The sequence below is a fragment of the Arachis stenosperma genome, chromosome 8 (assembly GCF_014773155.1).
Source record: "Arachis stenosperma cultivar V10309 chromosome 8, arast.V10309.gnm1.PFL2, whole genome shotgun sequence".
NCBI lineage: Eukaryota > Viridiplantae > Streptophyta > Magnoliopsida > Fabales > Fabaceae > Arachis > Arachis stenosperma.
Genome location: NC_080384.1, coordinates 26114608 through 26175682, shown reverse-complemented (window position 1 = coordinate 26175682; position 61075 = coordinate 26114608). Strand labels below are relative to the sequence as shown.

General features: G+C 32.8%; 3 protein-coding genes across 4 annotated transcripts; 2 read left to right on the top strand and 1 right to left on the bottom strand.

Moving 5' to 3' along the window:
* Positions 1–1795: 1795 nt before the first annotated feature.
* LOC130943749 (AP2-like ethylene-responsive transcription factor PLT2) lies at positions 1796–4241 on the bottom strand. The gene is made up of 7 exons (XM_057871758.1): positions 4130–4241; positions 3647–4040; positions 3475–3557; positions 3333–3341; positions 3157–3245; positions 2944–3068; positions 1796–2848 (listed from the first exon to the last, which is right to left on the bottom strand). Exons 1-7 carry the CDS (start codon positions 4236–4238, stop codon positions 1981–1983), a joined length of 1677 nt encoding a protein of 558 aa, XP_057727741.1. The 5' UTR covers positions 4239–4241; the 3' UTR covers positions 1796–1980.
* A 15055-nt stretch (positions 4242–19296) lies between these two features.
* Positions 19297–24861, top strand: LOC130943707 (RNA polymerase II C-terminal domain phosphatase-like 4). Of its 2 annotated transcripts, none has more exons than XM_057871709.1 (11): positions 19297–19560; positions 19890–20008; positions 20126–20332; positions 21641–21783; positions 22221–22297; positions 22378–22493; positions 22842–23022; positions 23581–23870; positions 23979–24164; positions 24260–24295; positions 24414–24861. In XM_057871709.1, the coding sequence occupies exons 4-11, from the start codon at positions 21641–21643 to the stop codon at positions 24705–24707; spliced, it is 1323 nt and encodes a 440-aa protein (XP_057727692.1). In that variant the 5' UTR covers positions 19297–19560; positions 19890–20008; positions 20126–20332; the 3' UTR covers positions 24708–24861. The 2 variants fall into 2 exon arrangements, with proteins under 2 accessions (XP_057727692.1, XP_057727691.1); XM_057871708.1 differs by having other exon boundaries at positions 19882–20008.
* Positions 24862–52541: 27680 nt separating this feature from the next.
* LOC130943979 (serine/threonine-protein kinase UCNL-like) lies at positions 52542–53965 on the top strand. The gene has a single exon (XM_057872093.1). It carries the CDS (start codon positions 52586–52588, stop codon positions 53756–53758), a length of 1173 nt encoding a protein of 390 aa, XP_057728076.1. The 5' UTR covers positions 52542–52585; the 3' UTR covers positions 53759–53965.
* The last annotated feature ends 7110 nt before the right edge of the window (positions 53966–61075 follow it).

Genomic DNA, 61075 nt, shown 5'->3' with positions numbered 1-61075 from the left:
TAAAATTGAATACACATCTAAATACAAATTAAATAAAACTAAAATTTAAAATTTCTCTTTCAGTTTATTATTTTAATTATTAAAAGATTATCATTTAAATACACTTCCAAAAATATAAATTCAGTCAAATTGAAGATTTTAATTCATCCGTGTGATTATTTGTCCGAGCCGCCATCTTTCTCGGCGTCGCCGTGTCATCTCCAGCACTGTTCTTCCGTTTCGCCGTTTCTTTGCAATGCCGTCGTCCACCTCGCTCGTCCTTGGCATCGCCTTCCTCCTTGCCACTCAGTCCGTAACCTCGCTTCATCCTACTCCTCGTCGCGTTAGTTCTCATCAGCGTCGCTAATCCTTCTTCGTCGGAAGTGGACTTCAGGTATTTTGAATGTGTTTAAGAGAAAGTGATTCATAGTTAATCGTATGTATCTGTTTAGTTATTCAATTACATTAAGTTTGCATGCCGTGTACAACATCCTAATTTGCATTGAAAAATGGTTTAGGCAAAAGAACAACTTAAAGAATCAAAATCCTCAAATTGTCAACACTATTATATCTGTAATTACGGTCACTGCAAGAGTTTAAATTTTTTATTTATAATTTTAAATGTGTTTTAGAAATATTTTGTGTATCACTTCATAATTTTAGATATGTTACAATTTTTTTAATGTTTAAATTTAAATTTTAGATTTATGATTTTGGATGTGTTTCAAAAATATTTTCTATATAAGTTAATAATTTTAGATGTGTTATAATTGAAAAAGAAATTATGACCCCTATAAAAAAGAAGCGGAAAACAAGATAGAAGAATAAAAAAAATTGTGTTACAGAGAGAAAAAAGAACATAAAAAAAGGAAATAATAACTAACTATAGAGTAAAAATTAAAAAATTTTAATTTTTAAAACTTAAATTAAAAAATTAAATTTTGTTGTACAAGTAACATTTTCCTTAAAGATTTCATGGTAGAAAATTGGATATCATCACTCGCTCCTTATCATAAGAAAGCTAAGTAATCAAATACAAATATGGATAACATCAGTTGGTGAAGTAATATATATTTAATTTACTGCAACTTTAACCATCTTAATTTTATCTTGTTCATATATAATACGATTGTGGTTGATCAATAAAAAGAAAAACAATTTGACGAAAATTATGTTCGAAATATAAAAACCAACTCATGTCGATGATACTTAATTGAATTATTTATATCAGGAATGATCATAGAATCACTCTATGTGAGTATGGACATAACATGAGTGATCCATGTATATCCACAAAATAAACTAACATCCTATTCCTATGTATTAAAACCTCATGTGATCATAATGTTCTATAAATGATATATGGAGGGAGGAGCTAAGCAGTTCTTTTTTTTTTTTAAATAAAAATTAATGTGGCTTTGGCACCAGTAGTCAAGAACTCATATTCAAGCCTAAAGGGATAGAAATTTAAAGTTTATAATAAGATATACAAATATCAAGAACAGAAATTAACCCAAGAAAAAGGTAATACCTTGGCTTAGCTTAATTAATCTCATTCAATCACATGCAAATAACATTGTCAAATAAAAAAAAAGTATTAGAAGCTGTAGATTTTGATAGATAACAAGAAAATTGAGCCGGTCTGCATACAAAATTTGGGTTTAACTTACAGACCCATAAAGTTAAATATCGGTGAATATATATAAGCATAGAATAGGATAATAGGATATTATATGAGCTGAGATATGATATATCATATCAGCATGCATGCATGATCATCGATCATCAATCAGTAGCAGACAAAACTCCTCCTATTTGGCCTTTACCTTAATCCACTTGTCACCATAATACCATAATTAAAAAGAAGAAAAAGACAATGAGAAAGATTACAAGAAAAATTAGAAAATTAATTAAAAGGTTAGGTAGCTAATAATAGGCTAGGTGTGGTGTTTTGTGTTGTGTTGTGTTGAGTCCCTCTCTTTTTCCCTCTAAGGCTTCCACTCATTCATTCCACATTGTGAAGACACCACCGCCGTTTGAACCGTGCATGGTGTCTGCTGCCGGCGACCAGCCGCCGTATCCCGCGGAAGGCATGTCATAATCAACCTTCACAAGAGCAAGCTCCTCCGCTGATCCCACTGCTGTGGCATTGCTCGATGAGGAGTTATTATTAGAACCCATTCCAATCCCAAGCATATTATTAGTGTTATGATGATGATGATGGTAACCTCCTCCGCCATTCCCATTGTTATGGTCCATGAATCCCTGAAGGTAGCTGCTGTAAAATTGAGCATTATTATTATTGTATGAAGACGAAGAAGAAGAAGAAGTAGTTTGATGTTGTTGATGATGGAGTTGAAGCTGCGTTTGGAGATAAGAATTAGTATGATGAAACGAAGAAGAAGCAGGATCAGTGCTGTAATGTTGTGATATGTCATGGTTCTGTAACGTTAACAATGGTTGATGATGATGATGATCGAAGTGGTGCTGCGGCATTAAAGGATAAGCTGTTGCTTGCTGCAAAAATCTGGTGGCATTTGTGGTTGATGAAGAAGATCCGTATGGAAAGGTGGATCCCAATGCTATGATGTCATCTCTATTAGTCTTTCTAGAAGATTCTAGAGCCTGAGCTTCCTTTAAGCGTTTTGCAGCACCTCCTCCAATGGGAAGTGTGTTGCTTTCAAGAATGGCTTTCACATCGTAGCGACTCATGTCGAAGTTTGTAACTGCGTTTAGACCTCTGAACTTTATGGCTGCAATGTCATAAGCTTCTGCAGCTTCTTCTTCCGTACTGAAAGTTCCCAAGTACAGATCTTTGTTTCCGGCCACTCTTCCTATCCTTGCTTGCCATCTTCCATGTTGATGATGCCTTCATCATTATTAATTAACATTAACACATTAACTCATTCATCTTCTAATCATACATTATTTATCCATAGCTGAGAGTCATTAAGTGATTTGTACCTTGTCACTCCACGATACATTGATGCTCCCCTTGAGAATCCACTGCTCTTCCTTCTAATGGCTGCTACGAATTCCTGTCTTGTCATGTGCTTCATGTCTTCCAACTCTTTCTCGTAGTTACTCATCTGAATGTAGGGTTATTATTATATATAAACAACAACAACACTATAAACACTTAATAATCTTAATTGGAACAATTTATTTAAATCTTACGGGAAAGTTGGTAGTGGTGGAAGTTCCCCAGTACTTAAGTGCGGCTAAATCATAAGCCCTTGCTGCTTTCTCTTCTTTGTCATATCCACCTACACTTCACTTTATCATTTCTCTATCTCCGGTAATGAAAAAGAGAGGGAAAGAAAATTGAAAACACAGGCAACGAACACACTTACCCAAATACACTGATGATCCATGATGTAATTAAATTAAGCATGACAATATAAAAAAAAAGGAAAGAGGTGTTAGCAAGAGATCGACCTAAATATATAGAAGAGAAGCTAATTAATTAATTAATTAATTGATTAATTTAATTACCTTGGCGACCTTTTCTTGATTGACCCTCCCTTCTACAACTATTATCCCATAGATGAGCTTCATACCTTCCAGTCCACCTATGTCTATATATAATATAATAAATAAGTAGCTAATTAGAGGCTAGAAATTATTGTTTGAAAGAGATTATTGAATATTGATTATTATGTAGCACCTTGTTACACCACGATAAATAGAAGTTCTCTGACCAAAGGTATCCAGAGCTCTTCTCGGGGCAGCAGCTGAAGCTTCAACGATGGCAGTGGCACAAGTGTTGTCGGAAGCAGTGGAGTCCTTGTTGGCAGTAGCCATGGAGAGTGTGAGTGACTGATGAAGATTACTACTGTTATTGTTGTTACTGTCTTCTTGTTGTTGGTAGTCATAGCTGCTATTATTAGAAAGAACTTGCAGAGGCAAAAGGGTGGTGTTTGCGTTGAACAAGTAATCCGAGTCATCATCCAAGCCTGCAAGATCTGACTCATTCTCAGACTTGTTACTCACACCAAGAAAATCTGCTACCTTTGGAACTTGACTACTGCTGCTGCTCTCATTGTTTATCAGATTCCAATCTGTATTTAGTGTACACAATCACATACACCATCATGTTTATATATATATCATCATCTCACATAAAACAAAACAAAACAAAACATAGTACCATGATTTTGAAAGGAGTTATCGATGTTGTCATTCACCAATGTTCCCAGAGGTGGTAGTGATGAATGAGTTGGAGAGAGTGGGAATGATAGCCAGTTGTTTGAATTCATTGTTCAAAGATCAGAATAGAAGAATAGTTATAGGGTTAGTGTAAGAAAATAAATAAAACTGGGTAGGGTTTAAAGGAGTATATATAGTGAAGTGATGAGGGTTGAAGTTTCAGGCTTTAATTTTAAGAGAGAAGAGAGAAGAGGAAGGGGTGGTGAAGAGAAAAGGGAAAACATTTAGTGAGCCACACAATATATATTTAAAGTCACCATGGATACATTGCATTACATACATGATCTCTTCCGTTTTCTCTTATTTACATTAAATTTGAATTATTAGAACTATTAATAAATGAATCAAATTGGATGTGACTGTTTTACCCCTTTTGTAGACTCATCCCTTTCCAACACAAGAATACAAACTTATAATCTCCCTATAATCATTATTAAATTATATTATCTACTCTACACGACACTAGTGAGTGTTATATTAGGAGCCTATATTTTTCATTTTCATTCTTCTAAGCCACCATTCCATTTGCAAAAATCCAACCTAAGCCGGTATTTGATTCTAATAAGAATGAGATAAAACAGAATAAAAAGAATAAAAATTTTAAAAATAATAACATAAACATTAATATTTTTATATTTTATTCAATAATAAATTAAAATAAATTATAAAAATTTAATTTATGTTTTTATATCAAAGATTTAAAAAAATATAATTATAAAAACTTAATAAAAATAATTAAAAAATTATATCTTTTGTCAGTATTTTATTTTTTTATTTTTTAGTATTTTTAAACACAATATTTATATATATATCTATATTTTATTTATCAAATATAATTTTGTATTTTTATATTATTATTTTAGTGTCTCGTACTTATAAATAAATGTAGTTTAATATTTGTTTTTAAAAAAATTAAATAATTAATATGTTTTATATTTATCTTGTATGATAAGAGGTGGAATGAGATTAGAAGCGAGAAATAAAGGTCGTAAAAGTGAAAAGTAGATTTAAAATATAAAATTTTAAATGAGATTATTTGAGAAAAAAATTATTAAAATTTTTAATTTTTATCTATAAAAAATTTAATCTTATATGTCTTCCCTTTTTAAAGATACTAAAAAACTAAAATTTTAATTTCAAACTATCACAATAATAATCGCAATTCTAATACTCTAAAATAAGTGCTATCTTAAATTATCTTTTTGTACGAGTGTTAAATCCTATCATTTTATTTTTACCTAAAAAATGGCTATAGTTACTCTTTACTATTGGAATACATACATTTAAAAATCGGTCAAAAACTTATCAAGTAATTAATAAAAAGATATAGTATTAAATTGGTCTTTTATATTTGAATATAATTTTATTTTAATTTTTAAAATTTAATTTAAAATGTCTTATTTAAATTCAAAAAAAAATTATTTAGTTTTAATGTAGTCATATCATAAGATTAAAATTAAATAATTAACGAAATGTCTTATATAACAACAATACAAGAATAAGATTGATAATCTAGAGAATATGTACAAATTTTAAAGACACAAAATCAACTTTAAATATATCAATACATTTATTTATTATTATTTTTAGTTTTATAAAAAATATTTCATTTAAAAAAATAATAAATAAATGTATTGATATATTTACAGTTAATTTTGTGGTTCTAAAATTTGTATTTGTTTTTCAGATTATCGATCTTGTTCTTGTATTGTTATTATGTATAGGATATTTCGTTAATTATTTAACTTTAAGTATGGAGAGATTATGTCATTTGAGGTATAACTCGTCGGCAAAAATCAAGAAGTTGATTTTTGTTTATCAAAAATAGAAATATTCGAATCTGTCACCTCTTAAATAAATACAGAAAAATTATGCGATTTGAGTTATAATTCATTGACAAAAAAATGCTATTTACTTTTACATAATTTTTAGAAAAAAATATAGAATGAAAATGATAAAATTGATTTTTAAGAATAAAAAAGAGCAAATATTGAGTATGTATTAGATATTTATTTGAAAATGAATGTAGAGTGGGTGTGTGTCTTCCCACTTGGTTTATTGGAACTCACGTCCTCGTTCTACGAAATAAATGACTCCCGAAAGCCCAGCATTCCCACACTCTGCAAATCATCTCTTACTATCAAAATCGACGACTCTACGTAAAGTTAATTAACACTAACAACCGACCTTCTCTCTCTACCAACACTTTTTTTTTAAATGAATAATATTAAACAACTCAAATAATGTGCAAATATATATAGAGATGAATTGAAGTAATGTATTAGGGTTAGTTGTATGTGAAGATCGTGAAATAATATTTACCCAAATTGTGGATCCCCGAGTCCTGCATGTGTTGAAGATGCATGGGTACGGACATGCAATTTTATATTACAAAAATCCGACATATTAAATATTAAAAGTACTCTAACTAAGAGTAAAAATTACTCCTTCTTCAAAATATATAACACAAAGCTAAGCTGTGTTCCATATTTCAAATTTTTTAAAAAATTTAAAATTGTTAATAATAATAATAATAATAAAATGTTAATAATTCGAATAATGAAGGATTTCGTTTGTTACGCCCAAGTAAAAATCTGTTGACCACCCACTCGGTTTTCGAACCGGTCAAAACCCCACTAAGCAAGAGATTAATTAATTAATTAATTAAATACTTATTATTAGGGTGCGTGGTTAGGTTTTGATGTCCCACAAGCACACGTTAGAAGAAGGTTGTATTCTATTCTGATTTGATTTGGGTTCATTATTTCAAATAATCTAGGACAGATCTTGTGATGATATATGATCAATTAACCATATCTATCTTCTAATGTATGAACAGTAATAGCATTAGCATATCTACTTCTGATCCTGATCTAATAATCTGAATGAAAAATGATTGTAGAACATGGCATATTACTATATATTTTATTTTTATGGAATGTCTAATAATAAGTTTGCTTGCTATAGCTAGCTAAATTTTTTTATGTGGAATGTTCAAGTAGTAGACGTCTAGTGTGGGACAAGTTTCAACCTAGGCTTGGATCTCGTAACGCACGCAATTGGAGTAGCACATACAAATATCTCACAGATATATATCTCTCACCAATTTTTTTATTTTTATTTTATTTTTGTAATAAATTTCTAATAATATGAGCTTTAAATATAATTTTTTTTGTTTTTTGTTTTAAGTTATTCTATAAGCTAAGCATAGTAGACATAGTATCTATGAAGCATAGACAACTGTGTCTGGATATTAGACGCATTTTAGACACAATATTTATTGATATTCGTCTAATATGCGTGTTTATTGTATCTAACTGTGTTTTAATAAAAAATAAAAAGTTTTCTTCGGACATATTTGGACACACGTAAATATCATTACGTATCAACGAATATGATTTTATTCTTAACATATATTCTTGAAATAAATTTAAATACAATATATATTATTATTTATTAAACAAAAAATATTTTAAATACTTGATATAATTAAAATAAGACATTAAAAATAATTAAAAAAATTAATTTATATTTTAATAATATAATAAAATATCAAAATATCATTATAATTTATCTAAAAATACTTTATATTTTATATGTATTCATGTTTTCATATCTTATAAGATTTTAAAATTTACATGTCAATATATCTCATGTTGTGTCCTGTCCCATATCCATGTACATCATAGCATAACATCTATCCCTTGAATAAATTGCAAAATGTTGTTCTTATTGCTATATTTATATCTATATAATTATGTTATTTTTTATAAATTAAAGATTAATTTTATTAAATATTTTGTCAACTCTTTACTTATCTTTTTTCCAATGTGCTACTAATATTTTCGTTTGATATGTGTGACTAATATCTCACGCTTGGTATTCAACAATGTTTAGTGCAGTAGTAAAATTAATTTGGATTGAGTTAGTAATTAGTTTACTAATTTTATACTTAAGCAAGTTTTAAATTTGAGCTTTATTTCGTATATATGCAAAATTTATTGACTAATGACAAATAAAACTTTAATTTATATATTAATTTTTAGTTTATTGGACCAGAAAATATCATAAAAAATGCTGAGAGTAGTGAAATATGTAATAGAACATTAGAACTACTATCATCATCCTTCAATAAATGAAACTGCCACTTCTACTATTGCTGGTAGATTCTATAGATAAACTATATTCCCTTGCTATGAAGAAAGCAGATATGTATGTATAACTGTGATAAAAAAAAGTATTGTTAATAATTTAGGGATTCATAAGAGAAATTTCATTATTACTCATGAGAGAATGAGAGAATCTCACATTTATGTCATGCATGCATGCACCCTACAATTATATATAAAATGTATGTTTGACTGAGATCAGAAGACCTAGTGTTAAAATTATAAGCGCCGCTATATATAGATAGAAGAACGATTCCATTAGGTGTATATATGTGTGTGTGTTTGTCAGATTAACATTCAAATCTATATAAATTAATAACTTATCAATAATTATATATCCTGCGTGCAGAGAAGCCATATGAATCCAAAAATTTAAAAGAGAAAATATTATAACAAATAATTAATAAGATAAGTGAGAGCTAGTCTCAGTGACTGACAGAGAAGTGTATGTTAAACAATTGGGAATACCTATTGTTGATGACACACGTTTCCCGCCAAATATATATATAGATACATATGCACATAAAGAAATGGCTAATTTGACCAGAGTGCAGCACAATAAGGGAGCATTTTACCACATCTCTCGCTTCAACGTAACCCTTTTTTCTATTTGTGCCAACATAATAAATAAAATTTAAAATATTGCAAAGTAATTTTTTCTTAATTAATAATTAGTTATCTTTTTTAATCTTAATTTTCCTTTTATATTAATGACTCAGATTTTCATGTGATTCTCTGTTATGTTAAGTGATTTTTTTAGTAAGAAAAAAATGTTATTTCTTATCTCTTCTTCTTTCTTCTTCTCCTTTTAATTTATTATTTGTTCTGTTTTTGTCTTTTTTCTTTTTTTTCTTCTTCTAATTCCTCTTATTCTTCTCCTTTTATCTGTGTAGTCTTTTTTCTTTTTCTTCTTCTTTCTTTCTTCTTATTTATATTGCTTTAACATATTTTTTTCTGTTGTTTCTGTAGAATTCTTGTATTTTATATATAATTTAATTTCTATGTTATTTATACATATTTTGTATTATTTTTTGAAACTTTGTATATTATTTAAAAAAAATTGTATGTTCTGTGTTGCTTTAATTTGCTAAGAAGAACAGACGAAAAAGGGAAAAAATAACTTTATTTAAAAAAAACTAATTAAAAACTTAATCTGTTTACGTAATATTTTTATATAAAAAATTAATATTATTTATATATTAAAATTAACTATTAAAATTAGTTATTATATATTTATATATATATATATATATATATATTATTTAACTCATTTTTATTGTATATTTTTTATTTTAATATATATTTAAGATGATTAATTTTAGTGTATATATATTATCAATAACTAATTATAAATTTGACAATCAAAATAAATATGTCTATTTTAATTGCAATTAAAATTAAAATATAACTATATTATATTACAAATTTAACAACTAATAAAATGTGTCACATAACACTTTTTAATAAAATATAAATAAAATATTTCCCTCTAAAATTAATAAAGTCTCTTCTTTTATCTTTGTTTTTACACTTATAATTATATTTTATATTATTACTAAATTGATAAACTAAAATGCATCACGAGATATTAATTATTTTATTACCATTAAAATAAATATTTTCCTCCAAAATTAACAAACTCCCTGTCATCTTCGTATTCTTTATTTTTCTCTCTCTTTTCTATCTCATTATCTATCTCTCTCTATTTTTTTATTATACAAAAAAATTAATAAAATAATATTCAAATAAATTTATAAAATTATAAGAAAGGTATTAAATTTGTAGTCAAATATAATTAAAAATAATTCCATAATATTATTTAATAAAAATATATTATTATTATATGAATACTCTTTTAATTTTTTTATTTAGTTTCTAATTTTCATCGCTTATGTTTCTAATTTATAGTTTTACTTTTTTTCTTTTTAAAATTGATTACATATAATTCAGAGAGAATACTAATATTGTGATTAATAATTATAATTAAGATTTAATTATTTAAAAAAATTAATTTTATAAATATCAATATAACTTTATTTATACTAATATTTAATTATATTTTTATATATAGAGAGAAAAAATATTATTTTTAAAAAATAAACATAAAAAATAATTATTTTTATTTGTGTAATAGACTTAACACCTAATTAAATATAAAAATATACACATTAGTTTTTTTAAGTTTTAGATAATAAATTTAAAATTAATTATTACTAAAAATTTAAACTCTTTTACATAAAAATAATAATTATAAATTTATTATTTAATTTTTTAAAAACTTTAATTTTTTTAGTTAACAGAAACTTTTGTCTTTTAAATTTATACAATTTTTTTATAAAAATAATTTGAATTTATAAATTTTTTTATTATAATCTACAATATTAAAATAAAATTCTTGTAATTTAAAAAATTTATATTTTTGTAATATTATTAGGTGCAAAAATATTGGTTGTGATGAGACTAATTAAATGTCAGTAGTGCTATATTACTTAGTTGAGTAGATATATAATTGATTATGCACGTGCAAAACCCGTGTTTACAATTTTGATAGATGCTTATTGTTGTACTTATTAAGGATTAATATTATATAATTCTTTTTCGAAAAAAGTTTAGCATATGCTATACACACAGTGATTAATAATGATTTGAAGTGATTGTTATGGTATTTAAAAAATGATTTAACTAGTTCTGTCAAAAAAAAATGATTTAACTAGTCAAAAAATTTAAAAATTAATATTTAATTTAAAATATAAAATAAATCATTTTTAAATATTTAAAATTAAAAAATAAATAAATAAAAATTAAATACTAAATAATAGACACTATAAAATTAACGATGAATAATCAATGGACTAATTGTAGTTGTAGACTGGTAGCTAGGTAATAATAATAAATTTGTCTTACAAGAGGTCTTAAACATAAGTTGATCCGTCTTAATTTTGAGTTCAAAATTTAGACATTGATATTTATTTTAACTATTCATCTGATCTTTTTCTTTATACGTTCATTCTATAGATTTTAAAATACCTATGTTTTCCTTTTAAACTTTAAAATCTCTGTTCATGAACTTGCAGTTATTGTATTTGCAAATTACATAACAATTGGAGCAAGTCCTTCTGTCCCATACTTCATGAAATATCTTAGAGAATATGTCTCAAAATACATTTGTTATTCAGCTTAAATAATTTAGATGTTTATGTAGCTATGGTATTATTTTCACTTCATCCTATCATAAAAGATTAAATGTTGTGACTTATTGTTGAGTCTGCAGTGGAATTTTGACTTTCAATAAATAAAAAATAATATAAAATTGAATATTATCCATAATAATGCACTAATTATAACAAAGTCAATACGAGAAAATAGGATGTGAATTAACTTTCTTTCTTATTTTTTGATGATGTATCAACTACATTGTTTCAGAAATATATATAGTATCATTTATGCTATAATTTTAATGAATGAGAATAAAATCCTCCTATGAAAACTCCCTACAAGTTCTTTTTTATTAAAATTCCTTACAAACCTTATTTTACTCCCTAAGTTTGTTCTTATTTTACTCCTTAAGTTTGCTCTTAGCTTTTCTTTTATTCTCACAATTCTCCACCTCATTCACAATTTGAAATCTACTCAAATTTTGGACGATCAAAGTGTGGTATTCATATCTGGTTGCATCATTTTTACAATGACTGTCTACGTACCCTTGTTCAGGATCCAATATTGAGCAATTCCAAACAGTGTTGGAACTTGTTTCCTGACACTACTTTAGTCAACATATCAGTAGGGTTTTCATCTGTGTGTATTTTTATAATAGAGAAATGTTACCTTTCTCTATAACATCGCGCACGAAGTGATATCTTATATCAATATACTTGTACGAGCATGATGAACCTGATTTTTAGCCAAATGAATTGCACTTTGACTATCACAACTCAGATTCATGCAATCTTGCTTCAACCCCAAATCATCTAGAAGATCCCTTAGCCACAATGCTTCTTTCACCGCTTCTGCTACTGCCATGTACTCAGCTTCTGTAGTAGATAGTGCCACTGTAGCTTGTAACATCGATCGCTAACTAACTGGAGCACCTTGTATTTTATATACATAACCAGTCGTAGAACGTCTTCTATCTAGATCACCAGCATAATCAGAATCAACAAAGCCGCTAATTTGACATGATTTTTCACTAAAGCATAAACTTGTGTCAATGGTACCCTTCAAGTATCTTAATATCCACTTGACTGCTTCTCAGTGTGCCTTACCCGGGTTTGCCATGAATCTGCTAACAACACTGACTGCCTGTGAAATATCTGGGCGTGTACACACCATAGCATACATTAGGCTACCGACTGCACTAGCATAAGGTACACTTTCCATGTAAGCCTTATCCGCTGCTGTTGTGGGAGATTGTTTACCAGAGAGTCTAAAATGTGGAGCCAACGGCGTTACCACCGATTTAGCATTTTTCATTTCAAACCTTTCAATGACGCGCTCAATGTATCCTCTTTGGCTCAAGAACAATTTTCGGCTTGATTTCTCTCTTTTAATTTCCATGCCTAATATTTTTCGTGCAGCACCCAAGTCTTTTGTTTCAAATTATTTACCAAGTTGAACCTTTAACATATCTATCTCTACCTTGCTCTTATAGGCAATAAGCATGTCATCCACGTACAATAGAAGATAGATATAATCACCTCCAGGAAGCTTATGAATGTATACACAACAATCATAATTAATTCTGGAAAAACCTTGTTTTAACATAAAGGAGTCAAATCGCTTATACCATTGCCGAGGAGATTGTTTCAATCCATATAGCGATTTTCTCAAATGACATACCTGACTTTCTTTACCCTCAACCTTGAAACCCTCAGGTTGATACATGTAGATTTCTTCCTCTAAGTCATCATGCAAGAATACAGTCTTCACGTCTAGTTGTTCCAACTCAAGATCACCATGAGCGACAAGACTTAAAAGCACCCGCATGGAAGTGTGTTTCACCACAGGAGAAAATATCTCATTGTAATCAACACCTTCTTTTTGTGCAAATCCCTTTGCTACTAACCTAGCTTTGAATCTTATACCATCTAACTTAGTAGGATCTTCTTTTCTTTTATACACCCACTTACAACCAATTGCAGTCTTTTCCACGGGCAATGGGACCACATCCCATGTCTTGTTCTTATGAAGAGATTGCATCTCTTCCTCCATAGCGACAAACCAACTCTCTCTATCTTTGTCTTTGATAGCATGTTTGAAGGTGACCGGCTCATCATCCTCCACTGAGAGTGCATAATCTACCAAGTTTACCTGCCCATAATGTCTCAAAGGCTTGTCTGACCCGACTTTTTAAACAAATTTATAATTCATCTTTGGCTTAGTATATGTCAAAGAATCCTGCTGCTGCTATTGTAATGTATGTGCATTTTCTCGCTGAATTTTCTCATGATCAAGTTCATCCTCTGCGTCATCTTGAGTAGTATTAGGATGCTCCACCTGAACATTACTAGAGTCTATTTGTTGGTTTTTAGACTCTATCTCCACCACTTGAGTATTTAAAGTTTTTCCAACATCACCATCATCTGGCACCATATCTTTAGACAAAGCTACCATAGATCGTTCATCAAAGGTAACATCTCTGCTAATTACAAACTTAGAATCATTTACACTCCAAAAGTGATAGTCTTGAACCCCTCTTGGATACCCCAAAAAATTGCCTTCTTAACTCTATCATCAAGCTTATTATCTTTGACATGATAATAGACTGTGCATCCACTCTGAGTTTCTCGTAATCTGAATGTTCCCCTGACCATAGCTTATAAGGTGTGTCTCCATCTAGAGAAGAATGTGGGGATCGATTCACTATGTAGCAAGCTATAGCAACCGATTCTGTCCACCATTTTCTGCCTAACCCAGAATTAGAGCGCATACACCTTGCCTTCTCAAGTAGCATACGATTCAGTCGTTCGGCGACTCCATTCTGTTGTGGTATTTTTCTGACTGTCCATTATCTTGTAATGCCTTCTCGGTCATAGAACTCCTTGAAAGCTCCATTCGTGTACTCTGTGCCATTATCAGATCGTAGAGTTTTCAGCTTCCTACCTGTTTGGTTTTCAACCATTACTCTCCACCGCTTAAAAGTATCGAATACCTCATTCTTATGTTTGAGGAAGTAAATCCACACATACCTGGAATAATCATCAACAAAAATAACAAAATACCTAGAACCACCCTTGGAAGTAACTTTAGCCGGGCCCCAATCATTAGTATGCACGTAGTCTAACAACCCTCTGCTTTTATGCTTGCTTGCAAAAAATTTCACCCAATGTGCCTTTCCATACACACAATGCTCACCAAATTTCATTTGTGGTTTCTTCATATTCTTCAGCAAACTTTGTCCACAAAGCAATGATAGACATTTCTCTAACAATGTCCAAGCCGCATGTGCCATATTCTTATGCAATTTGTTTGATCTCTACTTCTACCGATTCCAACTGCTATCTCACATATGACTGTTGTCCCCGAAAGAGAATAAAAATTACCGTGACGAACTCCCTTCATCACTACCAAATAACCACGAACAACTTTTAGTACCCCATTTTTTGCAACTATTTTGCAGCCATTTTTCTCCAACAAACCTATGGAGATAAGATTTTTCCGCAAGTCTGGAATATGCCTTACATCCTTTAAGGTTCTTACTCCTCCATCATGCATCTTGATTCTTATAGTACCCAACTCCACAGTTTTACAAGCATGATAATTAAAACTGTGCCACCATTTATGCTTTCATAGGTAGTAAACCACTTCCTATTTAGACACATATGATGAGACTCTCCTGAGTCAAGAATCCACTTATTGGAGATTTCATAAGATTGTTCTGTTACAAAGTAACAATCCTCCTCATCATTTGAGACGTAGCTTGCTTCTTGCTTTTCTTTTGGGTTGTCGTTTGTTCTGTTTCTTGAAAGTTATCTTCTTATTTGGACAATTTGCTTTGAAATATCCAGCCTCACCACATTTAAAGCATGTTCTCTCCGCGTGAGGTATAGATTTTGGCCTAGACTTTTCACGCTTATTACCTTTTCCTCTTTCATTAGTCCTTCCTCTAGCCACGAATAATCCTTGTGCTTGATCATTATACTCTCTTCCATTTGAAGATGACATTACACTTGTAGCAACCTTACGTAGATCATCCGCTAAAAGTGATGCCCTCGTCTTATCCATGGTCAAAGTGTCACCCACCAGCATAAATGTCTGCACCAGATTTTCATAGGGCTTTGGTAATAAAAGTAATAATATGAGTGCCTGGTCTTCATCATCAACCTTCACATCTATATCCTTTAAGTTTGATATGATCCTATCAAACTTATTGATATATTCTCGGATTGAGGTGCCTTCCTCCATCTTGCATGTATACAATTTGAATTTTAAGTAGATCCTGTTAGTTAGAGTCCTTGTCATGAAGTTACTCTCTAACTTTAATCAAATGTCTGCTGCAGTTGCTTCTTCATTCACCAAGAAAGCAACATCCCTCTCAAGGCATAAGATTATTGCAGGCCGTGCCTCAATATCTAATTCTTTCCAATCCTCGTCTTTCATTCCTTCCGGCTTTTTCTCTTTTCCCGCTAGTGCCTTGTGTAACTTTTGTGATATAAACAGATTTTTCATCTGCATCCTCCAATAGGAAAAAAAATTTTCCATTGAACTTCTCGATTTTATATTTGCCTACTTTGACATTACTACTAGTAGAAGCCATTATATTCAAAATTGAACCCACTCAAATAATGAATAATATAACGTCGTCTCTTGATACTAATTGTTGAGTTTGCAGCGAAATTTTGACTTCTAATAAATAGAAAGTAATATGAAATTGAACACTACCCACAATAATGCACTAACTATAACAAAGCCAATACGAGAAAATAGGATGTGAATTAACTTTCTTTCTTATTTTTTGATGATGTATCAACTACATTGTTACAGAAATATATATAGTATCATCTATGCTATAATTTTAATGAATGAGAATAAAATCCTCCTATGAAAATTCTCTACAAGTTCTTTTCTGTTAAAATTCCTTGCAAACTTTATTTTACTCCCTAAGTTTGTTCTTAGCCTTTCTTTTATTCTCACACTTATGAATAAATATTTGAATCAATATGTGACTTGTGGCAGACAACCATGGCAATAGCAATTGAAGATGTTCGTAGAGAGGTAAAGCTATTAAAAGCTCTATTGATCTAGCCATAAACATCTAGTCAAATTTTATGATGAGTAAAGTATTATTTTTGTCCTCAACGTTTGGGGGTAAGTCTTAAAGTTGTCCTTAATGTTTTAATCGTCCTATTTAAGTCCCTAACGTTTCAAAATTGACTCAATGTTGTCCTGCCATTAGGGATCTGTTAACAGAATTGACGCCGGGACAAAATTGAGACGATTTTGAAACGTTAGGAATTTAAATAGGACGAAAACGTTATGGACAAAAACGATAAATAAAAAAATTTTAATTTAATTTTATCTTTCAATAATATTAATTTTTTACTGTATATAATATTCAATTATTTTTTAATTACATCTAAAAAAAATTTCACTTAATCACATTACTTTTATTTTAAATTAATTAATTTTTTTATAACTTTAAAGAATTTTGATACATTAGAGACAAAATGTATAATTTATATTTTATTGTATATATATTATTTTTTTTCTTTTCTGCAAGCTAAGTTTATATATTAGTCAATCTACAAATATTTCATGATAACTAAAAATCTTTAAGAGTAAAATTATAAAAAAATTAATTTATTTAAAATAAAAGTAATATGATTAAGTGTAATTTACTTATATGTGATTAAAAAATAATTGAATACTATGTATAGTAAAAAATTGATATTATTAAAGGATAAAATTAAAATTTATTTCTATGTATCATTTTTGTCCCCAACGTTTTCGTCCTATTTAAGTCCCTAACGTTTTAAAATCGTCTCAATTTTGTCATGCCGTCAATTCTGTTAATGGATCACTAACGACAGGACAACATTGAGTCAATTTGAAACGTTATGGACTTAAATAGGACGACTGAAACGTTAGAGACAACTTTAAAACTTACTTCAAACGTTGAGAACAAAAACGATACTTTACTCTTTTATGATTCTTACAAGGATGCCAACAATATGTACATACTACATAGTTATCGATTATGTATTATTATATCTTGTACAATCATCTTTCTTATGTTTTTTTTGTACTTTATTCTTGATTGATTAATGGCTAAATTTAACTATAGAAAGAAAATTGGTGTTTTTTTTATTATTTGAATGTTAATATCTGTAATTAATTTCTGAATTTTTTGCTGATAACATTAATTAAAATTCTAAATTTAAAAAATGTCACTATTAAAATAGTTGTAATTGTTCTTTGATGAAATTTTAGACCTCAATCATGGGCGGAGTTAGATTAATTTTTAGGAAGGGGCCAAAAAATTTTTTATAATTAACAAAGAATAAAATAAAAATTTTAAGGGGGCTAAACTAAAATTTTTTACATGATAGTTGGGGGAGGCCATTAGCCCCTTGGTTTGTATGAGGCTCTCCCTCTGACCTCAATATAATTTGTCATGTTGTAAGAAAAGAGACAACTACTTATTTAATAGTAATGTGAGAATTCATACATAAGTTTAGGTTTATTGTATCAAATAGTATGTATTTTGTAGTGTAGTTATTATTGAGTTCCTTAATTTTTATTATTTTATGTAAAATTTTAAAATATAAATAACAAAATAATTTTATAATAATTTAATTATTTTTACTATTTTATGTAAAAAGAATTTTGTTTATTAAGGTCTAAAAATGATATTAAAATTAGTAATATCAACAAATTTTAAATTTAATATTATGAAAAAAAATAAAAAAATTTATATAAGAATTAATTTGATTAATTTTTTAAAATGTTAGGAATAAAAATGACTTACATTTGAACTTTCAGGAACTATATTGATTATAAATAATTTAATGTCAAGTGACACGTTAACCAATCATCTTGTGACACGTGGCATTAACCTACCATGTCATCATGTCACGTGGTAGTACTTAACGTGACACGTCATCATCTAACTAACGAAAGAACCAATTTGACTTACGTTTTATCTTTTAAGGACTAATATGACTAAAAAAATTATTTGATGACTAATTTGAAGAATGGATGATCTTTTATGGACGAATTTGACTATTAACCCATTTTTGTATTTTGTTTGGTGATAAACTAGAACAAATTATAACATTTTAATTTATTCTTTTTTTTTCATACAAAAAATTTGAGAAGAAAAATATAGTGATAAAAATATAATTATAAAAAATTGATGAGAATAATGAAAAAAAAAGTTATCTCTTATTAGTGTCTTCTGTGTATTTTCTGACAAGAAATACACAAATATTCTAGTTGTTAGAATCAGACCGATCCGCCGGTTGGATTGAAAAACCAATAAATTGACCATGAAATAAGTCTGAATAGATAAAGGGACCGAATAAGAAAAAAACCTGATAAAAACTGACGGGCTTTGTCGGGTTTCGGCGAAACGGGATAATATTTTTTGTAATTAAAGATGATAATCGAAGGTATTTTAAGTTGTAATTTAGATTATGTTCTATGTTTAATTGATTAGAGACTTAAAGATGTTTAATTATATGTTTTGGACAATGTTTTATTTTTTATAATATTAATTTTATTATTTTGTTTCAAAAAATTAGGTTGATGATTATATTTATTATATATTTAAAATTATAACAATTTTAATATTTATGAATTTAAAAATTATAAATTTATTAAAATAATTATTAAATTATATATTATTTAATATTTAATAATTTATTAATAAAAAATAAAAAATGGACAAACTTAATCCATCAATCTGCTATGAAAAAAAAAAAAAAAATTTCAAAATCGCCTCATTAAGCCAGGCGGGACGGATTAAAATTCTCCTCCGACTCTTCGTCGCTCGCGTGCTCATCGCCAGCGGTCTTGCTCCCTCTGCCTCGTATTCTGCTCGTCTGCCATCACTGCACCCAACGCCAAGTGTGCTCCAGTGCTCGCGTCTTGCCTCTCTTCCTGCAGCTGTGCTTCCTGCCGCTGAGGCTGAAGCTAGGGTTCTCCCTCTCGAACCGGTGGAGAAAGACCTATTATGGTTGCCGGTTAAATCCCTAATTCGGTTCAGGTGTGTCTCTAAACAATGATGCTACTGATGCCACACCCGTCAATAGTTGATTATGTTATTTCTGTTAATTTTATTGTTGTTTGATTTATGAATCTGATTAGAATATGGCAGAGGTTCAACTTGGACGGCTGAAATGGTCAAAAAGTCGTTGTTGCTAATTTTATTGTTGAATTGGTTTATGAATGGGTTTGCTGATTATGAATGATTTTGCTGAGTGTTGGATTAGTTTATGAATTGGTTTTGCTGATTATGAATACGAGTTGGTTTTGTTGATTGTTGATTGTTGATTGTTGCTGCTGTAATGATGTCGAAATTTTTTAGATGCTCAGACTTTGAAATTGATCGCGTGGAACCTAGCCAACTCCTCACCCTTTTGCATCACTCCGAGCCCACTTCCCATGGCGAGCTGATAAATTTTGCTCATTCCCCTAGTAGTGATTTCCATGGGGTAAATTTTCGGATTTTTTCTTTTATTAAATTTCTCCTGCCTTCTTTACTTAATTAATTTAGATGCTTAGACTTTGAAAATAATGTTCTGAAAACCGGTTCTGAAAATAATGCTTAGACTTTGCAAGCTTCCTCCCCTTCCATCGGGCAGCCACCGTGGGAACGTCGAAGCCTCCGTCCCGCAGCCACGCCGCCACCGTCCCTAGCTCTGTTGGTCACTCGGTTCGAAGGTGCTCCACTACTGCTCCTTGTCAGCTTGTCTTGGTCACTCGGTGTCTCTGTCTCCCTCTTGCATGCTCTGTTGAAGGCGTCTTCGAGCTTCCAGGTAATTTTTTGAACTGTGAACTGAAGGCGTCTTGGTCACTCTGCTCCTTGTCTCTGTCCCTCGTTACAATGATTGTTTGATTGAATAACTGTTGCATGTCTCTCTCTCCCTAATGAGTATGATTGAATAATTGTTTGAATCTATGAAGCTCTGTGAACTGAGTCACTGAAGTCTGAAGTCTGATATACTGATAATCTGATATAGTGATACTGAACTGTGAAGTGTGAAGTCTGTGAAGCTCTGTGAACTGAACTGTGAATTTTGTTTAATAATTGTTGTTTACTGAACTGATTTTTCTTTTACAAAACTGAATTTTGTTGTTTGTTGAATAATTGTGAATAATTTTGAATAATTTTGGATGTTGTTTGTTGTGAACTTGAGATTATTGGGTTGGAGTGGGTTGTGATATTGTAAATTGTAGTTGGAAAAAATCATTTTGGATTGCTGGTACTGTTTAGGTATGGATGAGAGTATCAACCAAGAACCTAGGAATAATAATGTTGAGAATAACTCGGCTTCGAATGAACCTTCTCTTCCTCCCGGATCTAACGAAAGCCAATCACATACTTCTAATGTTCGAGGAAAAACTGATCCTGCTTGGAGATATGTTGCTTTACAAAATATAAATGAAAAACCGCATTACTGATGCTTATTTTGTCTGAGTACTTTTGGGGGTGGGGGAATTAATAGAATGAAAAAGCATTTGGCGAAGATTGGTGGAGATATTAAGAAATGTTCTAATGATTATTTTATTATAAAACGATTTTTTTGGTTTAACCACGGTCGAACCGGTTGAACCTATGAACCAGTAAACCAATAGCTAGAGCGGTTCGATGACTGGTTCGGTTTTCAGAACCTTAAATTACTCATTGGATATAGTTTATGGATTGTTATTCATTCATATTTCATGTACTTCATGCTATCGTATCACTGTTATTTTGTATTTTTGGGCATAATTATCTTCAGATTGGCATTATAGAAATGTGGTTGCTTGGTGGGTTGGTTTGTATTTTATTTTAAACTTTTATTCGAGACTGTTGTTTTTTTGTTACCCCACTTCACTTGGGTGAATGATTTGCAATACATGTCATGAAATTCCTTGTCCTAAAAGGTAGAGATACATGAATGGTTGAACTGTTATATCTTATGGTAGGTCTTTGTTGCCTTTGAAGATTATATGTGTTTACACTTGGCTTTCTATGAATCTAGCTGCTGTGTGATGTCCTGTTATATTTTTCCATTTGGTTCTGTTTTGTGGAATCTCTTTGTTTATGGGTTTTACTTTGTAATTTGGTTTATTGGATGCAGATGAGTGGTGCACCAGACTCTCCGATACATTCATCCAGTAGTGATGACTTCATTGCCTATCTTGATGAAGCATTAGCTGCAAGTTTGCCAGATGCGTCATCCGATAAAGAAGTTGAAAATCAAGATGAGCTGGAAAGTGTCAGGTAATCTTTATTATAGCTGTTACAATTTATATGTTAATTTCACAAATTAATTGCTGTGGATTAGGTATATGTGCCGTAAGACATATTCATATATCAGGTCATGATTCATTAGAGGGCTAAATACCTGATGTTTAAGTAAATATCTTTAGCTGTCACACTCTAGTTGGATACGACTTGGATCTAAGGGTTGAGTTACATTAGGGTTTTGCTTTTACGTAAATCAGATGGTATGTGTTAAGTACTTAAGGAAAGTAAGGAACCACACCTTCATAACTACTCACATTACAATATATCTTAGCCGCAGTTTGCCCTTGGTATCTGCACTGTTGTATGTAGAATTATTCCAAGAGATATTATATATCTATATGGATCTTGTTTTTTTTTTTTTTTTGGTTTAATAATTTTGGCTACTATTTAATCAATGAATTTTAAAGCAGAATAAAAAGGCGCAAGTTTGAAAGTGACGAGGAAACTGAGGAGTCTACTTCAGAAGGAAGCGTGAAACAGAGTTTAGGTAATTTTAAATGTTTAGTCACTATCTTTTCTCGGAAGTGCTGTAGCTTTTGCTTTTTTTTCTTTTTTTGGTTATTGCAGAAGAATCTGTAGAAGAAGATGTGTGCTCACATCCTGGTTCTTTTGGAGACATGTGCATACGTTGTGGGCAAAAGTTGGATGGTGAATCTGGTGTGACATTTGGCTACATACACAAGGTATGCACATCTCAGAAGGAATGATGCACAATAGTTTGTAGATTTACAAATTTGGCTAGTGTATTTGAAATAATTGTCCCTAATATAAGTAAAACATAATATGCTAGTGTATTCAATAAGTTTACAAACAATGAATCAGGTCCAAGTTAGATTGTTGAGGCTCCATGTTAATTCCTTCTTTATGCTTTATAGGTATTTACATTTATTAAGTTAGTGGATTTTGAACTGCACATACATTTCGTAGTCTTAGGATATCTGAAATCCTATATCCCTTTTCATGGTTTTTAACAGCCAAGTGGTTGAGTTGGTTCACAAAAACATAGTGATGGAAATTTTCTGTATTTGCAGGGACTGAGACTTCATGATCAGGAGATATCTAGACTGCGTAATACAGATGCGAATAATCTGCGTAGTCGTAGAAAGCTCTATTTGATCCTCGATTTAGATCACACTCTGTTAAATTCCACTCATCTTGCTCATTTAAACTCTGAAGAGTTGCATTTAATTTCCCAGGCAGATTCTGTTGGAGGTATATGTCATTCGATGTGCTTTGCTGTTGATATGTATTTTTTATATCAAAGACCCTGATGTTCAATGTGAATGCTAGATGCATGCTATAGTTCTGCTGTGTTCTGATCAGAATATCTGTTTGTCAAATATTGTTATGCTGGCATGATATACTTTTTGGATTTTGTTTGGTAATTTCTGGACATATGAATGATTTCTTCATGTTTAGTGTGTCACTATGTTGATAAACACAAAGATGTCTTGTTATTTTGCAATTGCAAGGACTATGGTGCATATATAATCATCTTTGGAATAGCGTGTCACTATAAAACTAAAGTCATGTCCTAAAACTGGCATTTCTTAAATTGTTGAATAGTTTGGCATGTAGCTAACTTGATTTCTTGTATTTTGTTAAATTTGGGTCATCTAGACTCACTTGCAGTCTTCATTTTATGATGTGTGTATTTTCTAACAACTATTAGTTGATTACTTTATTTGACGCTATGTGCTTGGCCTCGTGGGTTTTCATGGCTCTTCATTTATGTTGCATTTCTGAACTTATATGTAATAAATCAACTAGGTGTTTCCAAGAGTAGCCTTTTCAAATTGGACAAAATGCATATGATGACCAAGTTGAGGCCTTTTGTCCGCACATTTCTAAGAGAAGCAAGTGAAATGTTTGAGATGTACATATACACCATGGGTGATCGACCCTATGCATTAGAGATGGCTAAGCTGCTTGATCCTCAAGGAGAATACTTCAATGCAAAGGTGATTTCTCGAGATGATGGCACTCAAAAGCATCAGAAGGGTCTTGATATTGTGTTGGGGCAAGAAAGTGCTGTTGTGATTCTTGATGATACAGAACACGTAAGTGCATCAACACTTGTCAAGTGATGCTGAATTACTTAATTCAAGTGCTTCTTTGACATATGTGTGCTAGATCTTTCCATTTTACTGTCGGTGCTAATGATGTAGGCATGGGTGAAGCATAAAGATAATCTGATTCTGATGGAAAGATACCACTTTTTTGGTTCAAGTTGCCGGCAATTTGGTTTCAATTGCAAATCTTTAGCTGAATTGAAGAGCGACGAAGACGAAGCTGAAGGAGCACTCTCTAAAATCCTTAAAGTTCTTAAACAAATTCATTACAAATTCTTTTATGTATGTCATTTTTCACTTTGTCAATCTGAAAAACAAAAAAAAGTTTGATATCTCTAATATAAAGCTAAAATTGTGTGGTGGTGAATCTTTTGCAGGAACTTGAAGATATTGCTGAACGAGATGTAAGGCAGGTAATTATGTTGGTCATATATCTTTTTTCATTGCAAATTTATGGTTAATTTGTAATTCTAATGTGAAACTTAAGTCAATTAGTTAGTTTGGTTTTTACAATCAATTCATTTTCCCCAGGTTTTGAAATCCCTTCGAAGGGAAGTCTTGAGCGGATGCGTGATTGTTTTCAGCCGTATCTTCCATGGAGCATTACCATCACTCCGGAAGATGGCTGAGCAGTTGGGAGCCACTTGTTTAACGGAACTTGACCCCTCCGTGACACATGTGGTTGCTACTGATGCCGGAACTGAGAAGGCCCGGTGGGCAGTGAAAGAGAAGAGGTTTTTGGTTCATCCGCGATGGATAGAGGCTGCAAATTATTTTTGGGAAAAGCAACCTGAGGAGAACTTCGTCCTCAAGAAAAAGCAGTAACTTATCTTGTAGCATCACACACTTTGCTGTGTTCATAGTCTGTTTAGATGTTATATTCTTCGACTCATATATATATATATATATATATATATATATATATATATATACAAGTCCATTGTGTGTATATTACATATTTTATAGTTCTTAATTTTGATGCGATTTACATTTTAATTGTTTAATTCTTTACTATATCTTTAAATTGTAGTGTATTGTCTGTGAATACTGAATACTAAATTTTAGGCGTTAGAAATTTTATTAAAAAGATTTAAAATTTTTATTATTAGTAACTTTAATATATATTCTCAGAATACAAATTAGTTAAATCCATTAACTATTAATTGGAAGTTTCTTTTAAGTCTATATATTATACTAATGATAATGATGTAAGTAGACGTAAATATAGAGGTGTTTTAAGTAATTTTACTTTAGATAGATATACCAGGGGAATCTATCTTTTATTCTTTTCATTTAAGAATATCATAATCTTGTTATTTGTTTCACTTCCACTAAATTTTTATCCTTATTATTTTAAATTTAATAATTATGTTCTAATACTAAATAAAATTTTTAAAATGATTCTTACTGATAGTTAGTTTTCAGAAAAAAAAATAATAAACCTAAAATATTCTCTTTCTAAAATATTTCAAAATTCATTCTACGTAAAATATAAAAATAAATATTCTAAAAATATTTTGTATTTTTTGAACAAAAATAATTCGTAAGGATCTAATTTAAATTTTTTATTTATTATAAAGAATCTAATATTGCACAAATATTTTGTTAAATTAGAAATATTAGACATTCAAGTATTTTTAGACTAAGTTTTTAATTAAATCCTCTCTCGTTCTTCTTCTTCCTCTTTCTCTTCCTTTATTATATTTGTCATCTTTTTTTTAATATTGTCGTCGTCACTACTTCCACCGCTTCTCTTCCTCCTCCTTCGTGATCGTGATTGTCGTCATTATCATCATCTTCTTCTTTTTGCGTATTTTTTTTAATGTCGTTATCGTCATCACGCCACGGTCTCTTCTTTTCGTTCTTGTTAATGTTATTGTTGTTTATTTTTTTTCTCTTTTTTTTTTCCTCTACATCATCTCTTATTGTCATCATCATGGTCCTCATCGTTTTCATTTTTTTCTTTGAAGAACTACATACCTAGAACATTAACTCATCTAACTAAAAAATATATTGGTAACAAATTTATGTGTTATGTGTAAAAAATGGTGTGTTATATACAAATATATATGTATTATATACAAAAAATTATATACTATACTAATGAAATACGCACAACACATAAATTTTGGTATACAACATAAGCATAGCACAAAATTTTGATGTGCATCACATAAATTTTTAGAGGATTATTCCATAACTAAAACATTAACTCGTCCAACCAATAAAATACTTACGCAGTAAAGATTTGTGTCATATGCAAAAATTTGTGTGCTATGTACAAAAATTTATGTATTATATTTAATAAATTTGTATTATGTGTAAAATTTTATATATTATATTTTAAAAATTTGTGTGCTCTAAAAAAACAAAAAAGGAAAAGTAGTAACGTAGACCATAGTGCGGGCATTTTTTGCTGACCTTACACCAATTTAATTGAATTTAGCTATGAAAATGCTTATACATATAACATATCTCTTGCTAAATTATCTAGTTATTAGATATATTTTGAATATAATATTTTTTTAATTGTTTGTCTATCTAATTATATCTTAACAAAAAAAATTATTTTAAAATAAAAAGAATTTGAAAATAATGTATATAATTAATTATTATTAAAAAAATATTTAAAATATTTTAATTAACTGAAAAGACATTAAAACTATTTAAAAATAAATAAATTTGTACTTTAATATCTATAAATTGTTAAAATATCAATATAAGTGTCCAACAAATATTTGAAACTAACGTGTATGTGTGTTTCATGTCCTTGTACTCAGTGTCTCTTACATGGATAAATACTCCATTATAAACTTTTAAATCGAAAGAACTTCATCATGAGTTTAGTAAAATTATAGAAATAAAAAATAATTAAATTAATAATATTAGTTGTATATTAAAATTAATTATTAAAATTAGTTATTAATATAAAATATATATTAAAATATAAAATACGTTAAGAATAAATTAAATTATATATATATATATATTTATCATAAATATGTAATAGTTAATTTTAATAACTAATTTTAGTGTGTAAATAACATTATTGTAATTAAACTATTTTATTAGTAATATATATTAAAAATTAAATTTACTTGTAGTGATAATATAAAAATTTTACATAAATATTTAATTAGCGATGTTATGTATACAAGCGTTTTTATAAATAAGTCCAACTAAATTGGGACAAGCCCAGCAAAAAAAATAATTGCGCCCATATGTTACTATTTCTCTTTTTTTGCACTTTTGCACTACCAAAAATCTTGTTATAGAGTATAAAAAATTATTGATATAGTACAAAATTTTTTTGTATATTACACATATAAATTACAATTTAATATTTATAATAATCAAATGATAGTTAAAATTATTAAAAATTGATAGTACTTTAGACTGAGAGTTCATTATTTCTATAACTCAAAGGAGTGATATTTCCTGGTTCTCTATCTCCTTTAGTTTACTTACTCCGTGTCTATATGGGATAGCTTTAGAGAAAACCTACTTTTATTCTATACAACTTATTATAAATCAACACCAAAGTTACCATGATTATTGAGTACTCTATAATATCAAGTACATTTCTTTTACGGCTAAAGTATATATATTGCATATGATTTTTTAAGAAAAAGTGAAAACTAACCTACATGTAGCCCAGCCACATCACATGCATGCACTATGATTTGTCCATTTACAATGTCCCTCAACAAAACTTGGTAATGATAATACACTTTGAATTCATTTATGACACATCAGTCTCCAAAACCATAACATTATTATTGATGAACAAGAAATTAAATATGACTAGAATACAAGAATGGAAAAGCAAAGATTCAACCATTTGCGGTAGTGCAAATGGAACTATATAGGCAGGAAAAAAACATCTTCTACTTCATCATCATATATAATCCATTGCAAATTCAGTTGAGCCTTCCAGGTGGATTCAACCAGGCCATTACTCAGAAAAATCAAACATGTATATATATATATAATCTAATTGAAGATAAAATAGAGGAAAAAAGAAAAAGGACATTATGATGTGGCCTAATTAAGGTTTCCTTCAACAATATTGTTCCTTGTGTGGAAGGGATAGCTTATATGAAATGATGGAAACTTATCTTATTATTGTAATAATACAGCCTATATATAAGATAAAAATAGACTACTCCCTCCTGATTTATTAGACTTTTATTTGGTGTGTTTATAATTTTTATAAAGATGATACACAATTTTTATCCATTGACCTCACTTCTAAAGATAAACTAGGCCTATAATATTCAAATTATGTTCGTTATAAATTAATAAGGCTATTACGAGATAAATAAATTAAACAATAAAGCTAGATAACTAAGTTTTTTTAATTAAGTCTAATTAAATTTTGTTGGTATATATTATATACACGGACTTCTTTAACCACGTTCTTTTATTAAAAAAAATAAAGTATAAAAATTTTAATATACAATATTAAAATTTTGGTGTTACTATACAAAAAAATTTAGTATTTAATACAAATTTTTAAAAAATTATATGTTTAAAATATTGACACTCAATCATCAAACTATAAATATATATAGTATATAAATTTTGGTATATAACACAAATTTTAGTAAATATTACAGAAATTTTGTGTTTAGTACATAAATTTTTAAAAAATCACATGCTTAAGATATTGACTACTCATTCAATTAAAAAAATATATTTGCAACAAAACTTTATGTGCTATGTATAAAAATTCTCATACTATATTAGATAGATATATTTGTGTTACATGCAAAAAGTTTTGTACTATATCAATAAGTTTCTCAACACAAGAAATGAATGGTAAACCGTTAAATTTTGGAATAATCTTTACCAGTGGTTTTACCACCGAATTTTGTGACGGTTAGCGTGATAATTTACTCAAATTATTAGATTTACTGTCAAATTGAACAATCCATCGAAAAATCCGATGATAATAGATGACGTGAATTCAAATTAAAATGACACACCTTTTACAGTTAAATTTTGCGTCAAAAAAATTTGCCTAGTACGCATTCTCAAAATTTTTGTTTGCTGTAAAATTGTGAAGTAACAAGGAAATGTGCACTAGAATGGTTAAGATCTTATGTTTGCTTGAATGTTTGTTTGTTTTAATATATGCTTGCAATTGATTAAATTGTAAAAACTAAGAAATTTTTTTAGTATAGGTATGTGAATTAAGGGAAATTTCTGCTGAATTTTCGTTAAAACTGTTTAAAGACATGTTAGATTTGTAAAAATTGAAAACTTAAATTTGATAGAGGTCGCTTATTATAGTCGAAACTCTGCTAAAATTTTTAAAAAAATTTAAAAAACATGTGTTGGTTGTTTGTTTTATATGTTTACAATTGTTTAAACTGTGAAAATGAAAAAAATTTTTTGGTAGAGGTCTCTGAATTAAGAAGAAACTCTGACGAATTTTAGTTAAAATTTTTAAAGACATGTTTGTCTTGTAAAAGTTGAAAATTACATTTGGTGGAAGTCGCTAATTATAGCCAAAATTCTGCTGAAATTTCAAAAAATCTTAATAATTAAGTTGTATTGTTGGTTGAATTTTAGGTTGTTTGTGGTAAAATAATTCTTAGCATCGTTTGTAGATGTACAATAGGGATAATAGACAACATGGAAGAATAAAATTTGTGTTCTTTAAGGGGGTTGATCAGTTTGTTGCGTATGTGTTCAAAATCATATAGCTCTCAAAGATCATCTAGGTGTCCATGCTATAAGTATCGGTTGATTAAGTGGCTAGGAGTTTTGGATATAAACCTGCACCTTAATCATAATGGGTTCAAGAATAGATATTGGGTGTGGACTGAAAACGGAGAAATTGATGAATAGGAAATCAATCAATTTGCACCTATTGCCAATAATACTAAAGGTCGGTCAAAGTGTAATCCCCGTTAAATTAGTAAATAATTAGTTAATAAATTAGTTTTTAATAAGAAAGATTAGAAATACGAATATTATATCAAACTAGGATAGAGCTCATCAAAGCAAGAATTTTGACACTAATTTCGAAAAAAAACGCTCCAAAATCGGACCGAACGAGCCGAACCGAACCCAAATCGACCCATCGGTCCAACCCGGCCAACATATTAAATGAGCCAAAAAGCCCTTCTCTTCCTTATTTCATATGAATGCAGCGTGAAGCATCCATGGAAGAGAAGAAACACCGAAAACCCTTACGGTGATTTCCGACTCCCGTAACTTTTTCGTCCGAGCTCCGATCGCTGCACTGTTTGCGGCCACGCGTTCACCGCGTCGAGCTCTACGTTTCTACCGGAACAATTTCATTGGTAAACTACTAAACACTCCCACCCACTCCTTTCTCCCAATTTTCACTAAATTAAGTGGAGGTATTGAATTTCCTTGCTCTTTGATGTTTTAGGATCCAATTAGCTTGAAGAAAATGTTCACTCTTGCTTATGTGAAGTTTCACTACAACAAAACACAGCAACGGCGGCAGTTATTTTGGGGGGTTGCGGCGGTTATTACCGCCGCTAGATTCAGCTCTCGGCGGTCAGCAAAACGCGGCCAGGTCAACCGTCGGCACAGCAGCGACGACGGTTTTAAAGAACCGTTGGAATAACCGCCGCCAGATTCACTCGGCGAATTGCGGCGGTTTTAAACCGCCACTATGCGCGTGAACCAGCAAAGTTGGTCTATGGCGGCGGTTAAGAAACCGCCGCAAAAAATAAAATTTAAGTTACCGTTAAAAATTTACGGCGGTTTTAAACCGCCGCTAAAAGGTCGACAAAACTACTACCACAGTTTTTGAGGCGGTTTCTAACCGCCGCAAAAACTACAGATTTTTTTTTTTAAAAATAAACATATTTATATTGATAAACTATTCCCTAATGCTTAGATCCTAATAAAATAAATAACTACTACAAATATTAAAATCTACAACTCAAAGTAAAATAGAAAAATTGACCAAAATAATATGAACATTGCATTTCAACATATAATATATATTTAATAAGTCTTACATAATCATAAATCCAACACAATCAGTGTTTAATTAACACCTATATTTACATATCAAAGTAATTTCAAATAACATAATACTAAAATTGAATTAGAAAAGAATTTTGCTACTAAAATTTAACTAAGCTAAAAGTCTAAAATAAAGAATAACTTCGATAATAAAAGTCTTCAGTCACTTCATTGATAAAATTCTACAACTACTTCATGGAATAGTAGAAGGTGGCCTTGTCTCTATTGGAGAGTCTGACGTTATCTCTATTGGAGAGTTTGCAACCTAGGATTAAAAATAAATAAAAAAAAATTAGAATAAAACAAAGACCATTAAATAATTTAAGTCTACCATGAAAAGGCATAAGCCATATGCACAAATTAAGAAAATGAACAACAATAATTAAATCATTATTTTACTAAATCATGCACAATGAAAGATTCCGAAAAAAAAAAGCTATATATAATATTTACCCCATTATTCGTAGCTGTAGGAAAGTCATGTGGCACTTTTCCACCCATACAATGATTAATGAAATATGTCACCTGGGCTTGTAATAAAGAAATTGTTGCTTTATTCTCTTGTAATTCTACTTCCATAGAGCGAACTTTAGCCATATCAAAGTGATGATTGCATGAAGAAGATACCCCTCCTAAATTATTAGATGATTTCATGACTTGGGATGGACAAACACCAAATCCTACACCTCTAACACGACCCGGGTGTTCTTTTCCAAATAACTTGATATATGCATCATCAGTAGAACTCTCATTAGTTTGAAACAAAGTTAATTGTTCCTATGATAAAAAATTGAGAAATGCATCATCATTAGAATAATCTCCTTCATCATTAACAAACAAAGCCAAAATAAAGTGAAAGTGCTTACACTTTTCTCTCTAGCCTCATCATTAACAAAAGATCCATCCTTCTTCTTATGACTAATTGGATACATTTCAGCTCTAGTAAAAACTCTCTTGTTTGCAGTTTCCTATCAATTCAATAAAGGGGAATTTAATTTCAACACATGTAGAAATTAAATAACATAACATTTTCTTGATAAGGACTCAATCACAAACCAATTCGTGTTTCTTCCTAGCAATCGTCTTGGATCCGAGTGTATGAGGAATTGTTTGTTTTTCTCGATTACTTGCATTTTTATCACACATTTCCTACACATGCAAATTCAATTAGCAACTTGTGAATATAAAGTGAAATATAGAATGTGTGTTCATACAATTACCTGAGTTTTGTTCCTTAATCTATAATCAATAAAAGTTACCCATTGCTCCAAGCTGACTCCAAGTCCTTTTGGTAACAATGCTATATTTTGCTCTCTAGTAAGATTCCAATTATAACTGTTATTAAACAATTTGCATCTATCATCTTTCCACTTTCTGTCAAGATTTTGTAGTATGTACTTCTTTTGTTGTCCATCATCAACTTTAAAGAATCTCTACATAGTATCAACATAGAAATAATTAACCTGAATAATTGTAACATAGACTTACAGGTAAAATTATCTAAACATATTAATAACTAGAATTGGAACATAATTCACAAAAATGTTCATTGACTCGTGCTATGCCCAATTGCCAATCTGAGATGCAGGAAATTTGTCACTTCAATGCTCGGTCTAACATTCAGTTATTGTGAAAATTAAAAATAATACCCGAAAATATCATATTAGAATTGCTTTAATAATCAACGAGGAAGTTAATTATTAGCATAATATGACACCAAGGAAGTTAACTATTAGCATATCAGAACCACAAAATGTAATTTACAACTAAAATAATAGCATAATATGGTCATAAGAGGCCTGCAGCGTAAGAAAATTATGGCAGTAAGGAATGCTCCGAAGTATAGACCAAAAATCAATCACCCCTGTACAATATATATTTATTATTGTGAGCTAGGTAATACTTTAGGGAAGACAACTTAATAGAAAAGTAGCGCACCTTTGTTTTGTAGTTTTATTTTCAAGTTTTAATTTTAGTTCCTGTTTTTCCAAAATTTTATACATGAAAAAATAAAATTTAACAAAATAAGAATTAATTTTTTCATGATATTGTAAAAATAAAATTATTAAAAACAAAAACTCTAACATGAACAGAGAGGTTCATCAACAAATTGTTTGATAGTGGTGCATTTATGCACATTGGGAGAAGTAATATATTTTACATATTTATCTAAATATAAATGCTAGGAAAGCACATAGTAAGACAGTGAATGCCTTAAAATCAAATAAAATAAAATGAAAGACAAGTTTTTTGCCTGCAATAGAAAGAAATACAGAACCAGTTTTTAAATTTGTTTTTCTATTTATAAATTTGACAACAAAAAATTTAAACATCAATTCTTTTTCTGCTAACAACAAAAAAAGGCAGAAGTAAAAAGAAGGATGAGGAAAGAATGAAGAATGAAATTAACTTTAATGTTAGTTAAATAAAGTTGATTATCTGATTACCTAATGAGGCACATTCAATAGTTAAATGAATAAAGCACAAAATATTTGGTGAGTGGCCAATACAGATTTAATTAAGAGAATAAGCTTGCTAGTAACTTTTTCCTGCATTACCCATCTTCAATTATTTAACAACAATACGTAATTCAAACCTATACCCCGATATTTATACTTCCATATTAATGGTATAGTATAGGTTGTCAACTGGGAATCCTTCGAGTTAATAATTAGAAAAAATAGAAAATACAGGATAAAGACATTGGTATATACCTAACTAGTACTAGGTTAGAGGGCGTTTAGTGAGTTGGCCAGCTATATTATTTTCATAAATAAATAACAGCTGAAATGTCCTAAAATGACACAATACCAGAACATACGAATGCATGTGTTGAAAGTAATTTAATTATTATTAAATAATTAAATGAAAAAGAACTTGAATAATATCCCTATAGGCTCCATTTTTGTATGGTTCTGTCGGAACCAAAGGCCATTTCTCATAACTTATAGGAAAGTTCTTGAAATTTCCAGCAACAGCTCCCAAAAACAAGCCTAAAAGTCCACCAGATTCACCAATCGGTTGGCCATACTCATTCCAATGCACAATAATTTTAGTCTCACGAGACAGCACCCACACATCTTTCAACCTTAAGTGACCTTCCTTAATAATTCCATTTGCATCTATTAAATTATTCAAGTCGTATACCATACATTATTAAACTTTCTTCCTTGTAGAAATTTAAATATACAGCGCTATAATTGAACTAAATTTAATAACGTACCTTCTAATTCAACTGTCAAGTACTTATTGGACTTTCTTCCTTGTACTTCTAATTGAACATGTGGAACTTGTAAACCAGTAGATAAAGTAGGTTCAGGCTCTACAGATTGAGAGGACTCATTTTGATCAATGGGTAGTGAATCATTCAACTCATGAGTAGATGTATTCTCACATGAAGAAACAATCTTTCTCTTAGTCATTTCTACAACGTATCAAGAGATATTAAGATTAATATATCAATAATATAATAAGAACGAAATAATAGTACTTAAATTTATCAACTAACAACCAAAGAAGCAATAAACTACTAAATCTAACTATTAAGTATATGTAATAAAACATAAAATTATGAAAGAAAACAATACATAACACTCTATGACTTGCAACTAAAGACTTACATTACTCTAAACTTTCTTCATCTATAATTAATCTTGCTAAAGGTAGATGTGAAATGTTATCTGGAAAAAATTGTCCCAAATCTTGTGATGGATAACCCACATTGTCATAAATTATGTCTTCATCCTCATTGTCCATATCATATAAGTCTCTTGGCTTTACTTGAATTGGTATGCTCCAACCTTTTTCTTTCTCATCCTCCACATAATAAACCATTTGAGCTTCATTAGCCTTAATATATGGCTCATCATCCTCATACTCTCCAGTATGTATCAATCTACTAAAGTTAATAGAGGTAAAACCTAACTTATCTATTTTCATGGCCCTTGGGTTTGTGGTATTAGCCCATTCACATTTAAACAAGGTTACAAAGAATATACCATCATAATTAAGTTCAATGATGTCGACCAACTTTCCATAATAAGGAACTGCTCCAAACTTCATATTGGGATCACTATTGCGAGAGTAGCTTCTTGTTCCAAATGTCCCAAAAATATCACTGTTTTGAGTTTTTAAACCTTTTTCACGTTCTACAGTCCTAAACTTGTATCCATTGACATTATATGCAGAAAATCTTCTTGCTTGGTCAATCGGCCCTTTGGCAAGACTAAAATATACCGTTCTCTTAGATTCTTCAATTTTATCAAGATCTCGAACAATCTAAGAAATCATGACGAATTTTTTATCAACTTTATATGATGGAAATTGAAAGAAATAATTTTAAAGAGGTAGAATTTGACTCACACGGGTAGAGAACCAACTTGCAAACTCTCTATGAACTTTTTTGTCTATCTCTGATGTATTTCTTGTACGACTTCTTAATTGCTTTCGTACAATGTTTCTGAACTCCCTATATATGTCTTGATATTAGGATTATAAGGTCATTAAAAGAATCCTACTTATATGAATTAGAACATGCTGAAATACTCACTGGAGATAGTTGTCAACTATGGAGTAATTAGTTAACACATGTCTATGAGCTTGTAACTTCTCAGTGGCTGTTAAAGTGAAATATGAGGAAACACCAAGTGGTTTACCTACTTAAGGAAACAAATTATCTAACCAAGGATTTGATTCTTCATGGGTTGGTTCATCATCAACTCGGCGAGGTCGATTCCATCTAGTTTCAATGTTCTCTAAATATCTGGAGCAAAATGTAAGAATTTCTTCCATTAAGTATCCTTGCGCTATGGATCCTTCTGGTTGTGCTTTGTTACGTACATATGACTTCAAGTGTCCTAAATACCTATCCAAGAATGAAGATTAAATACTATCCAACAAAGTTATAAATAGCGATCTAAGCTAAAAATTTTACCTCTCAATAGGGTACATCCATCTATAATGGACAGGGCCTCCAAGTTTAGCTTCATCTACAAGGTGCACCATCAAGTGAACCATAACTGTGAAGAATGAAGGAGGGAATAACATTTTCATGTGGCATAACGTGAGGACAATTTGATCTTGCAACTTTTTCAAATAGGGCACACTTAACGCTTTACCACATAATTGTCTAAAGAATGAACACATCTCAATAAGCACTGCAGAGACCTCATCAGGCAGCCCTGTTCGCATGGCTAACGGTAATAGTTGCTCCATAAGTACATGGCAATCATGACTTTTTAGCATCCCACTCAACTTAAGAGACTCTAGATCAATGCACCTTGATATGTTGCTTGCATAACTATCAGGAACAGTGACGTTTTTCAAAGTTGTCAAGAATCTCTTCTTACCCAAATTGTTCAGAGTATAAATTGCCGGAGGACACTTCCCATTTTCCCTTGGCCACAGATCAGGTTCGATACCCATTTCTTGAAGGTCTCTTCGAGCATTTATGTGATCTTTTGACTTCGAACTATCATTTAACAAAGTATATAATACGTTGTCACATACATTTTTCTCAATATGCATCATATCGAGATTGTGACGCAGCAAGTTAGACTTCCAATATGGCAACTCAAAAAAAATGCTCTTCTTTTTCCATTGTTGAGTACCACCTCCTTCAACAGGTCCACCAGTGCGTAATCTTTTACCACTTCTTCCTATTTCTTCTCTTCGGCCAAAGGTGACATTAATATTCTCAACTTGTGAAAGGATTTCACTGCCAGATAATGTTCTTGGTGGACGCCTTGTTTCTTGACATCCATTAAATTGAACGGTGTTTAATCTAAACTTGTGTCTCTGGTCCAGAAAGCGACGATGACCCATAAAACAATACTTTTTGCTGTGATTGAGACGATGAGGGATGTTATCGAAGTTGCAAGATGGGCAAGCAAGTCCTGTGTATGTATTCCACCCAGAAAGAGTTCCTAACCCAGGAAAGTCACTAATTGTCCATAATAAAGCTGCGTGCAACTTAAACATTTCTTGTGTTAAAGCATCATATGCATCGCAACCCTCAAGCCATAACTCCTTTAACTCTTTTATTAGAGGTTGCAGATAAACATCTATGTTATTTCCTGGCATTTTCTTGCCAGAAATGATCATTGAAATTATGAATGATGTCGATTTCATACACGTCCATGGAGGAGTATTATACGAAATGAGAATGACAGGCCAAATACTATGATTCGCACTCAAAGTTCCATGTGGATTGAAGCCATCGGTAGCTAACGCAAGACGCACATTTCGTGGATCGGATGCAAAATTGGAGTGCTCCAAATCAAACTTTTTCCAGGCCTCAGAGTCTCTTGGATGTCTCATTGCGTTATCCTTATTCTCAGCTATAGCATGCCATCGCATATCAGCAGCAGTCTTTGAAGAGTAGAACAATCTTTTCAATCGAGATTTTAAAGGAAAGTAACGTAGAACTTTTGCCGGATGCTTCTTCTTTTTGTTACCAATAATACTCGATGCCTCAGCTGCACCTTCTTTCTTATATGTCTTCCATCTAGACCTATTACAGACCTTGCATGTCTCCCTGTTTTCATCTTCGCCCCAATACAACATGCAATTGTTTGGACAAGCATGTATCTTCGTGCAATCCAAACTGAGTTTAGAAATGATCTTTTTTGCATCATAAAAAGAACTTGGAATCCTCGCATATTCGAATGCGTCACTCAAGAGTTCTAAAATCATCTTCATAGACTTGTCGGTCATACCACAGAGGGATTTGATATGGAACAACTTCAATAGAAAAGATAACTTCGAGTATCTTGTACACCCTTCGTATAATGGTTCTTCTCCATCCTTAAGTAGCTCGCTAAACCCTTTCGCTTCAAGTGTTTCAGAAGTTTCACTAGGCATCAATCTTTCACCACCACCATCACTGACTTCATTTACTATTACGGGTGATCCTTGTCGATTGTTCTCACCAACTCTTAGTCCTTCACTGATCAACTTTCGAATTGAATCAACCTCGACCAATGGATGCTGCTCATCGGCCAGAGGATTTTGTATTACATCCGCAAAACTACTACTTGAGACGTTGCTAGTTTCTCCTATCGAGCGCTCTCCGTGATAAAACCAAAATGTATATCCTATTGGAAATTGTGTACAAATCAAATGATCATACACCTCGTCTCTTGTTAGCCACTTCTTAAAAGCACAAGCACTACATGGACATATGATTGTGCCGTCGGCAGAATGATGCGCAAAAGCAAACTCAATAAATCTTGAAACACCTTGTGCATACTCAAGAGAATTCTGTGGTCTCTTAATCCACGATTTATCCATAACTTCCATAGCTTAACGTGTTTTTTTCTAGTTTATAACCATGTCACTATTTAGTAACAACTACAAAAATATTTTTTCTAGGAAAATAAAGTCTAATTTACCAACCATAATGAAAGAGATACTACTTACTTGTTCTTACAAAAAATCAGCACAAATAAGATAGAATAAGTAGGTTTGTTACTTCCAAAGAAATAGCCTTGACTGCCAAAAAAAAAAAAAATAGCATCAGAATTAGAATTAAAAAAATAAATGAACATGGATGAAAGCTAGTGTTTGGAACACTCTCAAATTGAACTCAATGGTTTATGTTTATTGGTGGCCTACATTATTAAATTACTCATGGACTCATAACTTTTCAACACAAGTACAGATATATCTTTTATAGATATCTTCATAACTTAAATCTATGTTTCTATGCGCTTTACTATTAACCATAGCTTTTTATTTATGAACTAATTAAAACTAACAACCACATCAACTACTCTACTACTATACTCACTAGTTTCTAGCACCTATCAGCATGATGACCAAATAAGGAAGAAATTTATATAAAAAAATTTATGGTACTAACAATCGAATTAAACTAGCTGATTCAATTTAATTAGAATTAAGTCATAAATAAATTACTAAAAATTTAAATTTCTAATAAATTAGTCTTTAATAAAAATACTAATAAAATATTTAAAATAATAAATATGAACAAATTAAACTAAATTAAGAGTTTTTATCCTAATTACATCAGCTAATTTAAATTATTGTGTTTATCTCTATTTTTAAAAAAAAAATTATTGATATTTTTTTAAGAATTAATTTGTCCGAACTGTAAATTTTAAAAAATTTATTTCTCACTTTACTCATATAGTTAATCTCAAAATGTTTAATTTATTTGGGTCAAGTAAAAAAAAATATTGCAGACATCAGCAGTAAATCAGTAAAATAAATTAAAACAGTTAAACTTGTTAAACCGGTCTAATTTTTTTTATTAGACAATTAGTTTTAATTAAAAACTTGAAAAATACATTAGAAAGTAGTCAAAATATCACAATACAGAGAGAATAGAGACGCATACTTGGATATACTCGTTGATACATCATGTACAATGTGCAAGTACATCCAAAGAGAGAATTTATATTATCAAAAGTTCAATTCATGCTTGTCCACTTTCGCATGCATTCAAATGCAAATTGCAAAAATTATCTTTAGTGAATATAGTCAAACAAACACATGGTTTCAACACATTAATCAATACAAATTAAACTATACAAGGGTCAAAACACACAATTCATTAAAAAAAATAAATAAAGATGAACACCGGTGAAATATATATAGAGAATTACTAACTGATATAGCTCATGTACTATTACTTAAACCCCAACCACTTTGTTTTTTATTTCTTTTTCTTTTCTTTGCTTGTCTTTTCTTTTTAGAGCATTAATGATAAAGATAAATGCAATTACAGATAGTATCTGCATGCAACTTCTTCCTTTGAACACAATTCATCACATATTTATGTTGTGTGACAATACACATTGATGCCACCATAACAACTTGTTCATACAAATTGTCATATTCACACTGTTGATGATATTTTTTCTTATCAATGATTTCAAAAAGGTAATGACAAGGCAATAATTGAACAAAATATCAAATAAAAAGGGCCAATTTTTTAACAATTTAAGTTCATCCTTGTTAAACCACTGATGATCACAATATTTGTAGTCCTTGTCAAACCATCAAACCACGAAGATTTCATTTTTTTTTTCTTTTCTCTTTTCATCTGAATTATTAGAAATAAAAAATTGCAAGCTCAACCTCAACTAATTTAATTTGAGTTAAGTCCTTAACATTGATTTCTTGGAAGAAATTCTTGTAAGACGTTGCTTTCTTTGTTACATTATTTAGTACTTAGAATCCATTTGGTAAAAGCAACATTTCTTTAACAATAACCAGCTTTTAGTTACAACCTTAAACCTCAAAAAAAGATTTATACTTCATACAAATATTTATGGTGAATTCTACCCAACCCTCTCTAAAATAACATGTAGGTTATCCTTCATGATGTGTCACACTTTAATTGGTTACTATCTTAACTATAGTTAGATTATTTTGTAATTTATTATTTTAGATGGGTAATTGTTAATTTCTTAAAATATTAAAATTCTATCCCATAAGCAGGGCTGACTTAGTTGATCTACTGTATCTCACGCAATCTCTTTTTACAGTGCATCATTTTTTAACGAGTCGTTGAATTCTCATGGCTTGTAACTTTCCCGACTTCATTGCTATCTCATGTCCTCTTTGCCGTTGATCACTCTTTACCAACATAATTAATGGTTAGTTCGGTTATTAAATTTTTTTATTAAAAATAATATATGGAATATATATTCATATGTAAAATATAATATAATAAAATAAATCTGTTCAGAGTACTTAAAAATATAATTAAAATCAGGAATATACAAATATAATAATAAAATTTGTACTCTAAACAAGTAAATATATCTTTTATCATATATAAATTATTTAAAAAATATAAATTGTTAAAATTAATAACACAAATTTAAAATGATAAAATTCAACTTTCTTACAAGTATTTTTATAGTATTTTATTCTTTTAATTTTTAATTTATTAATATTTTATTATTTAATTAATGATTAAACAAATTATTTTCATGAGAAATCATTTTTTGTATAATCTTAAAGAAGAGACTAATATAACAGTTTAAAAATTAATGTAAAAATGATATTTTAAATAAAAAATAGTTAATATTAAAATTTTTAAATACAAAAATAAATTGTATAAATATTCATGATATAAATATGAAATATATGTTTAAAATAAATAAAGAAGACAAAAATAATTATTTATTTTTCATGAGTACTCCCATTTTATCTGTTTTATTTATTTTATGCATATATTTATATTTATCTTTTAAATATTTATACAAATTATTTTTGTATTTAAAAATTTTAATATTAAATATTTTTATTTAAAATTTTATTTTTACGTTATTTTTTAAATTATTATATTGGTCTCTTCTCTAAGATAATACAAAAAATATTTTTTTATAAAAATAATTTGTTTAATCATTAATTAAATAATAAAGTACTAATAAATTGTAAATTAAAAAAATAAAAATATTATAAAAAATATAGTAAAAAAATTAGATTTTATTATTTTAAATTTGTATTATTAATTTTAATAATATATTTATTTTTTAAATAATTTATGTATGATAAAAAATATGTTTACTTAGTTAGAGTACAAATTTTATTATTATTATATTTATATGTTCATGATTTTAAATATACTTTTAAGTATTTTGAATAGATTTATTTTATTATATTATATTTAATATAAATATATATTCCATCATGTAAGTAAATAAAGATATATTTTTTTAATAAAAAAATTTAATAATTGAACTAACCATTAATAATGTTGACGTTGGTAAGGAGTGATTGTAGGTCATGGCCAAAAAAAGGGATTGAATGAGAGGAGTAGAGGACAAGAGATAGAAATGAAGTCAGCGCTGGCTATACTGGAAAGAACGGAGAAGTTACGAGCCATGAGAATTCAATGACCGTTAAGGAATGATGTACTGTAAAAAGAGATTGCGTGAGAACGTGCTTCAATTAACGGGGTAGAATTTTAATATTTTAAAAAATTATACAATTATCCATCTAAAATAATAAATTACAAAATAACCAAACTATAGTTAAGATAATGACCAATTAAAGTGTGACACATCATGAAGGGTAACTTACATGTTATTTTAGAGGGAATTAGGTAGAATTTACCAATATTTATACTTATAAACTATTTTGCAACGTTAAAATCTATTTTTTTACTTACCAAACTAATAGATTGTTTCAAAAAATTGTTTATAGAGATTATAAAGCATGCTCTAGGTGCATTAGTGACAAGGGGTTCATTAGTCCTAATCTTTCCATCCAATTTTTTCAATTTTAGCAACACGACAATTTGACTTCATCTTATGGATTTTGACTCAAAAACATATTTGAGACAAATACAAAGAAGGACACAGGCTCAATGACTTGCTCAATTTCTCAACTGTCACAGGTTCACTTAAGATTTGAGAATAAAGTACAAATGATCCTAAACATATAAACACACATAAACTGCACTACATCTCTTTGAGTAAGTATCTATATAAGAAGATATATATAAAAAGTCTGTATTAACATGAGAGTGATGAGGATAAATTTGCTAACCTTGTTTAATAATCCTTGCTTCAGCTTTTGCGCAGAACTCTCTCCATTCATCAATTAGAAAAAAATTGGCTCATCGTCTTCTTCCTCTTCATGTAGCTCCACATGCTCCAGCTCTTGTGAACTCCTGAAACGAACAGAAAAGGCATCAGAATAAAATCACCGTTCAAATGTAATGTAATCACAAGCTTATTTGTTTTGTGAAACAGTGTATGAATGACTTATAGGAGCTTGCAAATTTGAGGGAGGAAAAATAGCCCCACAGCAGCTGTTCTACATACTCGTGAGATACAAAATTGAAGTTGGAATTGGAGCAAGAACACAATAAATTGCCAAACATTCAGCTAAAATATCAGAGTCTATATTCAGCACTTCAGTATTTATTAGATTTTGGCGCATTTTGGGAGTGTAAACTAAATAATTGCTAACTATCATGTTCTTTCTTTCAATTACAGAGGAACAGAAAACAGAGCTGGTAACTCTTACCTTTTTCTACTTCACTCTGTCTCTCCTCTGCTACCCAATTTCTAACCTTACTCTCTCCCTTTCTGTTATTAGTGTCCCCTCACATGTGTCACAAACTCCACAACAAACACAGAAGTATATGCTCATGTTACTAGCATTGTTGCCCTTACACAATTTCAATTCATTATTTTTTGGATCATTCTTGCAACAAAATATTATATTTTCATATCTGACATCACTCTATCTTAATGTATGAGAAATTACAGAATTAATCAACATTTTTCAATCAAAAGCTTATGTGCGTAAGAAAAATAGAGAGGGAACAAAATTCTAATAGAGAAAGAGACAGAGTAACCTTAAATTGAAGAAATTTGCGCTTTCAAGAGAGAAATTCGTGCGTTCAGAGTGATGAACAAGAAGGAGAAACAACTAGAGAATAAGATAATAGGTTATCAGTGATAGTTAACTAGAAGAAGCATAAAATGGAATCAGAAAAAAACAAAGAAAAACACAATGACCTTACCAGGGACAGGAACAATGCGTATGTTTTGCTAAGCACCGATTCGTTGCGATTTTCTAATTGCATGAAGATTTTCTTTTCACTGCACTTGGGGTTCTGGGCGCGCTAGGTTTGGGAAGAATGAAAAAATTGGGGTAATGGCAAGTAGTAGTGGGTAGTGGAGCTAGCGAGAAGTGCGAAGGAAAGAGAAATTAGGCGGTCTGAGCAAGTAATGGCGCGAATTCATAGACCGCCGTGGAAAGAGCGTGATGGCCGCCACTGGATTTGTGCTTCAGAGGCGGGTGGGTTTCACCGCTGGTATGTGAAAGCAGGGATTGAAGCGACGGCGGTTCTATTTGACCGCTTCCCCCAAATGGTCGTCTAAATTAGGTTTTGTTGTAGTGTTTAGGTAAGGTGAGGATACGATAATTCTATTTTAATTTTATTAAATTTGAGTTTTGAGTATTAAATTGAATATATATGTGTTATGAATGTGTATTAGGTTGAAAATAAATAATTGGAGCTTAAAATTGTGAATATTGGAACTTGGAGGAAGCAGAGCTTAGAGTTTATTGAATTTTGAGGGGCTGCCTTGGTTTTAAATAAATTGCTTTGGTCGTTACGTGGAAATTGGCCGAGGTATGGTTTAAGTTTCTTGCATTTTATATATAATGTTCTATGAAAACTTAGGCTAGATGACCATAGGATAAGTTGGAACGCAAGTGTATATATAATGTTTACTAATTTGATTGGTGATTATATGTGATTTGATTTGGTGATTGGAGTATATGATTATTATATGATTGGTAGGAGGATATATTGTTGAATTACTGAATATATGGTTACAAGTATAATACAGAAAAGCTTGGTGGTTTTGATGAAAAAGAAATGGTGTAATGTTATGGAATGGAGGTTGATGAAATGACGCAGAATTTATTGAGTATTGATGTTGGCATTTGAGTTGGTATTATTGATAGGATTGGGAAAGAATGGAATGGAATTATTGAATGAAAATGAGGTTTGAAATTGTTTGCAAAATTTTGGTTTTGGGCTGAACTTTGGCGGGCTATTACTTGACTTCTAGAATCCCAAATTAATTATAACTTGTTTTAAATAAAAATTGGGTTCGTGAAGTTTATGCCGTTCGAAGAATGGAAGAAAAATGATTTAAAGCGATTGAGTTATGGCCGTCGAAAAAATTGGTAAAGAATATGTGGATATGCAGGTGGTTCCCTGATTGTTCAGCTCTCTGTTAATTTCTTTTTTTTTTTGAAGAACGCATGTCCATGCGTACGCGTGGCATAAAATTTTGGTGATGCATACGCGACTATTCCCATGCACACGTGTAAGGCAAACAAGCATGTCCACGCGTACGCGTGACCCACGCGCACGCGTGACATGAAGTTTTCACCCACGCGCACGGATGACAAGGGACGCAAGCGCAAGCTGCACTTTCACACTCCCACGCGTACGCGTAGCACCAGTTCCAGCAAACATGATTTTTGAGGTTTTAAAACCTATTTCAAACTTCTAAACCTCTATTTTCTTTCCTTTGGTCATAAATAATAGTGTTAAACTTGATAATTAGATGAAGTTAGGAAACGAGGGTAACTTGAAGGTGAAGTAAACTTGAAAAGTGGTGAGTTGATTATGAAATGTTACGAGTAATCATATATGATGCTTGGCTGGATATTCAAATGAATGATTATGTATATATGATACTTGGCTTGGATGATTAAATGATTTGAGATACGAGATTCCCTGGGTAAAGTACCGTGGCTTGTCACCCCGTGTACCAGGTTGAAAACTCGATACTTTGTGTGACCCTACGACGTAAGGGTGACCGGGCACTATAAATTCTCAGGAATGTTATCCCCATTGAGCAATATTGATTATTTGAGAAAAGCTATGCATAGACTCTTGGGGATGCACGTCGAGGGACAGTCTAAGGTTTTTGGACTTGTCGGGTTGGCTGGATAACCGACAGATGAGCTTCATCAGCCATAAGACAGGCATGCATCATATGCATACTACTTGAATTACTTGTTTGTGCATTAACTAGGTGTGCCTAAGTGTAATTGCCATGTTAAATGATTATTTGTTACCTGCAGTACTTGTAAGCTTTTTGTACTTGTCTTTATCTGATTATTTGTTTATGAAATGCTGATTGAGATTGAGGTATGGAGGAATGGTAGTATGAGACTTAGATTTAAAGTTAAGTTAGGTTTAGACACTCTTAGAAAACCACCTTTTATAGCTTCTGTTTAATACTTTAAGCTCTATAATCAGAGTGTCGGCGTTCTAGGATTGCCTCTGGCATTTCCATGACCTTATATATTATATGTGTGACACCTTTACTATACTGAGAACCTCCGGTTCTCATTCCATACTATGTTGTTGTTTTTCAGATGCAGGTTGAGAGGTATCTCGTTAGGCGTCTGGACCCCTGAGGCGAAGTGGTTACTGGGTTATTTTGTTGTACAGTGATGTTTATATATATACTTAGCTTTCTCTCTGCATAACTTATTCTTTTTTATCCTCTTAGAGGTTTATGGAGAGACAGAATTTTGTTTATGTACATTTGGGTTTCGGATATATATATATATATATATATATATATATATATATATATATATATATATATATATATATATATATATGTATGTGTGTATATTCTGCGGCCAGTCTTGACTTTGCGGGCTGAGTCAGGAGCTCGTTATTTTGTATCTTTGATTCTCTGTTCCTGTTTTGGGTTACTTTACACTTAACAGCTGTAGCTTTCTTAGCACGCAAGTTACTCGTTTCTTGAGCGTTGCGCTTTTATTTTGCGATTTTTTGTTTCCTCTATTCTTCAAGGCTCCTAGCATATTATAATTCTTCTGATATTATATGTATACATTTTATTTTAGAAGTCTTAATGTCACACCACTTCTATTTTACGACTTAAGCGTAAAGTTCAGTGTGGTAGAGTGTTACACAAAGAGGGTTAAGTTGGTTAGAGAAATAAATATGGAAGACATGAATTAGGAGTAGAGTAACCGTGAGAGATATAATAAGATGGTCTTTGATGCAGTTGGGGTTCAAGCTACAGAAAGTGTCAAGGAAGAGCCTAACCCAGCTGCGGCTAGATTTTATCACCTTTAGGGCTCTCTTCACCTCGGTGATCAACCCTGCATATCCGCAGGACGTAGATTTGTATTAATAGGTCCATAGTCTAACTCAAAACCTGCAGGATCATGGTCATTAGCGGTCACCAGTTCCATTTAGTTGAAGAGAGATATAACGAACTCCTTACATGTATGGCAGAGATTAAATGTGTTCGAGATGAGGAGACAAAGTCTTTGAAGTAGGATCTCAGGTAGAAATTGGAGTAGATAGAATGCATGTGGCAGCAGATAGCTAGCACAGACACCGACACTCACAAGGTCGCCAAATCAGCACCGACAATAAAATTATCAAGAGGAGGATGGAAAAACGATTATGAGAACCCATAGATTTTATGAGTTTCTTTTGTGTAGTTTGACATTAATATTTTTTTTTATTAATGAGATTACTTTATTATGTTTTTAGCGGTTGTTATTTCGGATTATGTTATAATTTTTTATTTTAATGTTAGTTATCATAATATTATTTAGTTTTTATTAGTTTATAGTTATAATAATTACAGTTAAAAAATATTAAATAAAAATTAGTTTTTTATAAAAATAATATTGTCATAGGATTTTGCGTCAAATAAATTTGACGGTATTATTTAGTTTTTTAACTTATTTTATTAAATAATATTATTCCAACGGTAATTAGAGCGCCAAAAAATTAAAATAACGATAAAATTATCGTAAGATTTTTTTCGATAGTAATCACAAATAAAAATATTCATTCTAAAAATGATTACTATTATAAAATTCTCGCAGCAATTAACATCAACTTTGGTAAATAGTTATCGAAGACTTTTATATTGTTAGATTCATTCTGACAGTAATATTATTATCATCAAATTTTTTAAGAATTTTACCGGTAAATTTGATGATTTTAAACGTTTTTTGCACTGTGATCTTCAATAATTTTTTGTGCTGCAGAAGTATAAAGAAATAGAAGCAATAATGTATAAGGTACATTTTTTTTAATTAGATTTGTGAGAATTTGATTAAACTTAGTTAAAAAAATTATTTGTACATATATTCATCGCCAAGAATTAAAATAAGTTAATTAATTAAATGCGTAATTTTCATTTTAATTAGGTTTGGTTTGATAAATTTTTTTGAAGAGGTATTTGTACTTTTTAAAAGTATAAACATCTCATTTTATATTTGATAAATTAAAAAGTTTAAATACTTATGTTTGTGACTTTTAAAAATTAAAAGTGTTTTTAAAAATATCTAAGAAGGAGCTTTTTAAAATTGGCTTGTGCTTATCAAAATTTTAAAAAAATTAATATTACCTTCTATAATAATAAATATTTAAAATTATCCTCATTAATTATTAAAAACTGTTTTACGAACTACAATTATAATACTTAAACTTATTAAAAGTTATCTTTAATTTAATTTTATCAAACGTAAATATGGCAGCTTTTCAAAAATTACCTATTAAAAAATAGTTTTTATAACCTACTTTCAAAAAATAAAAATTTTATCAAACTAAGCCTTAATCATTTTCAAAAGACAAGTGAGCATTTTGTAGTAGTTAATAAGCTAGTAGCCTTCTCATGTATATGTATCTCACGTAAAAAAGACTAATATAATATCCATTTAATTAATAATTGTTACACTAATATAAAAAAACATGTCATTTAATTAATCATATGTATAAGAATTTTGTTATGTATATACTAAAATCAGTTATTAAAATATAAAATATATATTAAAATATAAATATATATTAAAAATAAATTAAATTATACATATATTTATATATAAATATATTGGTAATTAATTTTAGTGATTAATTTTAATATACAAATAATATTTTTGTATATATAAATATATTAAAACCTAAAAGATAAATATACACTGAATATAAGTTAAATAATACATATAATATTTATATATAAATATATTATGGCTGAATTAGTAACCGATTTTTATTGTGTGTACAATGCCAATAAGTCAATAACTAAGCAATCGAAGTGGGCTTCCATTTTTTATTGATAATAAATTATTATTAGTTCAATGCCAATTACACTGCTTTATATAGGGGAAAAAATACAGTAAGGGCATAGTACAAAACTGCACATTGGTTGATTCTGAGAATCTTTAACAGTATTTATTAATTTGAGTCTAATAAGAAATAACTAGCTATGGCCTTAGTTACTTCACATTTTTTGGCGATAACGTAACAATAATATATGAAAAATTATTACAGCAACATCATATATATATATATACGTTTTGGTCTAGATGGATATATGCATTGAGATGGATAATTAAGAGTACGCATTTATCTTTTTAATTATTCTTATAACTTTTAAATGAATAAAATTTTAAATACATAAATATGTGCACCGTGGAACACATGCTTGATGCTTTGATTATTCTACTTTCAATACTCCTCTCATCTTTTATTTATCTTTCTTTCTTATTTCCATTTTTACATAATACTTTATTAATTTATGAAATTCAAAATGAATTTTTTTTGAAGATATTATTATAATGAAAATATTCTGATAAAAATACTTAAAACATCTTTTTTTTTTAAATATTTGTTGTTAATTAAAATTTAATACATATATAACTAATTAAATTATATTATTTTTGTCAAAATTAGATAAGATAAATTGATTTGGTCAAAAAATTGATAAATTAAACCTTAAATTGATTTAAATTAATATTTTTTTATAGAAAATAACTACAATAACTTTATTATAGAAAATAACTAAAATATTTTTATTATATATACTTTTTAATTTTAAAAATTCTAAATTCTAACCCAATAACAACACAAAGAAAAAAAAAGGGTTAGAATCTAGAATTTTTAATATATATATAAGAATATTTTAGTCATTTTTTAATAAAAATATTGTAATTATTTTTTATAAAAAAATATTAATTTAGACCGATTTAAGATATAATTTATTAATTTTTTAGTTAAATCAATTTATCTGATCTAATTTTAATAAAAATAACATAATTTAATTAATTATAGATATTAAATTTTAATTACTTAAAAATATTTTTAAAAGAAGACGTTTTAAGCGTCTTTATCTAAGTGAGTCCATTATTATAAATAAAAGGCAAGGGTTTGAGTGTAAATTAAAGTCCTAAGAAATAAAGAAAGCATCTAAGAATTATGCACGAAAGGTTGTGATTACCCGCTCCACAATAATCATAATAATCCCCACCACATATCACATGGAACAGAATAAAGAATATATAATTTTATTAATTATCTCTTAGCTTTCTACACCCTTTTGCAATTGGTAGGTAATGCTATAATAATAAAGCATTTCATCCAAAATAATTAGAGAGTTATCTTCTTTTTCTTTTACATAGTATAATAATGTAATCAAAGAAAAGAAACTAGAAAGTTAAAAAGACTAAGAAAGATCATCTAATATACATTTGTTAGGGAAAATATAGCTTTTTATTTCCTTAAATTCAATGTTCGAAGTAGAAGATTTGCAAATAAAAAAAAGCTTTAATTTAACATATTTGTCAATTCATAGTGTGTTATATAAAGGAAGCATAATCATTCTGTCTTCCACTCTTGTCTACCCTCTAGAATGATAACATAGGTGTGTTTTAATTAAACCATAGGCTTTGTTCTAATTTATATGTTATCTTTGATCGATCTTTTTTATGTCACAAGTCACAACAGTACTGTTGCCTCAATGAATTGAAGCCAGTTACTTCTAATTCACCATCACTGCTTATTAATGGATTACCACAATGTTAGGGCGACAAAAAATATTTTGGCACTGCATATAAATAGGACCTAGTTGTAAAATTGCACATTCAAGTGTCTTAACCATACCTAATTAAATTAATTACAACAACAACTAAGGAACATTGAACATGCATGTGAAACTCCATTAATTGCTTTGTCCTTTGTTGACAACAGAATGATAAATATATATTCTATGGCTACCCTTGCTCATAGTCATGTTCAGCATTTACGAATGAACATATATATACAACAGTGTTGATGATTGAAGCACCCTATTTTTCTTTAAAAAATTATGATAATGATTAGCATTATATTCCAAGACAAAAACATTTTCCCGAGTTAAATAATGAAGATGAAGATTAATATAGAAAAGGACATTGTACATCAACAATGTTACAAATGCTGAATATAACAACATATAATTGTTTGTACTATGTAGCAAATAAAATATGAGAAAAGCATCTAATATATAGGTAAATCTAAATCTAAATTTCATAAATAATGAGTTTAATAACCAAGTGAAAGAATATAAGATGAGAAGACATCATATCAATCTCAAAACCTTAAGATAATAAGTTAATGGATCTCTCATCTTATAAATTTTTCATTTTTTTGCTTTCTTTGATGTAGCTAGGACTAATTTCATACACTTCTCACACTTACAACATTAACAGAACACACATGGCAGATCATATAATGGAAAGAACACATTATTTTCTGATTTGATTATATGAATTAAAAATAGTGATGAAGATATAGGTGAATTATGCCCTATTTAATAAGATAACGCGAGATCCATAGCAGGGAAGAACATAATTTGTTGTTACAAAATTTGGACGGATATAAACATTTTTCACTTTTTATCTTCATTATTCTTTCAAAGCATGCATATTTTGTTTTTGCATCTCTTGTATCTCCGATGTCTTATAAAAAGACAATAATTAAATACTACCTAAAATAAGATATTGCCACCATATCAAACATGGTGACAAGGTTCCAACATGAAGCAAGAAAATATAATTATATACGGTGCACATTCACGTTCTCCTTAGAATAGGGGGTGCCCCATGTGATAACCATATGATCAAATTCATTTTTGTCATTTTGTTTGGCACTACATACTACAAATAAAGAATAGTAGTATCATATTAGTCTTTGATTATCTATGTCTATTTCAGACGTGTGACCCTCTCATTTCTATCCTTTCTCATCTCTTCTGCAATATAATCAAGCTGCCTCCTTCCTTTGATGCAAGCATGGGTCTTATTGAACTTCATATGATTATATTTGTAGCTAAGGCACACTAGTTTTATGTATGAAAAATGTTAGTTTTTAATATTTTTTTACTTTTCTTTTATATTTAAATTAGTCAATTTTCACATTTTATGCTAAAAATATTGACTTCTTAATATTTTTTTAGAATTTAATTTTAATATATTATTAATGTAAAATATTTTATATAATTATCTAATTATTATTTATATAATTAATATAAAAGAGTTATATATTTTACTAGGTAGTATTATGTAATTAGATGTGTATGTATTAAAATTAATTTTTTTTTCTTATGCATTATACCCATCAGGTTTCAATGATAATTGGTCAACTAAGATATGGATATGGATATATTGCTCTTAAAAATAAAAAAAATATTAAATACCGTTTAAAAATGGTGGAAAATATTGTTTTCCTATAAAATTATTAGTTGAGAACTATCAGAAATAATTTAACATATTTAATTAAATGATTATGGTACAAGTACATAAAAATTAGTTATCAAAGTCAAAATCAGTCACTAATATAAAATACATATTAAAATATAAATATTAAAAATAAATTAAATTATATATATATTTATATATAAATATATTAATAATTGATGATATAGGAATAACATTTTTATTAACTAAATAATTATCTAATAAATTTTAACTATCAATTTCATAGGAAAACAAATATAAAATGTATATAACCTCTATATAATTTCTTCATTCATATTTGAATTAAGTGAATTGTATGGTATCTGTTACTTAGTGTTTAATTTATTTTTTATAACAAATTTTAAATATTTAAAAATTATATATTTTTTATATTTTTAAATTAAATATTAATTTTTTATTTTTTTTAATAAATTAAAGATATTTTTTAAACACCCCTCTTGAATTATTATCACCAATCAATCTTTTAACTTTTTTTTCTACATTACACCTAACATTTTTCCATGGATATAAAAGCGAAATCTGAACAATGAAATGATATGCACCTCTTCCCACTCCCACTCAGGTCACTCTCTCGTCAAACACAAACAACATAACATAACATGACGTGTCCAGCCTCGCCGGAGCTCGATCTCGACAACCTCAAAGCACTCAAAATTCTAGGCAGAGGCGCCATGGGCACCGTCTTCCTCGTCCAACACACAACCACCGCCACCTATCTTGCTCTCAAGGTGGTCGACAAGTCCTCTGTCGACGCAAAGCCAGACTCCGACCGCCGTGCCCGCTGGGAAACCCAAGTGCTGTCCCGCCTCTCCCACCCCTTCCTCCCTTCCCTCCTCGGCACCTTCGAAACAGACCACTTGCTTGGCTGGGCCGTCCCTTACTGCCCCGGCGGCGACCTCAACGTCCTCCGCCACCGCCAAGTGGACCGCGTCTTCTCCCCCGCCGTCATCCGCTTCTACGTGGCCGAGATCCTCTGCGCTCTCGACCACCTCCACTCCATGGGAATCGCCTACCGCGACCTCAAACCTGAAAACGTCCTCATCCAACAAACCGGCCACGTCACCCTAACTGATTTCGACCTCTCACGCAACCTCACTCTTCCAAAACCGAAAACGGTTCTCATAACTGAACCCAAGGCCTCTAACAGAAAACATGACACGTGTCACCACCAGAGCCAAAAAGGACTGAAGAAGCCTAAGTCCGCGCGAGTCAGTCCTGTTAGTCGCCGCAGACCGAGTTTTTCCGCCGGAGAAAGGTCGAACTCCTTCGTCGGTACGGAGGAGTACGTGGCTCCGGAGGTGGTTCGCGGCGATGGTCACGAGTTCGCCGTCGATTGGTGGGCCCTAGGGGTGCTGACGTACGAGATGCTGTACGGAAGGACGCCGTTTAAGGGGAAGAACAGAAAGGAGACGTTTCGGAACGTGTTGATGAAGAAGCCTGAGTTCATCGGGAAGCAGACGGTGTTGACGGATTTGATCTCGCGGTTGCTGGAGAAGGAACCTTCTAGAAGGTTGGGTTCCGTACGTGGAGCCGGTGAGATCAAGGACCATGCGTTTTTCAGAGGTCTCAAGTGGGACCTCCTGACGGCGGAGGTGGTCATGAGGCCGCCGTTTATTCCATCCAGAGATGATGAAGCCCACTTCACGGAGAAACTGACTGGTGGCGGTGCCGCTGGCGGAGTGGACGTAAGGGATTACTTCCAGAGGTTGAAGGCTCCGCAGTCACCTTCTTGCGAGCTTCACCGGAAGAATGTTTCGTGGGGAGAATTCTGATTTCTGAGTGGTGGTGGCGCGTCATAGATAGGGGTAGTTAATAGTTATTCTTTTTTAAATCTGTAAATCTCAAATCTCTGTATATAGAAAGGAAAATAACGTAACGGGGGAAACGTGAAAAACGGCGTTGCAAAATTATTACTCATATAGTAAGTAGTAACAGTATATAATACAATTTGAGACAACTTGGAAATGTTGTCTTTTCTATGGTATATGTTCGGTAGTCGGGTTCCGGACAGGTCGGGGAAAGGACGCCTTAGCTTGGGCCGCACCGCTCGCGGGTTGTCGAGTAGCCGGGCACTGGAGCACTTGGTCGTGGGGAGATGTTGAGGGGGGTGTCACCTGCAAAGACACTCCGACGCTCAAGTCAGCAATGTGCAGGCAAGCAGAATGATAGGGGAGAGAATGTGACGTACCTCGGGGGAAGAGCCAATCTTCCCCTTATATACATGTCAGTGGTGGGCCCCACGGGAGGACAGGCCCATATTCCCAAGGACGCTGCCCTGCAGCCGTGTGTGGGTCGTACTGGACGCGTGTCCGGGTCGGGTGGAGGGCACGTGTCCGGGTCGGGTATTGCACGGGTCGGGTCGACCCGTGCGGGTTTTGGGCCAGGCCGTAACAGTGCCCCCACGCGCCAATGGTAGTCGTGGGAGCTACCAATGGCGTGCCGCGTCGCATCTCGTCTGGCCGGCCGCTCGTGGGAAGGGTGTGCCCCCAACGCGCGTCTCTTGGTTGCTTAAGCAACCGTTTCATCGCTTCGTTTCCTGCGCCGAGCATTGAATGCTCATAATGGGGTAAAAAACCCCGTTCGAAAAGACCGTTCTGCCCCCAGGCGTTTCGCGCTTTAGGAGCAGTTTTTAAACGGTTGGTTTTGGTGCTTTTACACCTTTTCACACTCCCTATTTTTCCCTTCTTCCTCCTTGCTACAAGATTTCAAAGTGTTGCTGTGGTGCCTCTGTTCGTCCTTCTTGCATTTTCCCAGACTCGCAATTCCATCTCCTTTCCATCAATTTAGGTAACTCTCTAATCAACCTCCCTTTTATGCATTATTTCTGTATGCTTGTTATTTGGTTCTGTTACTGTTGTGTGGCCTTGCTATGGCGGTTACACGCGTTAGAGGGGGGGAGCCATTCCAGGGTAGGCTTTTCCCTGTCCACCTCTAGTGTTTTGTCCTTAGTTGGGGAGTAGTGGTGTGGTTGAACTGAGCAACCGATCTACCGATCTCTTAGACTAACTGGATGATCCCCCCGTGTAGGTATGGCTCGCACGGTTTCCCGGGCTTCCGTTAACCCCGCGGCGTATGATCCGTAAGCCTGGGTTGTTTCCGACGTGAAGGAATCGCCCAACCAAATGGGCGAGGAGGAGCTCACCGAGTTCCGACAAGCCGGGTACTTGTGTGGCGGGACTGACGAGGAGGCCAATTATGACGTTTTCGTCCCGGCTCCTCACGAGCGATTGTACGAAATCAACTTCTATCCCCGCCAGGTCGCCGACTGGATGTGGTTCTACAAATCCATGTTCACTCAAGTCGGAGTTCGTATTCCATTTTCAGCCTTTCAAATGGCGCTTTTAAACCGGATTTCCGTGTCACCGTCCCAGTTGCATCCGAACAGTTGGGCCTCGATCCGCTGTTTCGAGATGGTCTGTGAATACCTCGAACTGCCGGTGTCCGTGGATGTCTTCCTCTTCTTCTTCACCCTCACAAACCCTTCTAAGGAGGGAAAACACAAAAAGGGGTTCATGTCCTTCCGAGCTGCCCAGGGTCGGAAGATTTTTGGTTTGTTCGAAGATTCCTACCACGGTTTTAAGGACAAATATTTTAAGGTCCGCCCTGCCAAAGGTCGTCATCCCTTTTGGTTGTCTTTGGAGGGGGTACGGCTCATCCCGACTTATTGGAGTTTCGGGGCAGGGTCCAATTCTTTCATTAAGGTGAACTATAGGAGTATGTCGAAGGTGGATAAGCAGATTGCCGAGGTGTTGATGGCAGTCTTTGGGAAGAACCCAGTAAATCCCCATCTTCTCATGGGTGACCGGGAGTCCGGTCATAATTATATTTGTGAGGAGCTTTTACTTCGCCCTTTGTCTTCTTTTTTTTTTTTTTTTGATATTGTGTGGCGATTAATCGACCTTCTTTGTTTCCCTGCAGTGGATATGTCTGCGTCGGTCCAAACCTTTCTAGCTGCCGATGATGAGGAAGGTGACGAGCAAACCGCCCCTGAAGGGTCTAATGCTCCCCCGGAGGGCCAGGATGCTCCGGAGCAGAGGGCCGCTACCGAGGGAATCGGCACATCGGGTCAAGGCGCCGCAACCGATGGTGACAAGGCGGTCGATGCTTCTCCTATCCGTGAGGTGATCGGGACCGGGGGTTCGGTGGCCAATCCGGACGATGAGGAGGTGGTAGAGGTCCCCAGCCTGAAGAGGAAGAGGAAGAAGGCCTCCACGGCGTCGTCTAGCCCTGAGGGCGTCCTTACCGTGATGGAAAGGAATTTTGACGCTGGAAATTTCATAGACACCCAGCTGATCCCCGGTATCGAGGAGCATTTCCATGAGTCATCCCTTGCCGGGCAGGCGAGGTGGATGTACCGCACTCTCCTGCGCGGTGCGGTCATAGCTCGGAAGGCCGAGTTCGAGCTGTCCGGGATGGAGTCTCTCCGACGGAGGTTGGATTCCGCTGGGAAGGCCAACAATGAGCTAAAAAGCGAAGTTGAGACCCTTCGGGAGCAGCTGACTCAATCTTCAGAGAAATTGGATGCCGCCGAGAAGAAAGCCACCACTGCCGAGCAGAAAGCTACCGCCGCCGAACAAAAGGCAACAGCCGCCGAGAAGAAACAAAAAGAGTCGGATGCGACGGTTGAACGCTTGGTCGAGCGCGAGATGGCTTTGGAGAAACAGGTCGGCGCGGCGCAGAAGCGCGCGGCCGAAGTCGAGAAGGAGAAGCAGGTCGTGGAGGCTGAACTGGCAACATGGAAGGCTAAGTACAAAGACGTCGTCAAACAGGGCAAAGGCGCGATTTTGGGCACTGAGGAAGCCCTGAAAGCTCAAATTAAAATCGTTGCCCCTGAGTTCGACACGTCGGCAATTGGTGTTTTTAAGATTATTAAGGATGGCCAAGTTGTCGATGTCCCTAAGAAATGAACTCTTTATTTCCTTGTTTTTCGTTTAGCCGTTTTGTTTTGGCTTGTAAACAGTTGATTTCGGCCGTTTTGGCTTATGAACATTTTAATTTTAGCCGCTTTTATTTTGGCTTGTGAACAATGACTTTTTGGTCGCTTGCTCGTTTTGTCGCGATAAAGTTTTTTCTTACTCGTCTGATTGCGTTGTCGTTTCTATTAACCGTTTTTGGTTTATAGTCGTTTATACTGGCGGCCCGCGGCCTCTCGTGTGATTATTCGTTACAACGGTAGTTGATGACCTCCGGGGTGATCAGTCCCGGGTCAGGTGTCGTCGTTAGTCGCGACGAGATGGTTTATCTGAAAAACGGAGACAAAATAGGGTGGAGAATTTGCACAAGTATATCTTATTCGGTAATCACATAAAGGACTTGAAAGTTACTATAAATGACAAATTGACTACTTAGCTAGGTCAGCCGGCGTGTCGCTCCGTCCTCTAGGAGTAGAATCTTCTAAGGTTGTCCGCGTTCCAAGTCCTCGGGACCTCCTTGCCATCGAGCCTTTCTAACTTAAAGGCTCCCTTTCCCATCACCTTTTTGACTCTGTAAGGACCTTCCCATTTTGCCGCTAGCTTGCCCTCTCCGGGGGTCGGTGGGCCGATATCATTCCGTCTTAGGACGAGGTCGTCAGGCTCAAATTCCCTCTTGAGCGCTTTGGTGTTGTATCGCAGAGCTATTCTTTGTTTAAGCGCCGTTTCCGTCAAATGGGCCATTTCCCGGGCTTCGTCTATCAGGTCCTTTTCTACAGCTTCCTCTACTCCTTTCAAAAGCAATCGCGGACTCGGTTCACCGATCTCTACGGGTATTATCGCATCCACCCCGTACGTTAACCGGAAAGGAGTTTCCTTGGTGGAGGACTGCTCGGTTGTTCGGTAAGACCAGAGGACTGATGCTAGCTCGTCGGCCCAAGTGCCCTTCTTATTGTCCAGTCTCTTTTTCAACCCTGAAAGGACAACCTTGTTGGCGGACTCCACTTGTCCGTTCGTCTGAGGGTGTTCTATCGAAGAGAACCTTTGCCTTATACCCAGGCCGTTGAGGAATTCTGTGAACTTCTTGTCAGTAAACTGCGTGCCATTGTCCGAGATGACGACTTCCGGTATCCCGAATCGTGTTATTACCTGCCTCCACATGAACTTTCTGCAATTGGCCGAAGATATGCTAGCCAGTGGTTCGGCTTCTATCCATTTGGTATAGTAATCGATCGCTACTATGAGATATTTGACCTGCCCAGGGCCGACTCGGAAGGGCCCTAAGAGGTCGATTCCCCACTGAGCGAATGGCCGGGAGGTCGTTAGCAAGCTTAACTCGGAGGCTGGTGCTTTGGCAAAATTGGCGTTCCGTTGGCACTTTATGCATTTTTTGACAAACTCTTTGGAATCCGCCATCATCGACGGCCAGTAGTACCCAGCTCGGATTAACTTCCTTGCTAGGGCTTTGCCTCCGATGTGGTGCCCACAGCAGCCCTCATGGACTTCCTTGAGGACATAGTCCGTCTGGTCGGGGTGTAGGCACTTCAGCAGGGGTTGGCTAAGCCCTTTTCTGAACAGCTGTCCTTGGATGACGGCGTATTTTGCCGCTTCTCTTCTTAATTTCGCCGCATCCTTTTCATCATCAGGGACTTGGCCGTGTTCTAGGAAGTTGGTGATGGGGTCTAGCCATGAGGGACTTAGGGTTGTTATGTGTAGTGCAACTGCTGGTTCCCTTGTCATGCCTTGGATGAGAGACCGGTTCCCCTCCCCTGGCTTCGTGCTCGCCAATTTTGATAGGAGGTCTGCCCGTGTGTTTCTTTCTCTGGGTACATGCTGGACCGTGACCTCTTCGAACTTTTGGCTCAAGCTTCTAACCTTTTCCAAGTACTTCTGCAACAAGGGGTCCTTGGCTTGGTAGCTGCCGTTTACTTGGGAAGTGACGACTTGGGAATCGCTGCATACTTCCAGTCTTCTTGCGCCGACTTCTGCCGCTAGGGTCAAGCCTCCTATGAGGGCTTCGTATTCTGCTTGGTTGTTTGAGATGGGAAATTCGAATCTAACCGACTATTCGTATACAACCCCAATCGGGCTTTCCAGGATGATCCCGGCACCTCCGAAGGTCTGGTTGGAGGCTCCGTCCACATGGAGCTTCCACCGTGTGCCCATGTCTTCGCCTGGATCTCCCGTTACTTCAACCAAGAAATCCGCCATGGCCTGCGCCTTGATGGCTTGCCGGGGCTCGTACCGTATGTCATATTGAGAGAGTTCGATGGACCAAGTCATCATTCTTCCCGCTAGGTCGGGTTTTTGGAGAACTTTCCGGATCCCCTGGTCCGTTCTGACGACCACTTGGTGACTTTGGAAGTATTGTTTTAACCTTCTCGAGGAAGTTAGGAGTGCCAAGGCTAGCTTTTCCAACTTGCTATATCTTAATTCTGCTCCTTGTAGGGCCCTGCTTATGAAGTAGACTGGTTGTTGGGCTTTCCCGTCCTCCCGTATCAGTACTGCGGCCAGGGCTTCGCTTGTTATAGCGAGGTATAGGTATAGTGGTTCCCCGTCCCTTGGCTTCCCGAGAACGGGAGGTGCCGCTAGGATTTCCTTGAAGTGTTGAAAGGCTTCTTCGCACGTGGGTGTCCACTCAAAGGCCATCCCTTTCTTCATGAGGTTAAAAAATGGCAGGGCCTTTGTCGCCGAGGCTCCGAGGAACCGGGAAAGTGATGTCAATCGCCCTGCCAACCTCTGGACGTCCTTGATACAGCCCGGACTCTTCATCTGAAGTATTGCCTGGCATTTCTCCGGGTTAGCTTCTACCCCTCTCTGAGTTATCATAAATCCCAGGAACTTACCGGCTTCCATGGCGAAGGCGCACTTGAGGGGGTTCAGCCTCATACCGTGTTGACGGAGGGACGCAAATACTCTTGCCAGGTCGGTTAGGAGGTCGTCGGGTCGTGTTGTTTTTGCCAGGATGTCGTCCACGTAGACTTCAACCGTTTTTCCTATGAGGTCGTGGAATATCCTGTTCATCAGCCTTTGATATGTCGCCCCCGCATTTTTCAAGCCAAATGGCATTACCTTATAGCAGAAAGTTCCTCCTAGCGTTATGAACGCCGTTTTGTCTTCGTCTGGTCGGTGCATCGGTATCTGATTGTAACCGGAGTAGGCGTCCATGAAACTCAGATACCGGTATCCCGCCGCGGCGTCGACGAGTGTGTCTATGTTGGGGAGGGGGAAGCAATCTTTGGGGCATGCTTTGTTAAGGTCAGAGTAGTCCACGCACATTCTCCACCTGCCATTGTGTTTTTTCACCAGTACCACATTTGAGAGCCACGTCGAGTAGTCCACTTCCCGTATGAAGCCTGCTTCTAGGAGGCCGGCCGTTTGCTTGGCTACCTCCTCTGCTCTTTCCGCCGACATTTTTCTCCTCCGTTGAGCCACTGGGCGTGCTTCCGGCTTCACGGCTAGGTGATGCGAGATGATTTGTGGGTCTATGCCCGGCATGTCGGCTGGTGTCCATGCGAACAAGTCCCTGTTGGCCCTTATCATTTCAATCAAAGGCTCCTTCAGCTCATATGGGAGGTTCTTGTTAACGAACGTGAACTTTTCCCCTTCGTCACCGATGCTAAATTTCTCCAGGTCCCCTTCTGGTTCCGGTCTCGGCTTGTCCTCTACTCTGGCGTCAAGGTCGGCTAGGAATACGCCAGATGCTTCCTTGGACTTCTTTCTGAGGGAAAGGCTGGCGTTGTCACAAGCGACCGCCGTCTCGAGGTCTCCTCTTATGGTCCCTATGGATCCATCATCGGTGACAAACTTCATAACTAGCAGCTTGGTATTGATTACGGCTTCAAAATCATTGATTGTTTTTCTTCCCAAGATGATGTTGTAGGCTGTGGAGTCTCGGAGAATTACGAACTCGGCCATCGCCGATCTTCGGCCTTGCATCTGTCCCACCGAGATCGGTAGGGAAATGACTCCGTCCGGTTTGATGAAGTGGTCGCCTAACCCGATAACCCCGTGCTGGTGAGTCGTCAGGTCGGCATCCTTCAGCCCTAGTGCGTCGAACACATTGCGGAACATGATGTTCGAATCAGCTCCTGTGTCGACAAGGATCCGTTTGACGAGGCCGGTTCCCACTCTGGCCGTTATGACCATGGGGGGGTTTTCCGGGGCGTCGCTGAACCA

Coding starts and splice junctions, on each gene's coding strand:
- LOC130943707 (XM_057871709.1), top strand. CDS start 21,641: ATGAGTGGTGCACCAGACTCTCCGATACATTCATCCAGTAGTGATGAC. Junction 22,494..22,841: donor CATTTGGCTACATACACAAG/GTATGCACATCT, acceptor CTGTATTTGCAG/GGACTGAGACTTCATGATCA. Junction 24,165..24,259: donor TTCATTACAAATTCTTTTAT/GTATGTCATTTT, acceptor AATCTTTTGCAG/GAACTTGAAGATATTGCTGA.
- LOC130943749 (XM_057871758.1), bottom strand. CDS start 4,238: ATGAATTCAAACAACTGGCTATCATTCCCACTCTCTCCAACTCATTCA. Junction 4,041..4,129: donor TAACTCCTTTCAAAATCATG/GTACTATGTTTT, acceptor CACTAAATACAG/ATTGGAATCTGATAAACAAT. Junction 2,849..2,943: donor ATGTATCGTGGAGTGACAAG/GTACAAATCACT, acceptor ATAATGATGAAG/GCATCATCAACATGGAAGAT.
- LOC130943979 (XM_057872093.1), top strand. CDS start 52,586: ATGACGTGTCCAGCCTCGCCGGAGCTCGATCTCGACAACCTCAAAGCA.